The sequence below is a fragment of the Castanea sativa genome, chromosome 9 (genome assembly GCF_040712315.1).
Source record: "Castanea sativa cultivar Marrone di Chiusa Pesio chromosome 9, ASM4071231v1".
NCBI lineage: Eukaryota > Viridiplantae > Streptophyta > Magnoliopsida > Fagales > Fagaceae > Castanea > Castanea sativa.
Window position 1 is genome coordinate 3,805,767 of NC_134021.1, and position 72,089 is coordinate 3,877,855.

General features: G+C 34.6%; 4 protein-coding genes across 5 annotated transcripts; 2 read left to right on the top strand and 2 right to left on the bottom strand.

Moving 5' to 3' along the window:
- Positions 1 to 4,514: 4,514 nt before the first annotated feature.
- LOC142609548 (DEAD-box ATP-dependent RNA helicase 57) lies at positions 4,515 to 9,024 on the bottom strand. The gene is made up of 12 exons (XM_075781155.1): positions 8,806 to 9,024; positions 8,567 to 8,699; positions 8,327 to 8,460; positions 8,123 to 8,214; positions 7,473 to 7,569; positions 7,218 to 7,298; positions 6,906 to 7,138; positions 6,223 to 6,417; positions 6,024 to 6,114; positions 5,709 to 5,831; positions 5,270 to 5,420; positions 4,515 to 4,995 (listed from the first exon to the last, which is right to left on the bottom strand). Exons 1-12 carry the CDS (start codon positions 8,884 to 8,886, stop codon positions 4,796 to 4,798), a joined length of 1,611 nt encoding a protein of 536 aa, XP_075637270.1. The 5' UTR covers positions 8,887 to 9,024; the 3' UTR covers positions 4,515 to 4,795.
- A 22,257-nt stretch (positions 9,025 to 31,281) lies between these two features.
- On the bottom strand, positions 31,282 to 40,336 carry LOC142609447 (importin subunit alpha-9). The gene is made up of 11 exons (XM_075781031.1): positions 40,154 to 40,336; positions 39,400 to 39,625; positions 38,753 to 38,906; positions 38,340 to 38,442; positions 37,520 to 37,704; positions 36,943 to 37,022; positions 35,215 to 35,365; positions 34,581 to 34,662; positions 34,424 to 34,482; positions 34,041 to 34,346; positions 31,282 to 31,815 (listed from the first exon to the last, which is right to left on the bottom strand). The coding sequence occupies exons 1-11, from the start codon at positions 40,203 to 40,205 to the stop codon at positions 31,651 to 31,653; spliced, it is 1,563 nt and encodes a 520-aa protein (XP_075637146.1). The 5' UTR covers positions 40,206 to 40,336; the 3' UTR covers positions 31,282 to 31,650.
- Positions 40,337 to 44,013: 3,677 nt separating this feature from the next.
- On the top strand, positions 44,014 to 51,535 carry LOC142611240 (lipid phosphate phosphatase gamma). Of its 2 annotated transcripts, none has more exons than XM_075783295.1 (2): positions 44,014 to 44,847; positions 51,238 to 51,535. In XM_075783295.1, the coding sequence occupies exon 1, from the start codon at positions 44,155 to 44,157 to the stop codon at positions 44,827 to 44,829; it is 675 nt and encodes a 224-aa protein (XP_075639410.1). In that variant the 5' UTR covers positions 44,014 to 44,154; the 3' UTR covers positions 44,830 to 44,847; positions 51,238 to 51,535. The 2 variants fall into 2 exon arrangements, with proteins under 2 accessions (XP_075639410.1, XP_075639411.1); XM_075783296.1 differs by having other exon boundaries at positions 51,295 to 51,535.
- A 9,549-nt stretch (positions 51,536 to 61,084) lies between these two features.
- LOC142609833 (uncharacterized) lies at positions 61,085 to 65,573 on the top strand. Its single transcript, XM_075781553.1, has 4 exons — positions 61,085 to 61,693; positions 63,808 to 64,247; positions 64,799 to 65,054; positions 65,176 to 65,573. The coding sequence occupies exons 1-4, from the start codon at positions 61,252 to 61,254 to the stop codon at positions 65,322 to 65,324; spliced, it is 1,287 nt and encodes a 428-aa protein (XP_075637668.1). The 5' UTR covers positions 61,085 to 61,251; the 3' UTR covers positions 65,325 to 65,573.
- The last annotated feature ends 6,516 nt before the right edge of the window (positions 65,574 to 72,089 follow it).

The window sequence follows — 72,089 nt, forward strand, 5'->3', positions numbered from 1 at the left end:
GGCAACATTTAGGGTAGATTTGTAATAAATGAAAGGCTAGACTAATGCACACAAATAGGCCCACACTTTTGTATATGACTAATGCACTAACCATTAAATAGTCGCACTCCATTTCAAAGGGAAACGAAGTGATCCATATCCTATAAATGCATCTCATGCAACAATGCTCGATCTGCTTCATTCCTTCTCCTGCTCCTCACACGGTTTACAGGTTTTGCACAAGGCAGCACAACGTCCGTCGCTCTTCCTAAGTCCTATACTTGACAATTCTAGGCAATCGTCTCCTCCTATGGCAAGGTAACACTAGCTAGCTAAAGTTATACGTGTGTGAATTCCTTTTCCTGTAATATTGACACAATTTCTTTTTGCAACAGCTTGCAGTTGAGCGTTAAAGATGTTACGGAAATCGTGACCCTCCTGATTCTAATTCTTAAACTCATTGCTAAACTCCGCGAGTGTATAAGAAATTTCAGAAGAGGTGGTTGGCAGCAAGACGGCGGTGACGGCACTACCAACAACAAAATGGGTACTGAATCTTACAACTCGATTGGCCTCGTTCCTTTTAGATCACGTCTGCACGAATGCGTTCTGCGTTTTTTTTTTAACCTACCAGTGCCTCTTGCACTGTTCATAAGAACAGTACAACTACAGCTGAGCTGATGAACAGTCCAACTATAGCTGAGTTTTGAACAGTAATCAGAATTTTTTTTTTTTTTAATAATAAATTTTTAATTTCCAATAAAATAAATGATATTTTAATACACACCACCAGCTAAAAATGAACCATAAAATACTCTTTCTTCTTCTTTTTCTTTTCTTTTTTCTTTTTATCCTTCCCTTTAGTTCAATAAGGCAGCATGGTGAGGTGTTTTTTTGACAGGGAGACAAGTTTTTCTTAGGGCCACTATACTATCCTTGTAGATGTAGTACTATGGGCCCGATAATGGGCTTTGATCCTAATCTTCTCAGTCGGCCCTTTCTAATGCACTGTGTTTCCTTAATAAGGTACATCTGGGGTGTGTTTTTTATGGTTTGTGTTGTGTTCGTTATGTTGATTAAAATTTAATCTCATTCATCCCTATCCAAAAAAGAAAAAAAAGAAAAAAGAAAATTGAGATGTGAGATTGGTGGATCTACTTCTTGTTTTGTAAATTTCTCCAAAAACAAAAAATCACTTCTTGTTTTGTAATGTTTTTGTTTTTAGCTGCGTGTGACTTAATTCCTAATAAAAGTAATGTTTTTATCATGTATGCATGCCAATATATATTATTGGATTATTGTGCTATTATATGCCCAGTCCATTTGAATTGATCTAAATTGGCAAAGTTCTATTACGATTGTTTTTTTTAATTATTAATTTTTATTTTGCAAAAGATTTTGGTTTTTCTTTCTTTAAAGTGGACCCCAAAAGAATATTTTTGAAGGGCTAAGATTTATGTAAAGATTGTAAGGTGGTTGCTGGAGTTTGTCATCTTTTTAAGCCTGAATTAAATTTGGGCTAGGATTGGGTAAAAAAGGGGAGGTAATTTAGGGCTTGTGCAAACTTGACTAAGTAGTGCATTTTAGTCCTGGTTGTTGAGTACTATGGGCCCAAAACTGGGCTTTGTTCCTGATCTTCTCAACCGAATCGTTTGTTGTGCTGTGTCCTTTCTGATGGCTTCATTTAGTGTGAATTGTCAATTGTGTAGCTTGTAGTGTGGTTTTCTTGTTATGTTAGAATAAAATTTATTCTCATTCATCCCAAAGAGTTACATAATTTGAGATATGCACGTTCTCTTCATTTCAGATTTGGATATACTGACTTGATTTTATCATAACTTGAGATTAGCATGACATTTGGGGTGAATTGAGTTAACACATAGAACTTATAACTTGAAGAAGATCATAATTTTTGGAAATTTTTAGTTATTTTAAATTAAAAGCCAAAGTGATGAGGAAATCAATTATGTTAGGCCAAATTTGTTGGGTCCCTTAGTGTTTGGTTTTAGGCTTAAAAACTTTCAAGTACGACCAACATTGTTAAAAAAAATTTGGAGTAATTAATTCAAATCTGCAAGAACTTTATTTTGAGACCCATAATGTGTTTCATTACTGATATTTGATGTGTTTCTTTACTGTTAAGTGTATTATTATATGTTATTATAAGTAGTTTACCCAATGATGAAGTAATGTTCCTATAATTGAACTATGGCTTATTGAAATTGGTTAAATCTTTTAAGAGAGCATTTGTTTATTTAACAAGTTATATGTTTTTCACTGTACAGTTAAATGTTCACGTCCAAAATAGGTTTCACTATTTCTACTAAATTACTTTCATACTATTGATAAATATTTTGTAAAATTTAGTACATTGTCTATTATAATGTGTATTTTCACTTGACAATATAATGTGATGTAGTCTCTTGTTCAGCTGTTAGCTCACCCCCTTTTTCCACCATTTTCAGATTAGTGCAGTGGACTCTCTCCATGAAATAAATTGGTGACTGTTGGAGGTGTGATCTAAAGACGGCATGTGTTTCCCTTTGGCTTCATCTTGTGGTGTTGTATGTTGAATAAAATTTGATATGCGAGATTGGCAGCCCTGATTCTTATTTTGTAACATGTTGACATGTAAAACTATGTAGCTTTCTGGAGAGAGTGGCTTAAGTTAAGTCTTAATAAAAGAATCGTTTTTATCATTGATTATGTGTATGACCAAACCATTTGTGTTCATCAAATTGGCTAATTTTTATCACGGATTGTGGGTTTTTTTTTATATGTGCTACGCCTACAATATTTTCATAACAAATCATAAGTGGTAAGTTATTATTGGTTTTAATTTGAATCTATAACTTAAATTACTTTTTTACCCACTTATAACAATCAGTAACAACCTACCATTTAAGATTTGTTGTGAAAATATTGTAAATATAACATTTCCTTCTTCTTTTTTTCTTTTTTTCTTTTTTTTTTGTGCAAAAGATTATGTCTTTTTTGTAGGGTGGGCCCTAAAGAATATTCTAAGGGGTGGGTGAAGATTCATGTAAGATTGTAATAGGCAGTTGCTGGATTTTTTGATATTGTTAAGCCAATTTGGGCTAGAATTAGGCCTAAAAGGAAGCTATGCTAGGGCTTGTGCACACTGGACTAAATAAAGCTCAGGTTCATGCTTGCCACTGTTAATGAACAAATCTCACAGCCTTGCATTCGAAGTCACTCTTTTAGTCAAATTATTCCAAGTCTTCTACAGTGCCGCAATTTGAAGTCACCTATTACAAATTCTAAGAATAAAGCTCTTGAAATAAAGCTCCTTTTTAGTTTTATAACAATCACAAGGTGACTTTCCCTGAATTTTGTTATATGTCTGAAAGTCCAGAGCTGAATTAAGGCCAAATGATCCCTTTTTGGGTCCTAGATTGTAGTCCTAACCATATTAACTTTGGCATGTTGCCTTGACGCATAGAGATACCAAGGCCACACATGCACGCAGAAGTTTAGGCCCAAGTTCCAGTCCTAGTCAAACTTCAAGCTTTAAACCATAAAATGGTCTCAAGGCTCTCAATCCAACAACTACCAGTCCACCGTATACATATCTTCGTTCTTTTGGCAAATCGGAAGGTTGGGTGATAGAAAGCTTTTTTTTTTCGATTAAATGATAATGAGGAGCTTTATTGCACAAAAAGGATAGGATCTATCCGGCTATCCCCATCAACAGTAACAGCATCCAGCACCACACTAGAGATAGCCGAGATGAGGATAGTTCCTACCCAATTACAATCAGCCCATTTTGCAACCTAATTTGGAGAGAGACCTTTATCATGAGATAAATAGTTTGAATGTTACTACATGATTGGCTTGCCAAAATGTACAGGAAGATAAACGTGATCTAACTTTTGCAATACAGGTTTCAATCGTCCAATGGGGTAATCACAAATAAGGCATCACCTTCAAGCAAAGCTTACTTGAAACCCAGGTCAGTTGCCTTTGTGATTGCAAGAAGGGCTGCTCTAGTCTTAGCCCTAAGTGGGTTATCTGAATCCTCAACCTCAGTGCAATGAAGAGGACCTAGTTAGCCTTATGGTTTCTGCCAATACAATCTAGTCAGGGTGCAGAACTAAATAAGAATCAAGAACAACTAAACACTAATTGATGCATCCTTTTTTCCAAGGGGTAGCACAATTATGTCTCGGCACTAAAACTCAATAATCCAAACCCAATGAAAAATGAAGCATCATTTTCTGGTGCTTCATAGCAAATAAGGGGGTGGGGATTTTAATTCGCCAGTGTTAGGTAATAGGCAGTAGGGGTCCAACAATACGACCAAAAAGAAACTTATAGAATTATAGTTCAGATGCATACACTGCACTCATAGAGGTTAGCTTTTAATTGCCTAAAAACAAATATTGATAATGATGATCATAAACATCATCTAAATTTAGAAATATTATTTAATATTGCCATGTGGAGTACCCCAAAATTATCCAATAAAAAACCGGCCTTGCTACAAGGGTTTACTATTGTGCATCAAACCATTGTTTCCATCAGAAGGAACAATAATATGGTTTTATTAATAAGAATTTAAAAAATCATATTATTGTACATAGTTCTCATCTCTTCAATGAAACAAAGATATAAACATCATTCCCTGTCATTACCAAAATTCATTGATAAATGATAAACGCTTCTGAAGATATCAAGCTACAAATACAAAATTTGGAAGATTAAGCTACAAACACAAAATTTGGAAAATCTTCCGCATGTTAGAATTTTGAAACCATGAACAAATGAAACTCCTTGAGATATTTCTTTATTCTTCCTAATCTTTCGATTGGGTTGATATTGAATCTCTTCGTGGACGGTGCTTCTTCCATTTCAGTTTGGGCAATGCCATGATCCAAGATGGCACTTCACAACCTGAGGATTTCATCGAATTAGCTATGTTCCGCAGAAAGGGAAGATCTGCCTCAGTGTAAAAAGTAATAGCTTCTCCTGTCCTCCCTGCTCTGCCTGTTCGACCTATATGGAAGAGTGATAAAGTTGGTCATGGGGACCAAAAAAGTCATTTGCCCCCAACACAGAGGCATGTAACTATTTCAATCATTTCAAAGCAATCTTACAATTCTAGTGATAAGCATTTCCTCATATCACGTGTAAGTAACAGATCTAAGGGCTCAGGAATTATTTGAAAAGTGCATGAAGTAAAGGCAATGTTTATTGACAATCATCATCATAACCATACACATAGATTAGTAGTATAACAGCTAGGAGCAGTTAGAGATAAGCCATATACCAATCCTGTGAATATATGCGTTATAAGAGTCTGGAAAATCATAATTGATCACGCAGTTGACACCTTTAAAATCCACACCCCGGGCAATAACATCAGTGGCAATCAAAACCCATGTTTTGCCAGCTCTGAAGTCATCGACAACATTATCTCGCTGTATTAAGATTAAGAAATTAGTATTAAGTATACTGTGACTGTTGGAACATAAAAGAATCTACAACTCAAAAACATGATAACTTAAAAAAGAAAAGAGGAAATTCTGTTCTATGTGACTTCAGCACCAAAATGTAGTTTAATGACTTCTCAGGCCATTATAGTAGGTTACAGAAAAAGAGGACTCAAAGCCCCAGTAGAGTGGAAAAGTTATAAAGAGAATGACAAGGGAGTTTAGTAATGTGTACAAGTTATATCTTATAACAATATAATGGGAATAGGATTTTACCTGCAATTGAGACAAATCAGAATGGATGACATCAACTCTGATTTTATCATATGCCAGTTCACCATATAGTTCCTTTGCCCGCTCCTTGCTTTGAACAAAGATTAATATGGGTGGATTCAAACTCTACTGACAAGCACAAGACACAACAAGCAGTTTGGTCAGGAAGATCAAAATACTCTTGTTGTACAATCTGCTGCCTTAATAGGCATTTTAAGTCAAATTTTGTTTAATTTTTGAAAAAAATCATCATTTTTAAGCAAAGAACATTCTTAAAGATACTAAACATGCTGAGAAATAAAGCAGAATGTGGTATACCTCTGCAAAGCTTTGATGAAGAGCAAGAAGTTTCCCTTCTTCACTTCCGGCAAACACCAATTTCTGTTTAATCAATTCTGAAGCAGTGTTCCTGGTCATATTTTCAAAAAAGTAGAATATATGTCAATTGTTAGGGAACTAACAGAGATGCATTTCAAAGAATCCTCCACAGCTTCATAATGAAGAAGGTCAATCTTACTTCCTGCCAATAATAACTCGAACAGCATCATGCATTCTTGTGCGTGCAAGCTCCTCAACAGAATCAGGCAATGTAGCACTAAACAGGGACTGTATTATTGAAGGATTTGAGCAAGCTTTAACCACAGAATCAATCTGCTTTAACATGCCAAGCTCAAATAGCTTATCAGACTCATCCAGGACAAGATACTCAACCCTGCATGTCACCAAAATCAATTGAAAGCATTTCAAACCATTCTTTTTACAACTAATAGATGTCTACAATGTATAATTTCCTATAAAATTGCTCTATAGTAAAAACTTCCACCAATGTTCCTTTTATCTTTTAATATTTAAACAGAAACCCAGCAGGGAGAAATAAAGCATCCATCACTTTCTCAACTGAACTAACATAAAATCTGTTATTTTTGTTTCAAGCCTTCATAGTGTCAAAAGAGAGGGATCTTCTTCACATTAGAAGAAGTTTATATTTTTATTAGAAAATTACACACGCACCCCACAGGTCTTATCCACAACCTTATTCTCCATCCCATTATTAAGGGTCCTGAAGGGCCATTTGAGCTACAGCTCATTGGCCACATTGGAGGGCATTTAAAGGTTACATTGAACTAGTCAAAGGATTTTTTTACCAAAGCATCTAAAGCATGAATTAGTAAGCATAAACAAGGTATCAACATCACACACCTACTTAAGTTGATCTTTTTTTTCCGAATAGCCAATCTTAACCTAAGTGGTGTTGATATGAGTATATCACAAGGCAGCTTTGACAAATCAGCTTTTCCTACTAGCTGTTTTGTCATTAATTTGATACGAAATTCTTTTCCATTAGCCAATTTCTTGCACTCTCTGGTTGTCTGAGAAGCTAACTCTCGGGTAGGACAGAGGATAACAGCTCGGATGCCATCAGTTGACGCATGCTGATAATATAAATAAAGCTCATTAGGGAAACTGCAGAATCATCTCTTGAAAAAGTTGTTAAAAGGCATAAAACAATACCTTAAGTTTCATAAGCATGGGACATGCAAAAGCCAGTGTTTTACCAGATCCAGTTGGAGCACATGCAAAGCAATCCCGGCCCTAACATGAGGTTATGACAAGAGAGCTAACAACAATCAGCACAACCAAGTCATCAACTCATCAAGTTTAATGAAGCTTATGTTACACACTTAATTTTGTAAATAACTGGAAGTTAAAGAAAAAGAAGAAGTCAAATTAGCCAAAGTGAAAGATAGCGAAAATAGAGGACCATACAGATAAAAGGATCGGAATAGCCTGCCTTTGGATTGGCGTTGGCTCTTTAAATCCTAGTTCTTTCAAATTGCGTAATAAATAGGGCTCACACCCAAATCTGCAAACAAACCACATAAATTCTTATTCTAAGTAATAGTTATAACAACAAAAATTTGCATAAAGAAAATAAAAAAAAGTAACTGCAATAATAATACTTTCTAAACATTTATGTAATTGGAACCAGATTCCCTTCAGAATATTTTCACCTAATGCAGTAAGAAATAGAAATGGCATTAATCTAGAGGGAAAGGGAGGGAAGGAGTGTTACACAAAACTAAGATTTTCTGTATAACATATTACAATGGTAATTTACTTGTATGAGGTAAAATTTGACCCCCCCCCCCCCCCCCCCAAAAAAAAAAATGGTGATTTTCCTAGCACACTTGGTTGCAAACCAAGTCTAATGAAGCAGAGTTAGAGGTTTAAACCTTCCCCTTCACCCTCCTCTAGAGGCCAAACTCACTCATAAAATAATAAATAGAAATTAAGAACAAGGGCATTAACATATTTGTAAGAGTACAAATGATGATAGCAAGAAAGAAGAACGCTGGTAACTTCGTGCAGCAAACATAAACCATGACAACATCTATAAAATAAATAAAAAAGAATACCTCGAGCTTAATTCATCAAAATTCTGAAGTGGGGTGGATACATTATTCCCAGACACATGAATGTTGTACTTCTTACGCAACAGCGAATCCCGCTGAAAAACAATAAAGAAGTCGAAATTATACAGGACTTCAAAACCACAATAAGAAAACAAAATAGACATATCACCAAAAGAAGCAGCAAATGAACACAGAATAAGAAGAAACCTCTAGTTGCCTATTCAATTCCTTATTTTTTTTAGAGGGCCCATTTTCGGCCTCATCGTTATCTTCATTCACATCTACAGATTTTCCAGCTGATTTTGAACTCTTAAAGACATCAAATCCTTGTACCGTTTCCCCTGCCAACACAAAATTCCAACAAAAAACAAACAAACTTAGCTTATAAAGCTAATTTGAATGCATTTCAAATCAAACCCAGATGAGCAAATTAAGGAAAAGAATTACCAGAACCCACAGATTTTCGTTTCCGCTTCTTGACACAGAGCTTTCTTTCCTTCTCTTCGGATTTTCCACTTTCAATGAAACTTGAATCCTCTCTCAGTTCTTCGCTCTCGTTTGTATCACTCCCTTTCTTCTCCTAAATGAAACACACTCAATGTCAAACAGATTTAACATCCCCAACTTTCTCAGAAGCCAAACAGAGAACAGTAAACGGTAAATATTATATAAGAAATAATAATTACCTGGAACTTGGCGAAATCGTTGGAGAACTTCTTCTTGTTGAAGTGAATTCCAGAGAACAAAAACGATGGGTCCTTTTCCATGATCGAGTTTGAGGACTAGAAGATGTCTCAAAGCTTTGCTTGCTAGGGTTTCTCAGAGGTTTTAGGGTTTCTCAGAGTTTTGTACGGACTATCATGCTCTTTACTCTTTTCTTTTCTTATTTATTTATTTTATTGGTTAAAAGAATTTTCTTTTTAATTTTATTTTAAGGGAACCTAGTAAAGGATTTAATTTTTTTTTTTTTTTTTTTAAGAAACAGTGTATAGATTTTTCTAAGCAGACTTATAATATACTAACTTGTTACCTCATACCCCATGCATATACATTAATATACTTAAAAAAAAGATGGGTCCCTTTTCATGATTGAGTTTGAGACGAAACTAGGTTTCTCTTCGCTAGTGAAAGAGGGTGCTTCTTTTCCTAGGTCCTAGAATTTGTTGTCCCTTCTTTTGAGGAGTTTTTTCGTCCTTTTGGTAACAGTGTTACCTTAGGTTTTGTGGATTTTTTGTTCGTGGGGATTGGGAAACAGTTTTAGCAATGGACGACCTCACCAAATCCTGGAGTTGCCTAACTCTTTCAGACCAGGAAGGGGCTGATCTTTGCCTGGCTGAAGAAGAGGCAGAACCAAAATTTACTCTTGCAGCGAAGTTTTTGACCAAACGGGCTTTGAACATCAATGCTATTGCGAAGACTTTCAACCCGATATGGAGATCGAGAAACGGGTTCAAGGTCAAAAAGGAGGACGATCACATTGTATTATTCACCTTTGATAACAAAGAGGAGATGGAAAAAAAATTATCGATAGAACCATGGAGTTTTGATAAACACCTTGTGGTGTTGCAACGGTATGATAAGGATATTGATTTATGTGATATGAATTTTGACATGGCAAATTTTTGGGTTCAGGTACACGATATACCAATTAGATTCCGAACACAAAACGTAGCAGAAAAAATTTGTGAGGCTATTGGCACGATGAGTAGACCTACAGATAACACAAAGATAGAAAGTGACAGTTTCGTAAGGGTTCAAGTCATGGTAGATATATCCAAACCTCTATGCTGTGGACATGTAATCTCACTCGAAAATAGCAGAGAGCTGTGGGTATCCTTCAAATACGAACGTCTTCCAAACCTCTGCTATTGGTGTGGCTACCTCACACACGCTGATAGAGACTACGACCTATGGATTGACAATGAAGGTACTTTGCAGTTGGAGTCACAACAATATGGCCCATAGATACATGCGTAGCCTTTTACACGAACTCGGAAGAATGTGGTCGTGGTCCCTGGATTTTACTTCAAAAAAAAACTACCCGACCAAGGCAGCACCTCCAAATCTGAGCAGGAAATTGCCAGTGGTGGTGGTCTGTAAGGGGGGTTCGTCGCCTGAGATTGTACAGCCAAAAAAGGAAAGAGATGAGCATTCATTTACCGTGGATACCGCTCCATATATTTAGGGGAAAGAACCGTTGCTTCCAAATTCAACTCCTACGGCTCAAACAATCCCGAATAATCCAAATGTAGCAATCCTGAATTTTTATGGCAAGAAAGCAATCTGATGAGCCGTTTGAAGAGCGAATTCAGGAGATTGACCGAGATCTATGCAAATTTGATGCCAATAGGAAGTCTTTTCGGGAAAATTAGTGGGGGAATAATAAAGAAAATATTTTGGAAAGGTTGATGATTAAAGAGGGAGGCTCCCCAACTAAAGTGTACCCACGTGCACACTCCTCCCCTCTCCCAAACCGTGGTCCAGCATCTCTATTAGCTAATCTTACAAACACTTTAGAACTGAATACAAAGAAATGGAAACGAGTGGTCAGGGCAAAGACGGAATCAGATATTATCATGGAAGATGCAGTAGGGGAAAAAAGAAGTGGCAGAGAAGAGGATCAACTGGAGTTATTGAAAAAAAAGAAAACTAGTTTCTCGGGTGAATGAAGCAGCAACCAAAATATTGGCGGAGGCTAGTTCCCAACCCCGCCAGAACCAATGAGTCTCTTATGTTGGAACTATCGAGGGCTTGGGAACCAACGAACAGAAAATCAGTTTGCGGATATGGTGAGGGCAAAAGATCCCTCTATTGTGCTTTTAGCCGAAACATAGACGGATAAAGCAAGGCTAGTTTTAGTACAAGATAAAATAAAGTTCAAACACAAATTTGTGGCTCCGAGAAGAAATAAGGCCGGTGGATTGGTAATTTTTTGGAAAAAGGATTTCGACTTAACAATCGAAACTTTCTCAAAAAATCATATAGATACAACAGTGAATAAAAACAAGGATGAGGAGTAGAGATTTACAAGGTTTTATGGCGAACTTGACACATAGAATAGACATAAGGCTTGGGCTCGGTTAAAGAATCTGAAATCAAGGGGGTGTGCACCTTGGATTTGTGCGGGAGATTTTAATGAGATAACAAAACAATCGGAGGAGAGGGGCGGCAGAGTTCGGCCACATATGCAGATGCAAGCATTTAGAGATGTACTTGATGAATGCGATTTTCTTGATTTGGGTTTTGTGGGATCCGAATTCACATGGCATAAACATTTTGCGGGTTATACAGTGTGGGAGCGTCTTGACAGAGCTGTGGCAACTCCGGATTGGCTATCTTTATTTCCGGACACCAAAATTTATCACCTACAAGCAGATGCATAAGACCATAGGCTCATTTTTGTTAGGATTTGTGCCCTTAAATCCTATTGTATGATGCTATGTATGATATTATGTATGACATTAAGTATGACATGATGTATGACTTAATATTGTGTTTGATAAAGTTATTTTATTATTATCCAAAATAATGGTAACATGAATTTGGGACATTATCATATAGTCCATGAGATGCATTGTATGTGATTTATGTGAAAAGTCACAGAAGATGTAAATCACAAATTCTTTGTAAATTCAGAATTAATAGTTCGTAGTCGGTGATGAAATTGGGCATTTCATCTACGAAGACTATAACGTGTCAACTAAGATGATTTGTCTTGATCATGGAAGTGGAAGCTTCTAGTTGATATGTTTTAAGAGTTAAAATATATTAAACAGGACCGCTGTGAGATTTATTATTCTTCTAACGACTGTCAAATGAATAATAAATCTCACGACTTCTATTTGCATGAACTCTTAATCCTGAGAGAATAATGGACCTGATCATGAAGTGTAGGTTGCTTTGATATATCAGGAGTGAGATCTGAAATAACGATCAAAACCTCAGTATGTTGGGCAGCCACATTTAGTGTTGATATAACATATATTCTCAAGATGGAATTCATAGTCTCTTGATGGAGATATAAAATATTCCATTGAGATAAGTTTAATGGGTTTAGTTATTCAGAGAGTTAGGCCTAACCACTTTAGTAAGAAATTACTAAAGTATATATTTATGAAATTGGATTTCATAAATATATAATGAATAACTTTAAAGAATTAAACCGGGTACTCAAGGATAAGATGTAGTAATTTACAAAGTGGCAGTCTACATTTATAACTTTGTGTTACTACGAATATTTTATGAAGGGGTTACGTGTATAATAAAGTCTTGGGATATAATTTATTAATAAGGCCTAGAGTGCAATTATATTTATATAGTGGTATTAAATATAATTAATGGTAACTTTGGACTTGTCAAGAGACGAAATAAGTTACAGAAACAAAGCGTCACCATTTTCCCCAGTTTCCCCATACCAAAACCATCTAAGTCAATATCAGACAAGTCAAACCACCTTTAATCCCATATTACCCCCTTTTCAACCATTAAACATGACACATTTGTTCCAAGACAGTTGGACCTCTATGGCTAGCTTTTGTGGTGGTTGGTATAATGGAGATGATTAGAAGAAATTATGTACTTTCCAAGAAACTGCTGGATTTGCTTGGTGCTGGTGAGTATATCTGGAAACTCACTGAGAGAGACTGCTATGTGAGGCTGCAGAGTATACTTTCCATCTGAAATGTTTACTCCAAGGAAATCAATAGAGGATACTCCTATGACCATTTTCTTTTCTGAAAGCATTATCCCTTGAGCTTTTACTAAATTATAGAATTCAGTAAGCAATTTTTCATGGGATTCTGCATCTTTTGAGAATAGGAGGATATCATCCACATAGATCAATGCATTTGACAACAGTGGTTGGAAAAGAGTTACCATTGCTTTTTGGAACTGGGATGGAGCATTTTTGAGGCCAAAAGGCATTACCGTCCATTGATAATGGTGGTCCGGAATGCAAAAAGCCGTCTTGTACCTTTCTTCTTGGATGGATTCCAAGTTGCCAAAACTCGCTTTAAGATCAAACTTTGAAAATACTTTGGCATTGGAAAGATGCTGGAAAAGAGCACTTTTGTTTGGCAGTGGAAACTTGTCATCAGCAAGGAAATGATTAAGATCTTGGTAGTTGATTACCAATCTGAGCTTTCCTCGAACTTGTTCTGCATGCTTGTTAACATAGAAGGCTTCACATGCCCATGGAGAAGTTGTGGGTTCAATGAGGCTTTCTGAGAGAAGGGTAGCTAACTCCTGCTTAGCTAGGGACAAATGTTCTGGATTCATACCTCTATGGCTAAAATACTATAGAAAATAATTGCAGAATATGGGATGGAACACAGAACAAGATACAACAAACTGATGGATATTATTATATTGAACAAATATTTTACAGGACTGGAAGACAGACTGCAAAATATTTCACAAACTGGCTGACCCTCTAATTTTTCTTATTCTAATTCACTCTTTCTTTTTTGTTCTCGCTTCACTCTGCTAAACAAATGATACAAATGGCCTTTTTATAGGCAAACATTTTACAAGAAGACGAAATAAGTTACAGAAACAAAGCGTGAAGTCTGAGTTCTTGCTTTACAGGTGTTGGAGACTGCAATACGGGCTGGCTTCTGCAAAATGTTCTTCTGACAACGGAAATCCTGAAGCTGAAGGAAAGGACTAATTATAATTTATGCATGCTGGAAAGGAGGGTGACGGCAAGGTGGGAAAAGAAGGTGAAGACAAAAGTGGGTCCCACAATTTTTGTTTTTTTTTTGTTTTTTTTTGTACATAATTTCTTCTAATCATCTCTTCCTTGAAACCATTCTTCATCAAAGTCTGCATCTGGATCAGGATTATGGAAATAGGGATCATCAAAATCAAACGGACTGGGCATTTCCCAATGGTGTTGATGAGGCCATTGCTGTCTGCAAATGTCTGGGTCGGCGGGGACAATTTCTGGAAGGATTCCCTGGTTGAGAGATTCTGCCATTGAAAGTGAATAGTGACAGGATATCCATGATACATCTGTGTGTCTGTGAATAGTACCGTCGGCATTTGTTACCCAATGGACATCTGGAGGGTGGACAATTCCTTCTGCTTGTACATCATTTTTGGAATTTAGCTTTGCAACTATACATGCTGAAGTGATTCTTTGACCAAACCTGGGGTGATCCGCTTTGTGATACTTGGACCATTGACCATCATGAGCGTCATTTTTCAAGAGTTCATGCCAGAATTTGTTAAAATATTTATTATCATGAAGAAAAATATATGAGTAGAAACGTGGTTCAAAGTGAATGCACAAGTAGTACTCATTGAGTAAGTACCACATGTAAAGGTAATGAACAACATTCCATCGTGTTATCCAAAATGCAAATGGGGTTTTCCATGGTTGCTCAATATCTGGGTAAATGGCAAGGAAATGGTTCTGGTCTTGTGTGAGGTAATTGTGGAGGACTTGGATGATTCTTTTGGATCTAGCTTGAAGGGTTAGGGTTTTTATTTGGTCTTTTATGTCTGAGGGAAGGGTTTCTATTATTTCCATGATGTCATTGGAGGATGAAGAGGATGAGGAAGGACCTGAGGATGAGGATGGATCTGTTATTGGATAGACACATAAGGGTGGAGGGATTATAGTGGTATGGAGGACTGGAGGTTTTCTGGAAAGGTAGTCAGTGATAAGGTTATCTGTACCTTTGATGTGCTTGACTTGGAAGGACCATTGTGAAAACCAATTTGACCATCTAATAAAATCGGGATGGGGGAGCATTTTTCTTTTGAACTGGAGCATTTTTGGGAAGGAAGACATATCCATTTCTACAAGGAAAGTGTGACCAAGGAGGTGAAACTGGAACTTTTCAATACCATGTTTAACTGCTAGAATTTCTTTGAAAGTGGAATGGTAATGGAGTTCTGAAGGCTTGAATGCACCGCTTTTGTATCCACAAATACTTCTTTTTCCATTAGTGTCTTCAAAGAGAGCTGCTGCCCAATACTCATCACTTGCATGCATGCAGCAAAAATCCTTTTCCCGTGCCTCGGAATCTGTAAAGGGGGAAGCTTTTCTCGCTAATTTCTTCAACTGTTAAACTGCTTCTGTATGAGCTGAATTCCATACGGAAGGAGATTTTTTCAATAGCTTGGACAAACAATCTCGGTGTCTGGAAATTTTTGGAATGAAATCTGACATGTAATTAACAATTCCAAGAAACTGCTGGATTTGCTTGGTGCTGGTGAGTATATCTGGAAACTCACTGAGAGAGACTGCTATGTGAGGCTGCAGAGTATACTTTCCATCTGAAATGTTTACTCCAAGGAAATCAATAGAGGATACTCCTATGACCATTTTCTTTTCTGAAAGCATTATCCCTTGAGCTTTTACTAAATTATAGAATTCAGTAAGCAATTTTTCATGGGATTCTGCATCTTTTGAGAATAGGAGGATATCATCCACATAGATCAATGCATTTGACAACAGTGGTTGGAAAAGAGTTACCATTGCTTTTTGGAACTGGGATGGAGCATTTTTGAGGCCAAAAGGCATTACCGTCCATTGATAATGGTGGTCTGGAATGCAAAAAGCTGTCTTGTACCTTTCTTCTGGATGGATTCCAAGTTGCCAAAATCCTGCTTTAAGATCAAACTTTGAAAATACTTTGGCATTGGAAAGATGCTGGAAAAGAGCACTTTTGTTTGGCGGTGGAAACTTGTCATCGACAAGGAAATGATTAAGATCTTGGTAGTTGATTACCAATCGAGCTTTCCTCGAACTTGTTCGCATGCTTGTTAACATAGAAGGCTTCACATGCCCATGGAGAAGTTGTGGGTTCAATGAGGCTTTACGAGAGAAGGGTAGCTAACTCCTGCTAGCTAGGGACAAATGTTCTGGATTCATACCTCTATGGCTAGCTTTTGTAGGGTTAACATCTTCATTCTTTTTGAAGGGGAGGGTTATGAAAAAGGCTGGGTTTTTCCATAGTGGGTTTGGGTTTTTTAAGAGGAATTCGAGTGGGTGGCTGCACAACATTCATTGATGATCCGGGCTTTCAAGGAATCAAAGGGGTTTAGTGAAAACAAATGCGGTACCTGGGTCCATGTGAGAAGGTGTTGTTTATGCAAGAGGCCTTTGGAAGACCATCCGAGGCTAGGTATCTGGTGGAGGAGGTCAAATCCTATAAGGAGGTCTCTGTGAGAGGGGATCCAAGGACTTGGTGTTTAATGGTAAGGGTTGGGAATATTCTAATGTGAATGGGTTTGCTTTTCTGGGTGATCGGGGAATGTTTCTCCATTGGCTCAGCCGAACATCTCGATGATGGGACATCCAAAGATTTTACGGTAAAATCTTAGGATGAAGAATTGTTGCCGCCGCTCCCGTGTCAAACAAGGCTATCACCGGAATGGGTCTCGGAATATGTATCAAGAAGGATGTGAACTTGGGCTATTGGTGTAGGGCCAATTATTGGGGCTATAAGAGGCCGAGATGTGTATATGGTTTGGATTTCGGATACGAATCATCCGTAATGCTTGAATCGATTCTTCTTCGAGGATGAATAGGCTATGGCTGCTAAGGCTTGGGGAGAATAATCATCATCAAGTGAAAGAGTGATTCCACATGCGAAAGGGGTATCATCTGCATGAATCTGGGCTTGCTCCAAAAGCTTTGCTGCTTTGGCTTTCTTTGGACAATTTTTTGCAAAATGACCGGGCTTTCTGCATACAAAACAGACTTTTGAATTTTTTCCTTTGAACTGCTTTCTTCTGAGAAACTTCCATTTCTTTTTTCTGAAAAACTTCTTCTTTGGATGAAAATGCTTCTTCTTCCAAGAATACTTTTTGTAATGACCTCTTCTCTTTGTTGGGCAAGAACAATTCTTATCATAACACTTAATCTGCAAATCTTTTCTTTTGCAATTGTCTTTGAGCTTGCTATGGATCTTGTCAATCTCCGAAAGAAACTTTCTTTGATTACATAGTTTTTCCAAAGCAATAAGGACATGCTGATAGATTTCTCCAAGAGAGGCTTGCTGCAAGGTGATTTTTTGAAGATTCATCATGCGAAGAGTTTCATCACCAAGTGGTTCGGGAAAAGAATTCAAGAATGTGTGCTTAGAATTCACATCATCCATGCCATTAAAGGCATAATATCTGCTCGACATTCTGTCAAAATGTTTCTCCAAATCTTTTCTTTCAAAAGAACAGCATTTCATCAATAGGAACTCATCTCTGGCTACTTCAGTGTAATGGGCTAATGAACCAAGAAATTCATTATGGAGGATCGTGAAAAAATCCTCGAGTGTGTTACTCTGGGTTGCTTGTCTTTGCCTGTATTCTCCAAGGTTAATCCACCATTGTCTCGGTCTACTGTGAGTCTTGCTACAAATTTGGCAATTATACGTGCAGCTTGTATTGTTTGGGGCTTGAAGTTCTGCGTACACCATGAATACATGTTGAAAATCTCATCATGCCATTTTGAGGGAGGACTGTTATCAAGGGTGAACGGATGTTTTGAATCGTGGTTGATGAGTAGGTTAATCTTGTGTGGTGATCGGGGATGACAGTGGTGTAGGGAATATTGGGGGTGGTGGTGGAGGTTGTTTAGGACGAAGGACATCATCTTCTTTCTTCTACTTTTGGGTCATCATAAAGACTTCATCTAAGTCAATATCGAGACAAGTCTAGATTGCTTCATCAATGACCTTGGGAGGACAAAAGGTGCGTTGGTTCTTGAAGAGTTAAAGTTCCGAGAAATGATGATATCGGGTTTGGAGGGTCGGTGTTTATGGCTAACGAGTTCATATGCGGGGTCTGGAGGAAGCACCAATGGTTGGGTCTGGTGGTTGGTATAATGGTTCTTTGTCTTTTTTGAGGGGAGGAAGGACATTTTGTGGTTTGGTTGGAGGTTCAAGTTTGGGTTCGAGTTGAGGTAGTGGTGTTGGATTTGGTATGTTGGGAAAGAGTCCACATGGTTTAAAAGGGTTTTGAGCTGGATGTGTCATGTTTAATGGTTGAAGGTTTTGGTATGGGGAAACTGGGGAAAATGGTGAGGACACTGGTATGGACAGATCTTTATACAGTGATTGACGAGGTTGGTATGGCATGTAAACTTGCATTGGAAGAGTTTGAGTAGCTGCTTTCTGTGAGTACTCCAAAGACTGGAGTTGCATCAACAACTGTTTTTTTTCTTTTTCTTTTTGCCCGATGAGGGGAAAGGATATAGACAAATCTTTCACTGTGGAAACAATTGTCTCCAATTCTTGTTCAATTGACTTTATCTTCTTCTTCAAATCTTCAATGAGGGAATTTGAGGATGAAAAGGTATTGGATACCGCTTCAGTCAACTTTTGTTGGTTGTCAAGAATTTTTGAAAGGACTTGATTCTGTGCTGTACTCTGACATTTTCCCTTGCCAATTGAGGGGCCGCTTCAGCTGATGAGACCTGTTTTTTACTTCCATCTGGATTGGTTCCAACAGGGTTTTTTATCTTCCAAACATGTTTTACATTGGCTTGTGGGTGGTCAAAACTTTCTAAAGGAGGAAAATTTTGTGAGTATGAGGGTGATGCATGGTCAAACATGTAACAAGGTAAGGGTTTTTGTGTGTGGGTTTGACTGGGAGGCTTGGGTTGACACTTTTGTATTTGGGGAAGGACTTTCTGGTAATATGGGATTAAAGGTGGTTTCTGGTTTTGTTGGTTCTGATCATGACGTTCTTTGCATGGAGAAAGGGATGGAATTTTTTGTTTTCTGGATCTGGGGTAAAGGACATAGTAATCAAACCTTCCTGAGGGTTCTCCAAGGAGGTCAACTTCTGGGTCTCCTGCTTCATATCTTTCTTTGAGAATGTCGGGAAGACTTCTTCTTTCTTCTTTTCTTATCTTCTTCAAATATTTCTTCTTCTCGTGCATTCTTCACATTCACAAACGTCCCACCATATATGGCCTTGGGTGATTTTCCTTCATAAACAAGGGTTTCCATTTTCTTGAAATGCTTTGATGCGAAGACCATCAAGACCTTCATAGGAAACTGGGCCGGATCATAGCCGGCATTTGGAAAGACCGTCACTTCTTCTTTTTCGGTGTGGTCGTCCTAAATCGGACTTCAACTTCACCATTCGGTTTCGATGAAGAAAGGAGTCTTGAGGCCGGGAATTGGTGAGATGCACGATGGAGAGTCTCATATTTTGTAACCCATTTATCTGGAAAAAGTTTTTTCAGCTTGTTCTTTATCCAACCGTCTTGGAACAAATGTGCACGAAGGCGTCATGCCCGGATCAACTTGGATCAAAAGAGCATCATCGGGACTGGGCAAACTCGGTATGGCTACATCAAAAGCATGGTTCTCGGGTACGCCGTAAGCAATTTGGTAGTGAAGTGTGGCAGCAAAAGTATCTGGTACTTGAGAGGCTCCTGTAATCTGAACTTGAACTTTAAGGGCATCACATATGTGAGGATCTCTAAGAGACATGTTGAAATTGGGAAAAAGGGTGACAAAGACTGTTCCTGCGTTAAGTGTGGTTTGGACTGTACCTATGACTGCATTGTGATATTCCATAAATCTAGAATCAAGGAGAGCAATTCTAGAAGCTATAGGGAGTCCTTTTCTGCCATGAAAGGTGAGTGCAAGTCTTACTGCACCAAAATGGAGGTGAGTATAACCTTGTCTTTGCCATGGAATGACAAACTCTCTGGGAAGAGCAAGAGTGATAAAGTTTTCATTCTCACTGGCTGGAATATTAAACTGATCAAATTTTGAAGCTTGGACATACTCTTTGACTTAGATGAAGTCTGACGAGGTTGGTATCATGACGTTCTGGAGCTAGTGTCTTATTGGTCTCTTTTGGTCCCACTCCAAGCCACACACTAAAACCCAATTGGAAAGGCCCAATAGGCCAACCCAATTAGATAATCAGTTGGTTATAAAGGGAGAAACATACAGAATTTTTATTAGAAGAGATTAGAAAAGAAAAAGAAATGGTGTGTGAGAGAGTGTGAGACACACTTTCATTCTCTCTTTGAAAAACTGATTGAGAGACCACACATCTTGGGCGTAAAGTGGAATTGGAGTGAAGATTAAAAGTGTTCCCAAATGCTTCTAATCTTTGTTTTGGATTTCTCTACACCAAGGTACGCTATCTTGTTCTTAAATTCTAAAATTTACATAGTGCACGTTATCAATCATGAATGAAATAGATCCTAGTTCGTCGCTTCCGCTGTGGGTTTTGTATAACATACAAAACCAGAATTTTTCCTTCAATTTTGATTACGCCGGATGATATGGATTGCTCTCAACAGAGACCGTTTAGATTCGAACAGATGTGGCTGATTGAGCAAGGTTGCATGGACACAGTACAAGCTGCTTGGCAGCGGGACAGTCGAAGCTTTAAAGGTGATACAAAAGGTAAAAGAGTGTGGGAAGGAGCTGACCAAATGTAGCAAACATAATTTCAAAAATGTGAGAAAGGAATTGGAAAAAAAGTGGAAGTTATTGGCGAAGGCAGAACTGATTGCGATGAATGGGGGCAGCAATAAACGAATGAAATTACTGGAGAAACAAATCCTCACACTCCTTGACCGTGAGGCCAAAATGTGGGCACAAAGATCAAAGGTGCAATGGCTTCGTGATGGTGACAAAAACACTCGTTTCTTCCATAGTAAAGCAACGTAGCAGCGAAGACGAAATTACATCAAAGGTCTATACGATGAAGGGGGCCAATGGTGCACTCATCCAAGCCGTGTGGTGGATACTGTGGTGCATTTCTATCAAAAACTCTTTACCTCTTGTGAACTCGAGGACTTTGATGAGATATTGGAGCAAATACCTACAAAGGTTACTGAAGACATGAATGCGGAATTGTTAAAAGAATTTACTACAAATGAGGTTGAAAATGCATTAAAACAGATGGCACCTTTGAAGTCACCTAGACCGGACGGTATGCCACCATTTTATAAAAATTGCTGGTCATTGGTAGGTAATGATGTTACAAAAGCAATGTTGTTGTATTTAAATTCAAGTACTCTGCCTAGTGCACTTTGTCATTCCTTTATTACTTTAGAGTTTTGCCTCAGTAATGTTCTTTTTAGAGTTTTTTCAAAGGTATTGGCAAATAGGTTGAAAACGATTATGCCACAACTTATTTCCGATCATCAGAGTGCTTTCATGGCGGATCGCTTAATCTCAGATAATATTATGGTGGCTTTTGAAACTCTACACTACATGAGGAATCACTCATTGAGTAACACATGGTACATGGCTTTGAAATTAGACATGAGCAAGGCTTATGATAGGGTGGAGTGGCTATACATGGAGAAATTGATGGGGAAAATGGGTTTTGCAGAGGCATGGGTTAAAATAGTCTTATTTTCTGCAAGGCAAAAGAAAGTGAGTGTCAAAAATTATTGGAGGTCTTAGCCAAGTATGAGGGTGCATTAGGGCATCAAATAAATAGAGACAAAACCACTCTATTTTTCAGCAAATCAACCTCTCAAGCCATGCAAAATACAATCAAAATAGCCCTTGGAGTATTGGTGGTTCAACAATATGAAAAATACTTAGGCCTGCCATCTTTCATTGGTTAAAAAAAAAAAAAAGCTTTGACAATATAAAACAGAGGATGAGGAAGAAGTTGCAAGGGTGAGAGGGGAAATTATTATCTCAAGCAGGAAGGGAGATTCTATCAAGGCAGTAGCCTAAGCATTGCCCACATACGCGATGTCGTGCTTCAAACTACCAATCGGATTGTGCCATGATATTGAGGCCTTGGTTAAAAAATTCTTTTGGGGACAAAAAGGGGAAGGCCGAAAGTTCCATTGGACAAAGTGGGAAGAGTTTTGCAAACCGAAGACACAAGAGGGGATGGGTTTCAAAAATCTTTCAAGGTTCAATGATGCCCTCCTAGCAAAACAAACTTGGAGACTCTTACATGATAAAACATCATTGTTTTATAGAGTTTTCAAGGCCAAGTATTTTCCCAATTGTACAATCATGGAAGCGACAAACCCGAGTTCAGCCTCATATGCATGGAAAAGCATTATCAAGGGCAGGGAAGTGATTCAAAGGGGTGTTGTTTGGCGGATTGGAGACGGACGCTCAATTTCAATTTGGAGTACACATTGGCTGCCGGCAAAACATTCCCCAAAAATTGTGTCACCCTATAGAAGAGCATTGGTAGATGCTAAAGTTGGTGTTTTCATTGACAACAAACACAGATCATGGAAGGAGAACTTGTTGGATGCAAATTTGTTAAGCTTTGAAGTATACATGATTAAAAAAATCCCCTTAAGCGACACGGATCAAGCAGACACTCTCACTTGGCCTTTCACTCCGACAAGGGACTACACGGTCAAATCCGGATATACTTTCTTGCAACATGAATATCAGAGTTCTCAACCTGGCCAATCTGACCCTAAGTACCTGAAGCCGCTATGGAAATCAATCTGGAGTTTACAAGTTCCGAGTAAGGTGAAAAATTTTGTTTGGCGAGCGACAAAAAATTCTTCACCTACAAAGACGAACTTGGTGAAGCGGAAAATCATCAGTGAAGACAACTGTGAGCAATGCCAAAACCAAAAGGAGGACGTGGTCCATGCATTATACCACTGTTCGAAATTACTCGATTTGTGGACAAAAGTGGAGCTCTGGAATCACAATTGCCTGAAACAGGCGACGTCTTTTATTGATCTAATGGGTTGTGTTTTTGCAGATAACAGGGATCCTACACTCTTCTCCATGGTGGCGTGGGCAATCTGGAACTGGAGAAACAATCTTCGCCTCAAAAAATCTGCAGCCCCACTAAACGAGCTGCTATCTCACTCACAAGATAGGTTGCACGAGCTCAAGCTATACAATTCCTTGCCCATAATCCCAGTGGGCCGACCACCTACCAGTTGGCAACCTACGAACAGTGATACCTACAAAGTAAACTTCGATGGAGCTCTAATTACAGCAGAGAACAGTACCGGGTTAGGGGTGGTTATTTGCAATACAGAGGGGCAGGTCATGGTCTCTCTCTCGGAAAAAACCACACTACAATTTACAGCTATTGAAGTGGAAGCAATGGCAGCAAGGAGGGCTTCAAAACGGACACTGGAGACCGGGTTTCAGCAGATAATCTTGGAAGGTGACTTGCAGACACTCATCTCAACACTCGATAACAACACTCACTCTCTGTCATGTTTGGTCACACAATGAAAGACATTTAGTATCTCGCCTCTTGTTTTTCAAAAATACATTACTCTCATGGGCGAAGGCTTTGTAATACTGTAGCTCATTCAAGAATGAGCTGTTTATTTATTACAAATGAAAGTCTAGATGAAAGATGTTCCACTAGATATTTTTCATGTACTTCAAGCCGACTTAACTGGCCTTCCTTAATAATAAAAGTTTTGATCTTCTTTCTCAAAAAAAAGTTTAAGCACAAGAAGATCTCTCAAAGTTTTGCTCGTTAAGGTTTCTCAAAGGTTTTAGAGCTACGCAATTTCATCCTATTTTGTACGGACTATTATGTGATTGCTCTTTACTCTTTTCTTTTCTTATTTATTTTATTGGTTAAAAGAATTTTCTTTTTAATTTTATTTTAAGGGAATATAGTAAAGGATTTAATTTTTTTTTTAAGAAACAGTATATAGAGTTTTTTAAATAGACTTATAATATACTAGTTTATAACCCCATGCATATACATGAATATACTTAAAAAAAGATGGGTCCTTTTCCATGATTTAGTTTGAAGATGAGAAGATCTCTCAAAGTTTTGCTCGTTAGGATTTCTCAGAGGTTTTAGAGCTACACAATTTCACCCTATTTTGTACGGACTATTATGTGATTGCTCTTTACTCTTTTCTTTCTTATTTATTTTATTGGTTAAAAGAATTTTCTTTTTAATTTTATTTTAAGGGAACCTAGTAAAGGATTTAATTTTTTTTTAAGAAACAATATATAGAGTTTTTTAAACAGACTTATAATATACTAGCATGTAACCTCATGTATATACACGAATATACTTAAAAAAGATGGGTCATTTTCCATGATTGAGTTTGAGGACGAGAAGATCTCTCAAAGTTTTGCTCGTTAGGGTTTCTCAGAGATTTTAGAGCTACACAACTTCACCCTATTTTGTATGGACTATTATGTGATTGCTTTTTACTCTTTTCTTTTCTTATTTATTTTATTGGTTAAAAGAATTTTCTTTTTAATTTTCTTTTAAGGGAACGTAGTAAAGGATTTAATTTTTTAAGAAATAGTAAATAGAGTTTTTTAAATAGACTTATAATATACTAGCTTGTAACCTCATGCATATATATGAATATACTTAAAAAAGATGGGTCATTTTCCATGATTGAGTATGAGGACGAGAAGATCGCTCAAAGTTTTGCTCATTAGGGTTTTTCAGAGGTTTTAGAGATACACAATTTCACCCTATTTTGCACAGACTATTATGTGATTGCTCTTTACTCTTTTCTTTTCTTATTTATTTTATTGGTTAAAAGAATTTTCTTTTTAATTTTATTTTAAGGGAACCTAGTAAAGGATTTAAACTTAAAAAAGATGGGTCATTTTCCATGATTGAGTTTGAGGACGAGAAGATCTCTCAAAGTTTTGCTCGTTAGGGTTTCTCAGAGGTTTTAGAGCTACGCAATTTCACCCTATTCTGTACGGACTATTATGTGATTGCCCTTTACTCTTGTCTTTTCTTATTTATTTTATTGGTTAAAATAATTTTCTTTTAGGGGAACCTAGTAAAGGATTTAATTTTTTTTTTTTTAAGAAATAGTATATAGAGTTTTAAACAGACTTATAATATACTAGCTTGTAACCTCATGCATATGCATGAATATACTTAAAATATATACATTAAAATGCATAGTATAATTCTTGCCTATATAATTTAAATATTTTTGTTAGTCATTATTATATTTTTTTAACTCTTTAAAAAGTCTTGTACGAATATTATTAAGTAGAAAGTGTAAATTGTCATATTTTTAAAATTTTTACGTTTATTAATTCTAAACTTTTTTGCTTTTGTGTAATATTTTACTTTTAAGAAATCAAGTACTAGATAAATTTGGTTTTCACTTTTTTTTGTAAATTTTATATTATTAAGTGTATTATAAATATTTAAGATAATAATTAGTATTAATATTTAGATTGTGGACTATGGAGTGATTTATCTTTATATTTTTTTCTTTCTTTCTGTATGATGTTTTACTTTCAAGAAATCAAGTGTTGGGTAAATTTTGTTCACTTTTTTTTGTAAATTTTATATTAATAAGTGAATTATAAATATTTAAGATAGTAATTAGTATTTAAAATATGGACTATGGAGTGGTTTATCTTTATTTTTTTTCTTTTTCTTTTTGTATGATACTTTACTTTCGAGAAATCAAGTACTAGAAAAAAAATTTATTTCTTTTGTAATTTTTTTTCATTTACTCATTTCTAGCAACTATAATTTTCAAATTCTCAACCACTATATTTTTTAAATCTCCCAAGGTTATCATTTTTTGTAACAATTTAATTTGAAATTTATCAAATCTATATAATTTGGAATAAAAACCATCATGAAATTATTCATTACTTTTTCCCTAGAAAATGCGTTAATTTTTTTGCCTAGTTTTATATTTTAGGTTATGATTATTATTCATTAACTTATGATTATCCCTTTTTAGTTTTTCTTTTATACAAGCTATCAAATAATTCAAGGGATTATTATTATTTTGATTGTTAAGTTTGGATTAGATAAAAATAATTTTGTTTGAAAAAAAAAATATAATGATAAGTTTGAGTTTGAGTTTAAGTTGGACTTGTTAGAAAAATAGAGTTTTACTCCTTATTCAGTTTGGACTAAACAAAAATAATTTTATTTAAATAAAATGATAATTTTATTTAAATATAAAATTTTTGGTTTTTGTAAGGTACATTACTTTCAAGAAATCAAGTAATAGGTAAATTTGTTTTTCACTTTATTTTTTTGTAAATTTTATATTATTAAGTGGATTATAAATATTTAAGATATTAATTAGTATTTAGAGTGTGGGCTTTGAAGTGATTTATCTTTATATTTTTTATTTTCTTTTTCTTTGTGTATAGTACTTTACATTCTAAAAATCAAGTACTAGGTTTTTTTTTTTCTTTTGTAAATTTTTTTCGTTTATTCATTTCTAACAACTATATTCTTCAAATTCTCAAACACTATATTTTTTAAATCTCCCAAGGTTATCATTTTTGGTAACATTTTATTTTGAAATTTATCAAATCTATATAATTTGGAATGAAAACCATCATGAAATTATTGATTACTTTTTCCCTACAAAATTCATTAATTTTTTTGCCTAGTTTTAGTTTTTAGTTTATGATTATTATTCATTAACTTATCATTATCCCTTTCTCAATTTTTTATTTTAAAAAGGCTATCAAATTTTAATTTAAGGAATTATTATTATTTTGATTGTTAAGTTTGGATTAAATAAAAATAATTTTATTTTAAAAAAATGATAATGATGAGTTTGAGTTTAGGTTGGACTTGTTAAAGAGATAGAGTTTCATTCCTTATTAAGTTTGGACTAAATAAAAGTAATTTTATTTAAATAAAATGATAATAATTTTATTTAAATATAAACTTTTTGGTTTTTTTTATGGTACTTTACTTTCAAGAAATTAAGTACTAGGTAAATTTGTTTTTCACTATTTTAAAAAATATATATTATTAAGTGGATTATAAATATTTAAGATAGTTATTATTATTTAAATTGTGAACTATGGAGTGATTTATTTTTATTTTAATTTTAATTTTTTTTCTTTTTGTATATTACTTTACTTCCAAGAAATCAAGTATTGGGTAAATTTTTTTTTCATTTTTTTTCTTTTGTAAATTTTATATTATTAAGTGGATTATAAATATTTAAGATAGTAATTAGTATTTAGAGTGTGGACTTTGGAGTTATTTATCTTTATCTTTATCTTTTTTTTCTTTTTCTTTTTATATGGTACTTTACTTTCTAGAAATCAAGTACTGGGTAATTTTTTTGTAAATTTTTTTCATTTATTCATTTCTAGCAACTATATTTTTCAAATTCTCAACCACTATATATTTTAAATCTCCCGAGGTTATCATTTTTGGTAACATTTTAATTAGAAATTTATCAAATCTATATAATTTGGAATGAAAACCATCATGAAATTATTCATTACTTTTTCCCTACAAAATTCATTAATTTTTTTGCCTAGTTTTATTTTTTAGGTTATGATTATTAGTCATCAACTTATCATTATCCCTTTCTAATATTTCTTTTAAAAAAGTTATCAAATTTTGATTTAAGGAATTAGTATTACTTTGATTGTTAAGTTTGGATTAAATAAAAATAATTTTGTCTTAAAAAATGATAATGATGAGTTTGAGTTTAGGTTAGACTTGTTAGAGAGATAGAGTTTCATTCTTTATTAAGTCTGGACTAAATAAAAATAGTTTTATTTAAATAAAATGATAATTTTATTTAAATATAAACTTTTTGGTTTTTGTATGGTACTTTACTTTCAAGAGATCAACTACTAGGTAAATTTGTTTTTCACTTTTTTTTTTGTAAATTTTATATTATTAAGTGGATTATAAATATTTAAAATAGTAATTAGTATTTAGATTATGAACTGTGGAATGATTTATCTTTATCTTTTTTTCTTTCTTTTTGTATGGTGCTTAACTTTCAAGAAATCGAGTATTTGGTAAAAAAAATTTCACTTTTTTTTTCTTTTGTAAATTTTATATTATTAAGTAGATTATAAATATTTAAGATAGTAATTAGTATTTAGAGTTTGGAATTTGGAGTGATTTATCTTTATTTTTATTTTTTATTTTTGTATGGTACTTAGAGTTTGGAATTTGGAGTGATTTATCTTTATTTTTAATCAAGTAGTGAGTAATATTTTTTTTCTTTGGTAAATTTTTTTCATTTATTCATTTCTAACAACTATATTTTTCAGATTCTCAACCACTATATTTTTTAAATCTCCCAAGGTTATCATTTTTTATAACCTTTTAATTTGAAATTTATCAAATCTATATAATTTGGAATGAAAATCATCATGAAATTATTCATTATTTTTTCCCTACAAAATTCATTAATTTTTATGCCTAGTTTTATTTTTTAGGTTATGATTATTATTCATTAACTTATCATTATCCCTTTCTAATTTTTCTTTAAAAAAACCTTTCAATATTTAATTTAAGGGATTATTATTATTTTGATTGTTAAATTTGGATTAAACAAAAATAATTTTGTTTAAAAAATGATAATGATGAGTTTGGGTTTAAGTTGGACTAGTTAGGGAGATAGAGTTTTACTCCTTATTAAATTTAGACTAAACAAAAATATAAACTTTTTGGTTTTTGTATGGTACTTTACTTTCAAAAAATCAAGTACTAGGTAAATTTGTTTTTCACTTTTTTTTTAATTTTATATTATTATATGGATTATAAATATTTAAGATAGTAATTAGTATTTAGATTGTGAACTGTGGAGTGATTTATCTTTATTCTTTTTTTTTTCTTTTTGTATAGTGTTTTACTTTCAAGAAATCAAGTATTGGGTTTTTTTTTCACTTTTTTTTTCTTTTGTAAATTTTATATTATTAAATGGATTATAAATATTTAAGATAGTAATTAGTATTTAAAGTGTGGACTGTGGAGTGATTTATCTTTATCTTTTTTTTTGTATGGTACTTTACTTTCAAGAAATCAAGTACTAGGTAATTTTTTTTTCTTTTGTAAATTTTTTTCATTTATTCATTTCTCGCAACTATATTTTTCAAATTCTCCACCACTATATTCTTTAAATCTCCCAAGGTTATCATTTTTGGTAACACTTTCATTTGAAATTTATCAAATCTATATAATTTGGAATGAAAACCTTCATGAAATTATTCATTACTTTTTCCCTACAAAATTCATTAATCTTTTTGCCTAGTTTTATTTTTTAGGTTATGATTATTATTCATTAACTTATCATTATCCCCTTCTAATTTTTCTTTTAAAAAACCTATCAAATTTTAATTTAAGGGATTATTATTATTTTAATTGTTAAGTTTGGATTAAACAAAAATAATTTTGTTTAAAAAAATGATAATGATGAGTTTGAGTTTAAGTTGGACTTGTTAGAGAGATAGAGTTTTATTCCTTTTTAAGTTAAAAATGATAATAAAACAAAGATAAGCAAGTTTTATGTAAGGAAATTCTTCCTCGACAAAGTCTGAGGAGAGTAGTTCTTGAATAGAATTCTCTTAAACTTGGTTATAATTACAGTTCTTTTTGCTACCATATTTTTTTTTACCAAATCTTCCCCTTTTACAATGGGGTTTTTCTTCTTTATATTACCCTTCTTCACTCCATCTCAGCCCTCCACGAGTTGATCAAATGACTAACTCTGATCTTTGTCCCATCAGCAACTTCTTGAAACTCTTAGAAGTAGCTGTAAGGCTGAATCTCACTATTCAGGTATCACTTCCACATAAATGCGGCCAGAGAATTAGTTACAGAGCATTTAATGCGGTGGTAGTAGTTTTCCTTAGATATTTCTCACTTTAATCTTGCCTTATCTCTTCCTGATGCTTATCCCTACCAGTAGAACTATCCAGAATGTTGCCCTCGATGGCAGGTTAACCCTTTTGACCTCTGCCCGGTTAGGCCGAGGTGACATTTGTCCTCGGACATCCTTCCTGGAACCTCAGGACCAGACCCCTTGCCCATTCACTAATTTGCACTCTCACACTAACGTCTACTTGGCCTTGGACTATCAAATGTCCTCGGACAGGGCCTATAGCGCAATACACACTTCTAGGCCTATCATCCTTACAATTATTATTATATTGCCTTTTACATTAGATCAAGTTGATCAAAATGGCAAGAAAGCTTGTTTATTTGCAGATTAATTTATTACTTTTTACCATCAAGTTAAGATATTAATGATTTTCTTTTAATGTAAGCTAAATTTGATAATGGGTCCATTATTCGACCAATTACAAGAAATTTTATTTCAACTGTCACAATAAAAAAAAATTTCAATTAAGTTAATTGAAATTCACCAAACTTTCAAATTATCGACTAGCCTCTTGTAACCTCAAGTAAACCTTCTAATTTTTTTTTTTTTTTTTTTTACCAATTTTAAGTCGTTTTTAATTCAAACAATTTCTTTTTCCTATTTAATTCTAATTTGTTTTACCAGTTCTAAGTCTTTATTAATCCAAACAAATTCTTTTTCCTACTTAAGTATCTCAACTAAAAAAAAGACGCATCATCGTCTCCTCTCTACTTTAGTTGGGTTTTACAATGATTCTAAAGAATAAAAAAAATAAAAGAGATAACATATTTTCTTGTAAGGATTTTAGAAAAATATATGTAATTGTATAAGAAAAAAATTTGTATGAAAGTTGTTGCACTGTGTTACCATTAAACTCCAAACTATAGCATGAGACATATATCTCACTCACATGTAAGCTCCACACCTAATTAGAAAACATTGTGCCTGTTTGGTACATGTGTTTAAATATCAATTTTTAATTTTTTTGAAAATACATATGGATAAAAAAATGTGTGGAAATACGTGTAATGTTGTTTAAAAACTGAAAACATATGTTTAAATGGTGTACTATACAGGGCCATAGTTTGGGAGCTGAACCCCCAATTGTCAATTTTATAGTAAAAAGTTAATTTTTCTTAAATGTAAAAATGTAGAATAACATGGCTCCTCTACGAATTCTAATACTGATTTATACTAGAGTACAATTAACTTTGTAACTTTAAGTCACCCATCAACCATCTCTTTTGGAAATGTTTTTTGAATCCCAAACCAACCACCTTATTTAACTGACCAAAAAATATGGTCATTGTTCATATGTTACTAATTTTTTTTAATAAGTTTGTTCACTAATGTATATTTAGAATTGATGAAGACAGGAAACCCATCTCTATGAGAGCAATTTACAAGAGATATCCACCATAATGTGTTGTCATTATTACCAACTACCAAGATAAGATAATTTTTTTTAAAGAAAAAAGTATTTTTCGAAAGACAATGGTCCATGTCCCGTAATTAACATACCATCAACGGATAAACAAAACCCTGAAATCCTATGGGAAAAGGAAGTGGCAAAAAAAAGAAAAAGAAAAAAAGAACTCAATGTGCTCCATCAGAATGAAATAATCATCTCTATGCAGCAATCCAAAACAATTTTCCCATACAAGATACATGTGAAAATATAACATCTAGAACAACAGATTCCTTACAACAATGACAAACAGAGGCCACACAGCTACACACCCATTACATTTTTTTTATTGGTGATAAACACCCATTAAATTACATGTTTAAACCAACCCATATCCCAGCCAAAATTCTATTCACTTGGACAATGAATTCTTAAGCCAACTCATAATTTGCAGAGAGAGGATTGGCAAAAAATCCATCGAGGATGTGTAGCATACAGGGACAGAAGATGATAGCTGGAAGTCATGGGAGACGCTTGCCCCTTTTTTTTCGCTCTTGTATCACCACATCACTTGCCCTACTCATCAAGCCCATAGTCTTCCCCGAAGTACTTATCAACCAGACCATTTGCCATATTTCTCAAGTCTTCATTTTCATGAAACTGAAATCTTTCCATGGCATCAATCCCATCCTCTCGTTCAACAAGTTTTGGGCCCTCACCATTTGGCATGCCTCTCAAAACCTGCTTGCATGATATATTTGTCATCAAACTTGTACTTTTTTTGAAATTGTCAAGCCAAAGCATTAAAAAGCATTAAAGCAATCACTATTCTTATACAAGAATTCACCCAAATATTGATTTAGTAAAACAATGTTCGACGCATCAAACATCGTAACAGGAAAAAAGTGTGTATAGATGAAACAAAAAACATTAAAAAAGGAGACTACAAATAACAAAAAAACATGCCAGTGAGCAGCCAATGATCCATTAGTTCTTGGTACCTCCTGACATTTCCAATGATGACGTCCAACGTTCAATCCCCACCCCCAACTTGATGTAGCAAAAAAGAAAAAAAGTGACAGTGATCATCCTTGTTCAGTAATCATGCAACATCTTTCTGAACATTGCCTTCCCAGCCCCCCCCCCCCCCAAAAAAGGGGTAAAATGCAAAAAAAAAAAAAAAAAAAAACCCCTTGAACTATGAGCCGTTTTCAAATTATGAAGTTTCAATTAAGTGTTTTTAAGAAAATAGTAAAATTGATCCTTTCCACCTTAGTTCAGTTAACTGAAATTGACAGCAAGTGATCATGTGCATTACACGTAATCAGTTTACAACTACAATCAAACCTTAGTCCAGTTTTTTTGGGGTTGGCCACAAGTATTCTTTTCATTCTATTATATTCGAAATCACTCTCTATTTCTTCCTTAGCATATTATCAGTTTATTATATGAAAATGATTTAAAAATAAAATGTAACAAAATTTATTATTCTTTCATTTTTCTTCTTCTCTCACTAGTAACGCACCAAAATCACCCTCTTTTTGACCCATTCTGCCTTCTTATCTTCTCTCTCTCTCTCTCTCTCTCTCTCAAACACACACACACACACACACACACACCCACTGGCTCACTAGAACACTGACTTAATCAAGCATGACAGAAGAGCTTGCATATGGGACTTAATGGTGTTGATCCGGAGCATGACCATGACGTTGAGATAGTGAGCTCTGGGTGAAAATCTGGGGGCAGTGGGATCAGGCAGAAGTGTGCTTTATGGAACTTGGCGATGGCGTCTGTGGCCATGGAGATAGGGTTAGAGAAGAAGAGCCCATGGAATTAAGATTGGGGCATAATGGGTATTTGAAAATATTGAATTGTTGTGGGATCTAGGGCTGAATTGATTTGACATTTTTGAACGAATGGCTTTGGACTGAACTGATAGGGAATTCAGCTGCGATACACGGGTGGTGGGGAGATAAATTGAGTAGCATAGAGTTACGTAGTTGTGGTGGGCTTTGAAATTAAAATAGATTGAGAGGGGGATGAGGTTGGAGGAAAATTGTCATTTTGGTAAAGTAATTAAGGTTCCAACAAATGAGGGATTAATGGTTTTTCTTTTCAAATTAAAGTTCTTTTTTTTGTGGTTGAGAATCACACACCACAATATATGCTGCTGCAGTAACAATAAGTTAGATGTGGAGGAAGGAGATCAGTGAGGGGAAATAAGGAAGGTTGGTGAGGAATGGGTCAAAGTTGGCCATGCCCATGTGAGCCTGTGTAAGAGAGGGAATACATGGACACAGAGGACAAGGATGATTTTTAAAAATGAAAATTTTATTTTAAAATGAATTCTATATAATAAAGTGATCATGTGCAATAAATGTTTTTAAAAAAATGAAAATTTTCAATGAATGGATGATTAATCAGGATCCTAAAAACAACAATTCTTTTGAAAAAGCATGAGTAATCAAATGAAATAAAGCAGATCAGTAAGACCCAATCCCTAGAGCTAACATTATTTTAAAATGCATACTATATAATAAAGTGATCGGGTGCCCTGCATGTGATCACTCTCTCCCCTCTTCAATTAATTGAAGTGAGATGAAAGGATCAACTTTACCAATTCCCTAACCTCGTGAGTGAATAACACAAAATTGAAACTACAGGTGGTCTGTTTCAAAATGGTTCAAAATTTAGTGAATCTTTCTGCCTTTTTCCCCCCAAAAACACCCATAGAAAAGAAGTGAGCAACCCTTCCTCTATGGGTAAGGTACCCCTTCCAAAATACATAGAAAACAATTAACACTAATATATAGCAACCCTTTTCTCGATCTACATGATTTATAAGCCTTAATAACACTAATAAAATAAAGCCAAAATACATAGAAAACAATTATCCTAGATAGCAGATAAACAAGATTCTCTAACAAACATTAAATTGATAGATGCTCAATCAGATTGCTTACCAGCTCCATGAATTGAAGTCCTACTCTTGCAGCCTCAGTATCAGCAGATCTAACCAAATCAATAAAACCAGGCAGGCATCCTCCACTAACAAGTGAAACCAAGTGCTCCAGGATCATATTTGGTTTTCCATCACCTTCAGTGGGGGCAACACATAGGTTGCCCAGTACATATGCTACTTCCTTTCTTATGTCAAATGGTGCTGTGGAAAGAAGGCGCAATAGCAAAGGCACTGCCTCACTAGAATTAATCAACCGCTTGTGTTCAACAGAACCAGCAGCTATATTAGAAAGCACCCACGCTGCTTCCTGCATAAATGATAGAGATTCCACTAAGAATGAGTGATTTAAGGTAGACTCATAAAAATTAACACAAACTAACATACCTTTTTCAGGACCCGGTGTTCACTCCTCAAACATTTTACTAGGACTTTTATGACACTGTCTGAAATGATGTAAAATAATAATAAGAATAAATGCAAGTATTTTTGCACAAAATAGATGGTGAGGTTTACCAACAAGCAGAAAACATGACTCACTAACCTGTAATTTCATGCCCAGGAACAAGAACAGCATAAATTGTTTGGGAATCACCAGCCACAAGATTACCTAGACTTCGCAGCACCTAAATGAAATACAATTTGTCAATATTAATCCGCAAACAAGACAACAACCACTTTAGAAATCATTTCATCAATTTAGCTAGATGTACCACTCAAAGCTTACTTTCAAATCTTGAAGAGATGATGGATAAAAAAAAATGTGCATCATTAAGCTTGTAATACATAGAATTTCATCATTGAGGAAATAAGATCAAACTTTCTCACTTTTCTCTCTCAAACTCTCTTCTCTCCCTTTTCTCTTCTTCTTGGAGGGTGACTACCTCGAATTAAGTCAATTCCATTCATTCTCATTAATGTCCCCATCCACATTCATGTAGCCAATACACATTCATGTTTGTACCATCAAATATGTACCATGAGACTGAGAACACAAGAAATAGCTACCATATGAGAATCTTGGACGAGTATAGACTATAAAGTCCATGAAAACTGTGATATGAATATAAACCATTAACCATCCTGTAATGAACATTCCTGAGCAGTTTCCAAATAAATAATTAATGCATTATTTGCAGAAAGAATAAGTTCAAACAAATAAAGCATTATTTTACTACCGGAATGAGCAATTGCAAGCTATTTGATGTTGCCAATCTATCAACAAGCAGTTGAAGGACATCATTTTTGACCAGCATACTGGTAGCAACGTTTGAAAGGGCCGAGAGATACACAACTACCCATGCTACTTCAGTTGCCAACTCATCATCCCTGAATTTGGGAAGGAATTGAAATACAATTAGATATCTGCCCTTTTCAACCCAAAATAATAATAATAATAATCCAAGAAAATAAGATTTTCAAGAGCAATGAGATAACTTTTTTTTTTTTTTGCAAAACTGCAATGAGATAACCTTATTTCAATGCAAAGTGATGACACATGATAAAATTTTCTGTGAAAGTTGCATGATAATATCACCAAGAGGAATGGAGACTTCCTAGTTGTTTGGTTCAAGTAATATTTTTGAATTATCGGGAATCCCTCAAATTCTCCTGTTTGGTTACAAATAGCTCAAGGGAATCCAGATGTCCACAAGCATCCAGATTCCCATAAAATCTCACTTTTTGGAATGCGAATTCCCTCTTATAAAGGTGGGTTTCCACATTTCCATGGCTTGGAAAAGTTGTACTTTTTTGAAGTGACCATTATACTCCCTAAATTAATACTCTTTGACTAACTAAAACAACACTAGTTTCTAATCAAATACCTCTCCTCTATCTCTTTGCTCTCTTCACATTTAGAACACCCACGAAGAGAATTTTATTTTTATCTTGTACTGGGAACCATCTTAATGTTTGAAGAAAATAAATAATATTAATTGACATGGTATGATGTCCTAATAAACCATAAACAAAAAGAAATTAAAATAATTATTTTGGTTTTGTATGTGTCACTTGGAAATATAGTCTATTATTTTGGGAGATTTGACTTGATTTATGGCTCATATTATTTTTCTCATTATTTATTAGTAAGAAGCCACATAAAAGTGATGATAATAAGCTTAAAATTGTTTTCAGTTTTAACTTTTAACAAATCTAAGGATATTTTAGAAAGAATAAATAACTCCTAAAAGATTCCTAAGAATAAACCAAACATGTGGATCTCATATTTCTGAAAATCTTATCAGATTCATAATCAAACCAAACATGGACATAATTACATTCCCAGCCATCCAAATCCTCTGGCATCACATTCCTAGGAATCTAGATGCCAAAGGGCATGTTAGATTCCCCAAACCAAACACTTCATCAGTGTCCATTTTAGCTTAATTTGTTTTGTATATTTTAAACAAAGGCTTTAAAAACTAATACTTAAATAAGCTAACCAATAAACCATAACAAACAGGCACTGATAAATAGCTATTTTTTGGCAGGAAAATTTCTCTATTGGTATTTCTTAAAAAATAGAAAATGCAAAAGAATGTGCATGCTAAGGAGCATGAAGCAGAAGCAACAATGTTTTATTAAACTTCTTTTTTGAAGTATATTGTGTGTTCAATTTCTATTATTACGTAGTGCAACAAAATGGTGATACCAACAAGTAAGAAGGTGACCGTTAAAAACAGTTACAACTAAATTGAACTGGTCAGCAACCTGCCCATTTTGTATTCATAAACAAATCAAAGGACTGACCGAAAAAAATTTTATATAAAATTTAGGGCCTTGGAAGCATCTGTTTTAATTACCTACAAAATGAAAAATATGCGCTTGCACCGTCTTTCATAGCATAAAAGCCAGAAGACTCTAATTCACTAAGAAAACTGCAAAAGAGATAAACCTCCACTTACGCTTTTTTCAAGTGCCGAACAATTGCATCCAGCACTCCATCAATTCTGATGAGTTCTGTTGCAGCTTTAGGATCTGGTCCCTACACTCAAGCATACTGAAGTCATGATGTAAATGAAATTTGAAAAATAGAGCACACACTTGCACGCCCACCCACACCCATGCACACTAAATATTTTCCATAATGAACAACTATGAAAGCACTACATATATGGAGCCTTTGTATTCATATAATGTAGAAAGTCAAACCACATTTGCTTGTGAAGAATGAAATGTAAAAAATGCATCAGAATGGTGAATCCAGTACGAAAACAAAAACAAAATATCAAAAATACTGTCAAAATTTTAATAAGAATGATTAGAAAGAGGCGGGTGGGGCAGGCAGAATGATCAACAAGGCAAATAGGGCAGCCAGGTCATTGCCATCTCCAACACTAAAGAGTGGTGACTGCAAAGAATATCTCCAATACTTAGCATGTATATATGTGTACACAAAGAGCGTGGCCTGCAAAGAATGTCTTTGATATATGTATGTATGTAGGCATGCATGATGTTTGTTATTCTGTGAAGGTTTAAAACCTTGATTAGATTTGACAATGCCCAAGCAGATGTTCTGACGGTTGAACCCTTGTTTGGCAGCATCATTCTTGCAAGAGGTAGTAAGGCCCCTTGGGATAGCAAGACACTTCTCAGCTTCTCTCCTTCACCAGCAACATTTCCTAATGCCCATGCACACTGCTCAGCAACAGACAAGGAGCTCTTTTCTGCACCATCAATGCATTATAGATTCAGAACCAAAAGCAGCAAATGATTTAAAACAGTTTCAAGCATGATTAAATATAAAAACAAATCATACACAGAGAATAGATAAACAATAAGCAGAATCAATAGCAGAGTATACTCTGGAACACTAAAAGTGAAAATGGAACTAAAGAAGTATACAGATCGTCATTAATTCTCTCACTTCGAAATTCTAGATGAAAACTGCTCTGATTCATATTAGCAGCTTTTCTTTTTTAAACAACTCAGACCATGATTTTCAGGCCAGAGTGATTCTATGTGCTCCAAGTTAGCAGCACCCAGCCATCTAAAATTGCTGACTAAGCTCAAGCAGTTACTAATAAACAACCTAAACAATCAACTGCCAGTGTTGCTAGAACCATTGCAGATGTGAAGTAACAATCTATGGCACAACGTTTTGCATGAATTACCAAGGTTCAAACCTCATGGTTTCTACATTCAAAGTTAATATATGGTATTCACAACCACTTCATCATCCCACAATGTTTACAAACCATGGGATCAAAAGTTCCTTTCACAATTTTTGTTATTGCGTTTTTTAAGAAAAGAGAAGAAAACATTCTCTGACATCAAAAGGAATGTACAGATCCTTGCCAACCTCCGAGATGAGCAATAAGTAAAGGCAATGCAGGTAATAAAGCTTCTGTTTCTTCAGGTTTTCCTGCTGCAATGTTTGTGAGGCACCAAGCAGCCTCAAGCAACTGCAATATAACAAACAGGGCAGAATAATCAGTATTTTTACTTCCAAATTTCAATACTCAGTCACCCATCCTTAATGGCGCATCAATGGTTGATGCACTACTTTCACAGAAAAATTTATAAGCAAATATTACGTGTCCTAAAAACAACTGAACATCATTTCAACTGAAATTTGGAAAGGCTCACTATTAGATAATTAGAACCTGACAATAATAGAGATTTGGATTTTCTTCTACCCTTTTCCTTTCAACTTGGTACTGGTTAGCATTATATTTTGATGCAAAAAATATATAAAGGCAGAGTGAGATAGACCTGCTCATCCTGAGAACCAAATGAAAGACACTGCACTAGTATGGGTATTGCTCCAGCTTTAAGAGCAGCTTCAACAGGAGGAAATTCAGATTTTGACAGCAAACGCCTTAAATCACGAAGGGCATTCACTCTCTTCTGCATTGCACCTTTCCCCCTAGCAATCATACAACATATTTGGTCATTTTCTATAATAAAGAGGACACTGCCAGAAGCCTGAACTTCTGCATGCATATAGACAAAGACGTAGATGAAACACAAGAATGTGAAAAGATATTTAGAATTTGGGAAACAACTAAGCAAGGTGGATAAGGCGTAAAAATACTCACATTTCATTAAATTTCTTGAGGAGCCAATTGTTATATCATACAATAGAATATGATTTATGCTAAAAAAAATTTCAGACAATTCTTACTCTCTTTTTTCTTTTTCTTTTTTCCCAATAAAATCTTCAGACAATTCCAACTCATGCCAATTTCATTTCTCAATTAAAGCCGTAGCGAAAACATACAAGTAGACCAAAGCTTAACACTGGACATATTCAAATCAGTACAAAATAAGAACTTAAATTTTTTCACACATTATTACTTATCATTAAAAAAATAAAAAAGTTGACATATTATTCACAGCAAAATCTAAGATTGACATACTGGTATGCCACAGCAGACTTCAACTCTTCCACTGCCGAAGAAGTTTGAGCCTCCAAAATTGATTGTTCTTCATCAATCATCATTTCACTATCAAGAGAAACATCAGCATCACCATCACCGCTAATCCCCACTCTGCATAACCGCTTTGCCCGCACCAATGATTCCCTTCTTTCTTTTCCCACCGTAACCGCATTTTGCCGTCTTCGATTTGCAGCAACATTCCCAACTACCCACCAGGTACATAAATTAGCAATTTTCACATGCAAAAATCACAACCCCATTAAAAAAAAAAAAAACCCCAACAAAAAACGTACGAATCTCTAAACCAGTTCTGATACAAGCTGAACTATAACATCATTAATGCATGCAAATTTTTCAAATTTGGAGTCAATATACATGTAAGAACACTAAAAATTTTAAAAACACAATTGTGGAGGGAATGTATATTTGAAATAACAAAAATTATACTAGTTTTTTTTTTTAATATATCTAGTTCTATTTTTGAACAATTCCAAACAAAAAACAATAAAAACCAATTATATGCCAAACAAACCCTTAGACAAATATTACATGTTTATTCAACAATCAAATAAATCAATTAAACAAACCTAATTCAGTGTTTGTTATTTCCTTGAACAATTAATTGATTAATAGCTCGTTTGAATGATGAGAAAGTGTGAAAACGAAAAGTGTTTTAAGAGCTAATTTCTTCAATGGTTAAAAGCAGAGAAAAACGATAACCTAATATGTGTACCTGAGGACTTAATAGGGTCTCTTCTGTGAAAAGCAAAGCTTTCATCGGCCATTGTAGAGAGAAAAAAATAGCAGCTTTTGAGAGTAACTTTGAAAATGTTCGAGCGGAGAAGTGTGAAGTTTTGGTGGGGTTTTTATGATTTTGAATGTGACGGAAAATCTGTGAGATTGGGAAATTTTATTTTTGGGAGCGTTCTCAATTTATACTTTATAGGTCTCACGCGGGGCAAGCGCCAATGTAATTATGGTAAATTCGAAAAAACTCCCCTGTGGTTTCTTGATATTACAAGAAGCAACGTAACTTCTTCTTCTTCTGCCTTTTAAGAGATAATTACTATATGTATTTTTGTTAACCCACAGCTCGAATCATTTCCTCTTAAACCCCTAAGAATTTGAGAATTTGTGCATAGGGGGGTTTCAATTCATCTACAAGTCCTTTAGCAATAGAAACACCCTACCTAGTGGTTAGAAACATTGTGAAAAGTGACTCTAGGAAGACTAGGATCGCTCCTTTTTCTTTTTCTTTTTTATCTTCTTTAGATTGCCTAGTGTAGTGTACACTTGTAACTCAATTGATTGACACTAAAACAAAGACATATAATGTACAAATACCACCCACCTCAAACTATTGAATTATAAAAATACAAATTTATTTATTTTTTTAAAACACTTTTTAAAATAATTCAGTAGTTACAATGGAGAATTGATTATTTGAACCCTAACTATAAAGTGTTAGTTGAACTACAAGTCTCTTGGCTAAAATTCCCACAACTACTGTTGCCACATGTTATGATTGAAGATTGATACATATAAAAGTAACAATAATTATAAGTCAATATAAAAGTGATGTTTCGATTACAGCTCATTAGGTTTGGAATTTTTATTTTAAAAATAAGAAAAAAATAATAATAATAGGCATTTGGCAAAGTTGGTTTTTAATTTTGTTACTTTAGTTTCTAAGTCTTATATAGTAGAAGTGGAATTACAACATTTTCCTTGGCGAATTAAATTCAATGCCTCAAATGTTGTTGATCACATGTTAAATACATAATCCAATTTTCATTTTCAATATAATTATTGTGGGGTTTTTAAGGAAAAAAAAATTATAGTAGATTTTTAAGAAATGTATTTAAGACTAATTGATCTAGGGTTTTGGGTGAAATGAAGTCAAACTACAAACACAAAAGATGAAAATAATAATAATAATAAAAAGTAGACGAGTGGTTGAAGACTTGTAGTTATAAGACATAGGGCATTATATAATGTACCATTAATACACTTTATAAGGCATTATATAATGTAGAACTTGTCTTGGGTTGATTACTCTATTGTCATCACAACATGTGTCCAAATTTGACCACGTGTCATTGTTGTAAATGGATCTAGTGTACTGAAGGCACTGGATCCAAGTTTTACCCTATTTATTTGTATAAACTGTATATGGAGCTTCTTTTATGTGTATGTGGGATTTATGCTTGTAAGTTATAAATCATATATGCACGTGATTTGTATTTTTTTGTTTCTTATTTTTCTTGATATGAGCTTGTGAGAAAGATGTTACATACGCCACTGCATAATAAACTTTATGTTGAGACATAGGTTTTTTTTTTTTTTTTTTTTCTCGAGAAAAGGTTTAGGTTTCTCTCCCTCCTACTAGGCATATAAATAGCACAACGACATGACTTCTTCTCATCACCAAAAAGGCAAGCTTCTTCCTGAACTCCTTCCATAGCCACCAACACTTATACTACCTTCCATTCATAATAATTTTTTAAAAAAAACCTTATTATTTGTGGAGTTTCTACCTTATAAGTTTGTGCAATTTTGTAAGATATATAGCAAGTGTCTGGGCTTCTTGTATCTTTGGAATGACGTGTTAAATAACCTTTCTATACCAATAATACTGCCAAGAGGGTGCGAATTGTCTTAAGAGAGTGATCGGATCCATGCCTCAGTCTCTGTCACCCACCCTTTTGCAACTTACTTTGTACAATTTATTGTTGGAGATATGATAAGTTATACCACAAAAATGGTTTACATGAACCAAGATTGAGTTGCAGTGCAGATTATACTATTTCATTCTTTTATGTTATTGTCTATGTTTTCTTTTTAATTTTTTTTTTATAAAAAAACATAATTTTCAATAAATTTTTGTTACTATATTTCATGTAACAATTTTGTAGAATCGACACTCTTTATGATGCCTTAATATTAGTAGTTCGAACCCCAAATATCCCTCGCCTAGTACTTACATAGTTACATTATAATTATAAAAAAATAAAAAAAAATAAAAAACTTTTTTATAAAAAAAATTGTTATTTTACTCACGGAACTAAGAGTTTGACTTACTTTTAATACTTTTTTAAGTGAACATCTCATGTTATTTTAAATATACAATAGTAAGTGGTAGTGAGTTGCAATCTCCACATTTTATTTAATTAGTGGGTGATGTGGCAATTTCTCAATAAAATAAAAGAAGATTCCAGTTTAAAAAGTATTAGAGGTAAGCCACACCCTAGAACCAAAACAATAAAAGAAACTAGTCTTATCACAAATGCTTTGAGTGTACAACGAGGTTTTTTTTTTTTTTTTTTAGTGTCATAATTTTTCATGCTAGAGATCCCACTTTCTGGCAGCGGCATCCAGGATATCTTCAAGTGAGCTTTTGCGGAAAGGATGGATGTGGCTTTGTTGGCATTCACGGGCTGGGCAGTGTGGAATAGACGAAACCAGATTCGTCTCAAGGAAGCGGCGTGCCCACTTGATTAGATATAGGCTCTGTCCAAAGATAGGAAGAACAAGTTCCAACTCCTTCATCCAGCTGTAGGGACACCACAACATAGGAACCACACCAAATCGAAGCCACTAGACCAAGGCCTTTACAAATATAATTATGATGGAGCCATATTTTCCCAACAAGAGAAAGCTAGTGTCAGCGTCGTAATCAAAGACGAAGAAGGCGTTGTAATGACATCAATGTCGCAACAAATGCCACTCCCAACAACAATAACCCAAGTCGAAGCCTTAGCTGTGAGAAGAGCCGCGTAATTTGCTCTAAAACTCGATATAACCAGAGCCATCATTGAAGGAGGCTCAGAAGCCATTTGCAGGGAGCTCAAAGATCTTATTCATTCTCTGGCTTTAATGGTAACCTACTCCAGGATGTCAAATGTTTGTCCAATTCATTTCAATATGTTGGTTTTTCTCATGTACATCGTCAAGGGAATAATGTCGCCCATGCATTGGCAAGAAGGGCTATTAGGGAGCCAAATCTAACTATTTGGATGGAAAATGTACCATTAGACATTTGTCATATTGTTCAGAGTGACTTAGCCACTTTTGATTAATGATATTAGTAAGCTTTCATTCTCAAAATAAATAATAATAAAAAAAATCCCACTTTCTTGATGTCATTAACATAGTATTATAAAATTATACTAGTAGAAATGACACTCTCCAAACATCCCTCCCCTAGTATTTACATAATTACATTAAAATTAAACTAAAAAAAAAAGTTATCAAAAAAAAATTGTTATTTCATTTACGAACTGAACCAAAACAATAAAAGAAACAACTCATTATCGAAAGATTCATAACCAGTAGAAATGACACTCTCCAAACATCCCTCCCCTAGTATTTACATAGTTACATTAAAATTAAACTAAAAAAAAAAAAAAAAAACTTTTTTATCAAAAAAAAAATTGTTATTTTATTTACGAACTGAACCAAAACAATAAAAGAAACAACTCATTATCAAAAGATTCATAACCGGGCAGGTCTGCTGTTCACGCAAACCACGCTTGTGTTGTGGGCTCGCGGCCCTCATGTGAACGGACATTTATAGTGCCTGTCTTTAATAAAGGCTCCTTTTTCCTTCTTTAGCGTCAAACTCTTTCCCGAGAAACAAACACCACCAACAAATAATCCATCAAAACCGAAATCCTCCTTCCTCAACCACCATTTTTCCCACCTGAATTGAAACCCAGAATTATTATTCCACACATGACGATGCCTCCATTGCCACTGAAGGCCGTGACACTGGTCCACGTGCGGTACCGGAAAGGAGATCAGCTGGGTCACTTCCTAGCCTGGGTTTCCCTGGTCCCAGTTTTCATCAGCCTCGGCGGCTTCATCTCCCACTTCATTTTCCGCCGTGAACTCCAAGGCATGTTCTTCGCTCTCGGCCTCATAATCTCCCAATTCGTCAACGAGTTAATCAAAACCTCCGTGCAGCAAGCTCGCCCCGAAACCTGTGTTCTCCTCGAGATGTGCGACTCGCATGGCTGGCCTTCGAGTCACTCTCAGTACATGTTCTTCTTCTCCGTTTACTTCTCGCTCATGACCTATAAAGGGTATGGGCTGTTTCGCAGGACGAGCAAGTGGGCCCTGCATTTCTGGCTTTGGTCCTTGGCGTTTCTCACCATGTATTCGAGGGTGTATTTGGGTTACCACACAGTTGCTCAGGTCTTTGCCGGAGCTATTCTGGGAGCTTTTCTTGGGGCGGTGTGGTTTTGGTTTGTGAATTCTGTGCTCATTGTTTACTTTCCGGCTATTGAGGAAAGCGCGTTTGGGAGGATGTTCTATATCAAGGACACGTCTCATATACCCAATGTGTTGAAGTTCGAGTACGATAATGCCAGAGCTGCTAGGAAAAATATGGCTGCCAAGGACAATTGAGCCGTGGAATTCATCTGGGTATGTTGGAAATTCGATCTTTTTGCACTTTTTTTAATGATAATCTAGACATTGGACGTTTAGATGTGTGATTAAAGCTAGTTTTGTGTTAGATTTGATTCAAATTCTGTAGGTGGATATTGTTTGTTTAGAATAGTTCAATGAGGTTGGCCTATTTTTATTGATTGGTAATTAGATATGCACCTAATTACCAATCAATAAAAGAGGTGCCATTTGAGTTAAAATAATTTTTTATAATCTGTTAAAATAATGGTTGAGTGACTAAACTTACAATTTCCTAACAGCTTAAGCGCTTGGAACGAGCGGTAGTTAAATTATGTCTCCACTCTAACTCCCATTTTTTAAAAAAAATGAAAAAATCCCATGTGTTGGGGATGTATCAAGGGGTGATAGGATGATGTTTAAGTGATTAAATTCACCATTTTCAGTTTAAGCTTTTGGAACAAGCATTCAGCTATATTAAGGTCAAAAGGCAGATGCTCTAAGGTTGAGGAATCTCAATTTCAAATTTTTTGGGAGTACGTTAGCAAGATAAGTTCAAAAAGGAATTCAATCTAGAGTTATATAACTTAGGCTACTATCTCTTGTAGAGAATTTTAAGCTTTATTTGAAGATTCATCCAGCTTTATATGATATAGGTATTTCCATATCTGGGTTAGCATTGTTTCATGACAACAATGCAATAGGGAAGGAAGAGCTATACATAATAATACAGAGAAAATTAGGGTCGATGGGGGTATCACATTGGGTTGAAACTATTGAGCATGCACGGTTGATGCAGGAAGAGGATGACGGGGGATCACTTGAAGATATTTGAGTATATTTAGCCTTAAGAAAACTTTGTAAAACAGGATAGCTTGACTTTTACTGTCAATAATATTGCTTTTGGCTTTCTAGTTTCTTTTGAGAACTGTAGGTTTTGCTTATTTCAGCACTCAAAAAACTATTCCCTTTGTCTGTCTTAAGAAAAATAAGCTTCAATTACAAATTGAAGTATCCTTGTCTAATGGTGCTCTCATATCCTTTCCACTGCAATCTTGTTTCTAATATGTTATTTAACTCATATCCTGTTTTGAAGCTTTTTGGTAGAGCCCTTTGGAAAGGAAGCTCAGAAATGGAAGCCAAATATAATGAAATTTATCTTACATTTAGCATTCCCTGCCCGTGTCTACCAAATAACATGGGTGTCCTAGCCATTGAACTGTTCTTTAAGGGATCTTTATTTAGAAAAATTAATATAACAAATGACTTTGATTATGTTCTCTCTCTTTGGTAATTAAATTCTTCATGAATACTGTACACATTTTTTTGGTAAAAGTAGCTTCTTGTTGGTGGCATGTAATTTGCTTAATAAAAAAAGTCATTGATTTTTACTCTTTCATCCCAAAATCTAAAATGGAAAGAATTAAGTCATATTTGCGACGGGTTAAATAAAAGGATTGTTTTTTTGGATGAAAGAAATAAAATCCCTACGGTGGTGCTTGATCATCTACTGTGACAAACTAGCATGGTCTTAGGTTATCCCACACTGCCCCTTAACCTTCCATCTTTCTTTGCAACAATCCAAGCATGCTTTTCACTTAAATATTTGCGATAATTTAGCTTTTGTGCTCATAGGATTTTAACTGATTCACATATTTTTTTTGGGGATGCCTGTTGATTTGGATCTTTAAAAAAAAAAAAAAAATCATTTTCTTCATGTTAGTGCCTTGGTTTATTTCTTGGTATAATTAAGGCTGTGTTACAGTTTTCTCCTTTCCATAATGTGGATGCCCCATTCCCAGGGACTTTTGGGGTTGTTAGATGAGCAGTGAAAGAAGAATATTTTGCTTTTGTGATTTATCTTCCTAGTTGCTATGCCTTTATAGATGCCTCATTATCTATGAACTTTGGAAGATATTGGTTCAGCAATGAAAGAATGGGGTTTTTTTCCCCATCAAAAAAATAGGTTAGAGACGCTTGATGAGAAGCATCCTAGAGAAGCAAACTCATAATTACGTCCGTCTGACAAAAAGGAGGCGCCTAACTTGAATAATTTTTTATTTGATTTGTATCTTTCTTAAATTAATTGCCAATTCTAACTATATTTTATTTTTTAACAAATCATAGACATCATTATAGCGTGGGGATAGGGGGTTGGAGAATTAGTTGAAGATGGGACAAGCCTGGGCTTGTGAATGCTGTTAGGCAGGTCCAACCTTTATTAAGTGTGTGGCATCTAAAACAAAAAGAAAGAGGCAAATACATCTTTGCACAACCTGATAACTTCATTCATAATATATATATATATATATATATATATATATATATATATATATATATATATATGTATGTATTTATAAAATAGCATACACTTAGAGGGTTTGAACCCATGATCGCACCCTACATCTTTCTCTTATAAGGGGACAAGGTGCTACTGAGCTAGAGCTTATTAGCTCTGTTGATTATAATTACTTTAACAGTGTTCTGGATTTTGCATATGCATGGTCAATTGGTGGAAAACAAAGGAACAACATTGTGAACTTTATTGAACCTGAAGACCTTTTGCAACCTAATCCTTGCACTTCATCTTGCTTTGAGTTGAGTTACTTCTAGGAAGATCAACTGCCAATTCCTGCACCTAAACAAAAGATCAACTACTGTGTTTGGTAGCACTCAACGAATTCCAAAACCTCTAAAAACTACGCTGCACATAACATAAGCAACATCACAATGGAACAGATGGTCCACTGATTCCCCACTACAGCACATGCAACACTAACCAATTAAAGAGAAACCTCTTGATAAGCGTATCATAGGTCAAAATCCTCCCCAAAGCTGCTGTCTAAACAAAAAAAGAGATCCTCTTAAGGGCCTTGACATGCCAGATACTCTTCCAATTAATTTGGCTCCAAAATTGAGCGAACAAAGGCATCTCTGTCAACTGAACAAGCGTATAAGTCCGGATACAAGTTCCTCAAAGAGTGGTTTGCATGCCAATTATAATGCCAAAACCGCATTCATGTGCCATCCTCCACATCAAAGGTTACATAGTGGAAGAAACTGCCCTAACCTATCATGAAACTTTTCCATTGGCTACACCCATGAGACCCTCTAATTGGTTTTGAAATCCCACCACCCCCTTCCACCCCATACTTCGTAGCTATCACTCTTTGCCATAAGTGCGCTCCTTCACTGCCAAAGGGCCATAACCATTTCCCTAAATAAGGATTAATTAAAGCTCCCTATCTTTGTAACCCCTAACACCTGTAGCAATGGGTGAACAAACAACATCCCATGCCACCAAAGAGGACTTGAACTCCTCTTCTGAGGCACCCCGCAAGAAATTTCTCTGTAACTCTCCAACTAATTTACCTCAAAAAATGGGAATAACGAATAAGGAGAGATAATTGTCTAGAAACCCATACCCGTTTCCCTATTTTTTTTCCCTTTTGATCTATTAATTTTATTGATCTTTCTAATTTCTCCCAAAACCCATACCCACTTCTTTTCTTTGTTTCTTAAACCCTTATTCTTAAAATAAAATGAAAGAAAAGAAAAAGTTCACAGTGCACAAAGAAAAAGTATGATTTATAACATGGCTTTCAAATATCATGGTGGTGTATATGCCATATTTCAATTTAAATACGATTAGTTGATAACTTGATTGTTCTATTGTCCATTAAAGATTCTTTCAAATTTGCTACATTAATTTTTGTAAATGTGTGCTTTACTTCAATAAAGCACACATGCTTTTGTTTTATGCTTTGTGCCTAGACTCTAGTAAGCCTTCGTGCTTAAGTGTGCCTCACGCTTTTACCAACACTGAGTTGCTTTACTTGAGACGAATTTTGTTTTGTGGCACTGTGAAAAGTTACACCTTTTTTCAGCCATATATTTGAATGAGATCCAAGGGTGGATAAAACATTGCTTGCTATGTTATTAATATTATTAATTGCTACATGCCTTCACCTCATTTATATCTTTATTTTCCAAAATTCCATACCTCTCTCTAATCCCGAAAGTCTTATCCTTCTCTCTCTAAACTCACCTCCTCCTCCCTCTCCAGCTCCTTTGCCTACTGCTTGTTTTATACATTTTGCGTCCCCCCCACCCCCACCCATACAGAGGTTTAATCATCACCCTATTTTTCTTTTGTCCATATGGGGGCTGGAGTTATCCTTTTTATTTTTTTCCCCTTTGGCATGATTCTAAAATTTCCTCTGCATCCTCTCATTAAATAGCTTCATTGAGTTGAAGAATGTTCCCTGTATATCTGGTTTCTCATATTGCAAAATCAATCTTTGTCAAGTGACATTTCAAGCTTTGACAACATAGCTGTATAAGACACTGCTGAATCCATTCCTCTCTTTTTTGACATTGCAATCCTTGCTTTTTTGAGAGGATAATTTCAAAGTAATAATTATAATAAGGCCAGTGAAAGAGATAATTACAGTTGTATGTAGAAGGGAGTTAGATGCAGTTGTCATTTTATTTCCACAGTGATATTGGCCCTTGGCAATACGGGTCATCTCCTACATGGGAATTTCTTTGGCTAATATGCCCCACTCGTTTTTGAGCCACTCGTCGCATAGAAAATCAGAGTCTCCATGGGGCCTAATCGACTTGGCAATGCTCAACTCAATGCCTGGTGGCTCACCAGGATTTTTTACGCTCTTCTGGGTCATGACCCTAACATCTTCATCCTTGCTTTTTTGACACGGCTAAATCCATTTCCTCATCTCCTTTTCTCTTTGAACATCTACAGATCCATAAATAAATAAGGAGAGAGAAACAGTAGAAAAAAAATACTAATACAAGGTATCACTTTCTCTCTCTAAAATTAAATAGGTTAGCTGAGGTGGCCAACAATAAATATTTACAGGTAACAGTGTTTTGCTAACCATTAGATCTAATGGAAATCTACGGTCTAGAAAAGGTGTGTAACTCTTGTGAACCCACCTTAAATTTTGCTACTGCTTCTGGGTGATTCTTTTCCATATATGTTGTAGCTAAAGTGGAAAGGCTCAAATATATAAGCTTATAAAGAACGATTTAATGTACATTTAATATATTGATTTTGAATGATTTTATGCTCAATTGGTGCTGCTGGATATTGTAAATGTGTTGTAGTTCAAATGATAATTCCTCCTCACATACCAAAACAGAGTAGGGGATGGATTAAAGGCTCAAGACCATTTAGTGCATGTGTAATTACTCCTAAAAATGGTGTTACTAGATATGTTCTTTTCATAATGTTTGATGGCAACATCGAAATAAGCCTGCTGCAGTTCAAAGCATAAAATGGGTGTTCTGTCCTCTTACAAGTTCATGCCATACCAAAAAGTACGGTGATAACAAGCAACATTTCCATCCTCCAAGAAAGGACTTTTATTTTGGGTGGAGGAGAGGGGGGGGGGGGGAATTACCAAGATAGGGAATTGAAGGACACTTTCATGGAGTGAACGGTAGGACAAATGTGGTGAAGAAGCATGAGTAGAATTTTGGGTTGATGCTCTGTGTTGGATGGTTAAGAAATAACGTATCTATATAACAAGCATAGTTTGAAGACAGATGTTGAAGTGGATGTGGGAAACAAGATGAGTATAAATAGAACATATGCCTCTAACTAGTTACAGATAATACTGATTCAGGATAGATTAGTAGTATATTCATAAATCATTTGGTTGGAATACTCCTAGATGATTTTTTTTTTTTTTCCTTTTTTTGGAGTTAAAGGTACTATAGGGACTAGATTGAGGACGTAAATAATGCTTTAAACTAAACATACTATCCAAGATGAGAACGAAGTGAAAAAATATTTTTGTAACCTACTTTATGTTTGGGCAATATTATTATTATTATTATTATTTTTTTTTTTTGGTAGAAAAGGATAGAGATTAGATAGATAACCCCAAATAATTTGGGAAGTCATTACATCTAAGGTTTCAAAATCCAAATAGGCTGAAGTACTAAAGGAGGATTAGAATGAGATACATTACAACCCAACTTAGCAAGGAAATTCACTGCTCTATTAGTTTCCCTGTAGCTGTGCTCTAGCTTGACCTCATGGAAAGCTTGGAGAATATTCATGCGTTTAATTTCAATGGCATGCATTAGTATGTTAGAAACAGAGTTAGAACTAACAATGGACAGCTTGGAGAATATTTTTCTATTTTTAGTTGATTTGGATGTTTACTTCTTTCCTTTAATAAATGGCAGGGGTAACAAATTGATTTGATCCTGTTATTCTGAAACTCTCGAGAAAATGACTGACTTTCCTATTTCATGAATTCCTGTAGTATCATGTGTCTATACTGTAAAGAAACTATTGTGTTTGAGGATGGAGAATTCTTTGGTTCTTGATATATGTTTATCATTGAAATCACTCTTCTTTGTTTCTTTTGTTAGGTAAATTGAATGACGTGATTCATTAAATGTTACTTTTGGTTTTATCACTTCATTCAGGGAGTGAGGAAAGGCAGCTGTTGGAGGGATCAATGCTGGAGTTTAGATTGTTTTATGTTAATGAAGACCACATATTCTAATACTTGCATAAATTCTACCATGCTGAAGAATTGTAGAAATATATATTCTTGGATACTACATGTAGAAACTTCAACATTTACCATATTTAGCAATCACTTGGATCGTTCGAAAATTGTTTCAACACATTGAAAGGAAGTATTTTGGTTGGGTATTATCTTTTTCATTACACTTTGGCTTCAACTTGCGTCCTTACTTAGTTCTTTAAACTTGGTCAGTGATAACAGTTGCGCGTATTTCTTGTCATCAATTAAACTGCATCCAGTAACTAGCCACATTAGCAAAATGAGATAGGTTGGTATTGCATCTCAGTGAAACTCATTTTGTGTCAAAATTCCTTGCAAGCCCTGGTGGACTATCAGATTTTAAGTACATAGAAAATTAAGTATTTCTAGCTATACATGTAATCCACTCTCATGTTAGATAGAGCTATGCATTCGGGAGGGTGGTGGTATAATAACAAAGATACGAGCTTATTCACTGATGGATTTGAGTAGACGAATATTTTTTCCGGTGTGATTCTATCGAAGAACTTTGAATTGAATTAAAATTTGTGGAAAACTCTATGATATTGTGGGTAACACTTAGGTAAAGTTTATTAGATGCTACATGTTAATATGCACAACAATACATACACAGTGCCGCACGCGGTACTTATATATATATATATGTGTGTGTATATATATATATATATATATATATACATTTTTTTTTTTTTATTCAGAAACAAACTCACAAACAAAGGATAGGAAAATGAGTTTTAACACAGACATATTACAAACTCTACAAAAAAATCATAATAATTTTTAAGGAAGGGTGAGGCAAGTTGTATTACACACAACGCGCTCTTTTAAGTAATATGAGACAATTATTCTTTCTTTTTTTATAAAGAAATTAGAACTTTATTGATTAGTGTTACTTATTATTCTTCTCTTATTTGGTAACATATGCCTCTATTCATTCCCTTTTACCTTTTTTTTCCCCCGCTTTATGGTATGCTCTTCTTTGTTTTTTCCCTCTTTGAATTAATAGAAAAATTCAAAAAGACCTTTGAACGTTGGGTCAAAATCAACTTAACCTCTTGTTCTTGTAATTTGAAATAATAAGTATCTTTCCTTTTTAAGTAAAGTGCTCGAATTTTATTGCAAAAAATGAAAAATATCACAAGAAAAATATAACAGTATGTTGGGAGAGACCAGACTCTCAGAGAAAATCCACTGAAAGCAATCCAAAAGCTAATGAGAAATATCATTACAATCTGGCAAAGAATTCCTGTACTCTCCAAGAAGAGTATTACAATCTGACCCACCTAAAAAACACTGACCACTAAGGAAAAATCAAATCTAGGAGAGAAAACCGACCTCACCTTGAAAATATATAGGAGCTCGATACCAATAAGTTTGTGCCAAAGGAAATCAATACCGAATCGTTTCAAGTCAAATTTTCCTGGAGACTTCATTTAAGGGCTCTAGAGGGTGGCCCAAGAGTGTAAGGTGGTGCCAAGTCATTTGGATCACTTAAGAGCAACTTCAACAAGTTGACAACCTCTTAGCACGCACTACGTGCACTCAAAGACTCTTCTATTTTTTTGGTAAATGTTAAAATTTGCATCCATTTATAAATTGAGATTACTATATTTTTCAATCATAAAAATTCATAGGAGTGTGACGAGTGTTATATATTGAGAAAGGTTAATGATTTTAATATTTGGTACAAATGTATAATACACATCACACTCCTAGGTATTTTTGTGATTGAAAAATATAGTAATCGCAATTTATAATGGATGCAAATTATTAACTTTTACCAAAAAAATAGAAGAGTCTCTGAGTACACTCGCGCTTACTCAGAGGCTAGTTTATTTTTAATGTGTTATATTTAATTGGGCTTAAATGAATTTCAAGTTGGGTTGGGCTATAAAGTGAGAGTATAATGTCCATCGTTAAGCCCAATTAAGTCCAGAACCTATATATAGGCTGTAAAAGCCTTTAAGGCCGAAACGTTCTAGAGGTTTCAAGGTCAGATTTGTCTATGGAATAAAGAATCAGAGGTTTTTTTGACAAAGAAAAATAATTATAAAAAAAAATAAAGAGATAGAGAGAAAGAAAAGGAGAGCATCAAATTACACTTTTCTTGTTAACATAAAATTAAAAGATACATTCCTTGCCGTCTTATTTGCCGTAGGAATTTTTTTTAATGCTATAGCATTCAAAACCAAACTCAACCATTTACTTTGATACAATATCAAAATCATATAACCTTTTACATGACATTATTGGCTTTTTAGTTTCTTTTTGTTCCCCCTTTTCTATTGGATTTCCTAAAAGTTTCTATTGGCATATAGGGTTCAAATTAAAAGAAAGTGTTCTAAAAAAACTCAAATACATGAATAACATGAAACTAATAGAAAATACTCAATGTAGTGAGCATATTTTATAAAAACTTTTTAAAAGATTCAATAACTTGGGCACCCAGCATGCAGATGAAGAATTTAAATAGAAATTTTGTGTTAATCTTGTGAGACACTTTGAAACAATATCATTCTATACAGAAAGAAAACAAAAATAAAAAACTTTTATAGACACCCATTAACAGAAGCCAAAATGAAGAAATATCTTAAATGCAAAATTATTGAATTCAAAAAAGAGAAAGAAAAAAGAAGAAGAACAGTTTGACATTAAATAAGAGAAATAAATACCAAACAAATGGAAATTGTCATGTGGCAAAGGACAACCGAATACATATTGTGAAGTCCGGATTTCACCAAATAGTTTAACTGGTTGTTGGTGAGATATTGACAAAACAGGAGGAGCCAATGGCTTGAAACATAATCGCGGCTATGTTGTGCCCTTCTTGATCTGGTGGAAGCATGATATCAAGAGCATGACTATGACAATAACATCTTATTACCATAAATACACGTTTGAGAGGCATTTAATATAAGAAACCAAAACAACTATTTAAAAACGGTAATTAAATATATGAAATAGGAAAACTTAAGTAAAAAGAAGAAGAAAATAATCGGATAAGTAAAATAAAATTATTTGCTCATATATACTTATCCGGTCAGGTAATCAAGTCTATTTCCAGCAAAGCAATTTATACATATCAGGATTTGTTTAGTTTGTTATTTCCAGAAGAAGAAGAAGGATATAGCTTCAAACTCAAAAAATAAAAACCGGAAATGTAAAAGAAATTAATAAAAGTTGTTCTCAGGAAGTTACTAGAGCAGTTTAAAAATCAACGTGAGTGTATTGAGAGTGTGGTCCTATTTTGTAAATAGTGTTTTACGTGGAAGTTAAAGAAATTTTTTTTGGCAATAAGGGCATTTTTTTTAATCAGCAAATGTATTTTTACAAATAAAAACTCGTGTTTGTTTTAATTTTTTTTAATAAATTCATTAAGTAATCTAAAAACCATCAGGAGAGTGGTCATATTTTGTAGTCAATGTTTTAGTGAAAGTTAAAAATATATTTTTACTGAGTTGCCACTGCTTAAACGTAGGTTGTAAGGGCATTTTGGAATAAAAAAAAATCCGGTCCAAACAAGAGAAGTCTCTTAAATAGTAGTATAGACTAGTCTCATTACACGCGCTTCGCGCGTGCGATGAGACTTTTCTTTTTTAGTGGTCCTATTTTGTAGAAAAAAACTATATTTAATTATTTTATATATATGATTTTTATTTTAAAAATCTAATTTATAAGTGAATAAATCAATTTAAAAATTAATAGGAGAGTGGTCCTATTTTTTAGGCAATATTTTAGTGGGAGTTGGAGTTGCATTTTTACCGGATTGTCCTTTAGTTTTGTCTCTACTTAAATATAAGACTGTAAGGGCATCTTTGAACTAAAAAATGAGTTTTTACCGGATTGTCCTTTAGTTTTGTCTCTACTTAAACTTAAGGGTGTAGGGGTATTTTTGAACTAAAAAATGTGGAATCCAAACAGGGGAAGCCCCTTAAATAATAGTATAGATAATTCGTCTGTTAGAAATTATTATTTAGTTGGGCAGCCACTCTTATCCGCTATGGATGATCTTGTTAGTGAGTTAACTAATTGTATTAGCTATAGCTAGTACAATATCTTTCTAATCCACAGCTCGAACCCTTTCCCCCAATCTCCCAATTACTTTGTGCATGAGGAGGTGTCAATTCAACTATAATGTTTTTAGCGATAGCTCCATAATTATATTCTCTATTAAAAAAATATTCCATACACAGACAAAATCATAATAAATGTCTACTTTTTATTTTTGAGAAACATAATAAATGTCTACTAAGTACTAACTACCATAATTATCAAAATTTGTATTTAAACAATCGATTAAAGAGAGAAAAAATATATTTTATTCAAAAATTTTGTGCTTGTTAACTAATTTTTTTTTTTTAATGGAAAAATGACTAGAGCACACAAATTTGTGTGTAATTTAAAAAGAATTATCACATTTTAATTTTAAAAAATTTTACACACATCTTTTTGTATGAAGGACAAAGTTTAACTAAAAAATTAGTTGTAGCCTTAGTTTTTATTCAATATTTTTTTTTTATTGAAGGTGAATTTTGACAGATGTACCATTGGATTACATATTTTTCTTATATACTCCATAGTTGCAAATTTTCTACAAAATTAGAGATCAATAGTTACATCATTAATAAAGTGTTTAAATTACAAATTCTTGTAGTTTAAAATTATGTATAAAATATAAGCTTATAAACCATATAGTAAATAATATCCAATTGGCACAAAATTCAACGGTTCAATTTTAAAAATGACAAAGTTTATCTACAAAATTGATACTTAATAAAATTAACATTATTACATATTTTGAAAATCTAGCTATTGAATAGCATGTTTTTACGCTATTAATACACATGTCAAATTTTGTGTCAATTGGATATTATTTACTATATGATCTATAAGTTTATATTTTGTGCATAATTTTAAACTACAAAAACTTGTAATCTAAACTGTAGAGATGAAAGGTCCAATAGTATATATTGGGCCGTGGGCCTTGTCCGAGGACACTTAGTGGTCCGAAGACAGATAGATGATAGGTAAGAGGTAAGAGTCAGAGTGAGGTCCCTCTTCAGGCTGAGGAACACCTCATGCTTTCTCATCGACCTTAGGTCGGTCATGTCCCCAGGCAGCAATAAGGCCTACTTCACGGCGTTGGCCATATATCCAGCCCTCCCTTGTTGGAAATCCCTGATGGAGGCATCAGCAATCACCAAGGCAGGAGACCAAGCTGGAACAACAACCTAGGAGTCACCTCTGTTCTCCACCACCATCTACGTTACTCTAGCCTATTTGGCCCCCTTTTGGGGCTCGACCTCCTTGGAAGAGTGGTTTTTTCCCCCTTCCACCACCTTTTTAACTCTTTGATCCCTCTTCCTCTTAAGGTCAGCGAGGTCGGGTTGGTTAGCTTGGGTGGATGGAGGGATAGGAGGTTTGGTTTGGGTAGCTTTCTTTGGTGCATGTCCTCCTACCTGGGACTCCATCAAGTCTCGAAGACTTGATTTGGTCTGGCGCTAGATTACCATAGTATCCGAGATGGCGGGAAGAGGGAGTGACTTACTTGTGCTGGGGGAAGGAGGTTGAGGTCACCAACCGGGCTTTCCTAGAAGGAGGGTAGGTTGAAAACTTTGAAGTCGTCTTCAGAATCTGAGACTTCAACTATCTCTTCTTCCTCTTCTTCTTTAATAGCAGGTTTAGAAGGGGTGGCTTCTTTGGCTGTATACTGGAGCGGCAGGGTTATTTCAAGTACACCTTTTGCAGTAGGGCTGGTGTTGAGGAAACCCGAGGTGGCAACGCTTATCTGGTGCAAGCGCGGGTCTTTCGCCTTGATCACGTATTTCGGCACCTGAAAACTTAACGAAAAAAGGGTTGTAGCCGAGGACGAGGTGGGCTACTCTTAAATGACCGTCATTATGAACAAAGACCTCGACTTTAAGTATTTTGTCTAGGTCTGGCTAGTTGACAAGATTTAGGTTGGGAATAGCAGCGTGCTTATCTGCAAAACCATTTGGAAAAAAAAAAAACATTATTAGAAAAATGGCATGAATCAAAGAAAAATGGGTGCAGAGAATGTCAAATAGAAAAATGGGTGACTTTAGAGTAATAAACCTAGACCTAAGAAACCCCACCTTGTATCTCATCTCTCATTGGGCAGTGGAGGCCATCATGCCACTTTCCTAAGATGATTAGAAAATCTTTGTTCATGCATTTTGTGGATTCACGGAGGCATGAGATGAGCTTAACCTCAAGAACCATAATTTTTAAGTAATATCCCTGCCCTTTTAAGTGGTGAAGGTTGTAAATCCAGTTGATATTGTGATGGGTGAGGTTTAAGCCAATTTTCTCGTTAAGGGCGTCTACACTACCTAAAATCCTAAACATATTGGGGGCACACTGGGTGGGGGAAAGCCTATATAGGCTATTAAGTAATTCCTTATGACTCTGCCTATGGGGATTCTCATCCCTCCTTCTATAAAGGCAATCATAGAGATTACGACTTCTCCCTGCTGCCTCATGGTATGCCACTCTCTTTGTTTGCAGTACCTAATGGAAACACCTGGTGGGATTTGGTATAGAGTCTTGAAACTCTCTAGACCCTCTGGGGTGTCTACTAGGTAGGCGAATCTCCTCATGTGTGCAAAGAAAATTAAAGAAACTAGAGAGACAAGATGAAAGTGGATAGGCTGAGGAAGAAAGAGATCTAAAAAAGGGGTGGGGGGGGGGGGGGAAGGATCGAAGAGAGGAAAGAAAGAAAAGATTGCTAACAACAACATATGGGAAGGAAGAAAGTCTCCTCGGACTAGCTCTTGAATTTTAAGAGTGCAAAATGTGAAGTAAATGAAGCCTCCGAATAGTATATATATAAAAGAGAAAAAAGCAAGCGGGAAAATTCCTACTCTAGTTCCCGTAAAAATCCCCAACTGTTGGATCCCCATCGTACCGTAGAACATGGAGAACATATAGGTGCAGGAATTAATTACAGGCGTGTCTCGGATGCCAAAGCGTCAGGAGCATGCTTCTAGGCAATTGAAAAGATGCCTACTCAGACAGGAATGATGCGAGAGAAGAGCAGAATTAGGGTTATGGTATCAAAATCCCTTTTTTTTTTGAGGAGCAAAAGAAGGAAATTTTAAGGGACTATTGTAGAGATGAAAGGCCCAAGAGTATATATTGGGCCGTGGGTCTTGTTCGAGGACGCTTAGTGGTCTGAAGACAGATAGACGATAGGGAAGATGTAAAATTCAGAACGCCACAAAAAAATTATGGTTGTTGGGAATGTAGTCCGAGGAGAAATGCCTCCTTGGCTAAGCAAAGTAGAGGTCAGAAGGATTGATCTGCCCTTGAGGGCAACATTTCGAAAGGTTCTATTGATAAGGGAAGCATAAGACAAGGGGAAGCTAAGAAATATCTAAGGAAAAGCTGCTATCACCACATTGAATGCTTTGCAGCTAACCCTCTAGCGCATTAATATGGAGGTGATACCTAAACAGTGGTCAACAACGTTACAGCTACTCTAAAGACTTCAAGAAGGTGTTGATGAGACAAGGATCAAAACTAGCAACTTGACCTACATGTGGGCGGTGGAAATGAAAAAGAGAGGAGTATATAATAGAAAAAGAAGCCCTTTACAGAGGGGGGATCAGAGACTTGAGAGAAAAAACACAGTAGCAACAAGAGCTGGACTTGCAACCAAATTCAAAAGATATATATAAGAACTAGTATCATCAAACTGTGCCGAGGACGATTTTTTTTGGGCAAAACCAGTTTATTCTTGTCATCTGAACTCACTGTAATTACTATCTAAGTCATTAAAGCCTAATTTACTAGCCCACTCTCTACAAATTCATTGTATTGGGCTCTTTGGGCCTAGATCCTATTACCTATTGGGCTTAGGTGCAAAACTACGTTCTTACATAAACAATTTATTTACGACATAACTATTGATATTTAATTTTCTAAAAATTTTGCAAGCATGAAGGATATAAGAAGAAGATGTAATCCAATGGTGAATTTGTCAAAATTCACCTTTAATAAAAAGATATTAGTAAGGTTACAAACTTAGGTTACAACTAATTTTATCGTTAAACTTTATTATTTTTAAAATATGTACTAATATTTATTTTATTAAGTAAGGTTGTAGTCTTAGACTACAATCAATTTTGTAACTAAATTTTATCATTTGTATAATGAAAAGTATGTAATAGACCTGAGTAATTCTTATATGCTTTGAGAGCAATGCTCCCTCCCTTTCCATGAAAGGGCACCTAAGTTTTTTTCTAATAGACGTTACTCTTATATAATTGGGCTTTAGGATCTGTTTGAATATTACTTATTTTGCTGAAAACTAAAAATTTATTGTTGAAAATATTGTAGCAAAATAATTTTTTAATGCTGAAAACACTGTACATGAACACTGGCTGCATTTTTCGTTGTCCGGCTGGTCTATGAACAGTGCGTGGCAGGCTGGTCCAAAACGCCAAAATGTAACATTTACTCTATAGACGCCCCATCCAAATGCATGCTTAGAGCATTCTCATCAGGTGTGCCAAATGCCAAATATTTGGCATTTGGTACACCAAAAACCAACCCTCATTAGCTCTTCCAAATCTTAAAAAATTTGACACATATCTACAGTACCGTCTCAAATATGAGATGATACGAACATTAATGCCAAACACTATTTTGGCTTATTTAATTCGTTTTTTCTCTCTTCTCCTATCAGATGTCTCTCTCCGTCTGCAACACATCTCTCCCTCTCTCTCTCTGTCTGGCATTCTCATCACCATCTCAACATGCCGATCTCGCCATCGCCGATCTTGCCACGCTGATCTCACCACGTTGAGAGATAAAGACCGCTCAGGCTCGTCACTGATCACTGACCCACATTGCGATGAAGAGGAACTCCAGTGTGAAGGACACGGTGGGCAGAAGTGAAAACTTCCATTAGCGACGGCGACAAAGGCGGTTGTCCTAATCTAATTGTCGCTTTTGAAAGGCAACAAACACTAAAGGAGGAGAGAGAAAAAATGTCTCGGTGTATGTCCAATTCAATTTATGATTTTAATGTAAATTGTAATTAATTTTATAATTGATTTGGTGGATTTGGGATGTGGGTTTGTTTGATTTGGTGGACGTGGGTTTGTGTCGGTGGTGGATGTGGGATGTGGGTTGTTTGGTTTGGTGGACGTGGGTTTGTGCCGATCTCTCTGGTTGTATTTTTTTTTTTTTTGAGGTGGCGTTGGTGGATGTAGTTATGTACCGGTGGTGGCTGTCGGTGTTGTTGTGGCAGCGGTGATTGTGCCGTTGTTGTTGTTGATTATGATAATGATAAAGATGAGTTAATATATTATTTTAATGTGTAGTAAATATTATTTTAATATATAGAATTGAAAGATAACACATCCAATAAATAAAATATTATAAAATAATGTGATAAGATAATAAAATAGACTTTTAATAAATTAAAATCATATTTTGTTTAGAACAGCAGATGAGAATGCTCCTAGCTACTACCAAAGAGCTCCTGCAAGCTGGCGCCGTACACGTGAACACCCAGCAAAATTCAAAAAATTGTTCAAATCAAAATCCCGGATCCTATTATTTTCTCCCATTTGGAAAAATTGGCGAAAGCGGGAAAAAACAAAACAAAACAAAAAAACCAAAGGTATCTGTCACCGTGACGAGTTCAGTGCTCCCTCCCCTCCTACCAAACCAAACCCACCCTCTCCCCATTCAATACTCTCTACACAATTCAACGCCCTCTTTCTCTTTCTCTTTCTCTTAATTCACTATCAAAAACACAAAAACACAAAAAACAAAAACAGAAACTTCGTTTGATATCTCTCACTTTTTTCTCTCTCACCGGATGTGGCAGGTTCTCTTAGCTGCAGCAGTAGCTGGATCCACAAGCCTCGTCGCCAAACACCTCTTTAACCCCAATGCGGATCCCACCACCACCACCGCTCCTATTCCCGCCGATCAACCCCACAACCTGAACGCTCAAGCTTGTGCACTCCCTAGTGATTGTGATTTCGAGGAGCAAGAAAGGGATGGTATCTTTAGGTTTTCGAGTTCGGGGTCTCGATCTAGATCGAGCAACTCGCGCAAGAAGCCCGGTTCTCGTAAACTGGTTGGGGCTACTAAGAAGGCTGGAGACAGATCCGGCCGTGTGGGGAAAGAGAAAGGAGAGGCAGCGAAGGAGATTCAGAGGAAGAGCTCTGCTAGGAAATTCGCTGTTTCCTTAAAGAGAAGGAAGACTAACAAGAATGTCGCTAACAAGTCTGGATCGTCTTCTTCTAATTCTAAAGGTTAGTCACTAAATTGTTGTTTTTCAATTAAGGTTCACTTTTTTGTCTGTTTCTTTAGTTTAGTATCATTGTTGCTTGTAAATTGTAATTGGGCTCACTGTTTGTGACATTCTTTTCCCCAAATTGGAATTTGAGCATTTAAAAAAAATTAAAAAAAGCCAGTAAGGAATTTTAGTTTAGAAAATTACAATTCAATCCATAGAAAATTGAATTCCATGTGTAGAATGCGATAATTTTTTAGAGAGACTTTCAACCTGTGACATTTGATGATATGATAGCTCTTTATTATCAGATCAAGACACTAATTAGTTCTTGGCGTAGACGGAAATTAAACTCCAGTTATTCAATCATTAGAGACATTACTAATTGAACTCATTGGAACCCAAGTAGAATACTATAATTGATATAGGAGCTCTAGAGAAACATTGAACTCTATAGTGTTAATATGCTAAAATAGATGTGGAAGTGGAAGTAGAAACTAGAGAGCAACACAAGAACGTTATGTGGGTCAGCCAGACGGCATACGTCTACAGAGAAAATCCTTATGGTTCAAACATGCCCCATCTTTATTATAAAAGTGAACTACAGTCAACCGCTAGACCCAACCCACCCGCCTCCGCCGACCAAACCCAACCCACCACCAACCGAACCGACTTCTCTAACAGTCGGCGACGAATTGCTTCCTCCAGAACCCGACTTTGACGGGTCGGACGTCGATTCTCCTTCTTCAAAATTTGAGAAACCCAACTGATTGACCCACAAATATTTCGATGTTATTTGATAAATCTTGTGAGTTTTAAGATTTTTTTGGCTAGATCTTGACTAGATCCGGCGAGATTTCACTAGATTTAGTCGAGTCCTTGGCTAGATCTGGCGAGATTTTGCCAGATCTAGTGGAGATCTTGGCTGTTTCTGGTGAAATTTGAAAGGATTTTGGCCGATTTTCATCTTTTTTTGTCGGTTTTCTTTATTTTCTAGATCTTGACTCCAACCGAACTTGACCGCCGCTCGTTGATGTTCCAACCCATTCGAACCGATCATCCTCTTGGTTGGCTGTAGGTTGAAAGTTCGGCCACCTGATCTAGTTGGGTCGAATCCGGTTTGAGCCCAAACCAGATCTGACCCAACCCGTGGATAGGGGCTTAGTATAGATAGTAGGTTAAATCCTAAACTAACCATACACTAACGAAGTAACTATGGTTAATAATCTTGTAAGACAAGTAATAGATTGGGCTTGCATGCAAGGTAGGATTGGGCTAATATATCTCTAACATATAGAAACTGAATTTTTGAGGCTTCCTTTTCCCGTGATCTGGGTGTAGTGTTTGATACTAAGGACGCATAGATAAGGTTACGTGCAAAGAAATTATCCAAAAGCAATCATTTACTTAGAAATGGGGCATGGGATTTGGAAGCAGTCTTGTTATACTTTATATAAAAGAAAAAATGATGCCTTAAGTTAAAGAAGTTCCGTACTTTCTATAACACAAACGTAAAAAATGATTGCTCAATATTAAAAATTGCAGGGTGATTATATGTAGGGTCATGTGTCTTTGTAAAGACTTCAATAAAGTCTTTATTTACCTATAAAAGAAAAAATGTATCTTTGTAAAGATATTTTACTAAAGAGGCCGTCTCCATGATTTTATGTTTAGTTTTCAAATCCACATTCTCTGTGATTTCTAGAGAATTCAAGTGACCTAGATGTCTAATCATTTGTGCCATGAATTTAAACCATGTATATTATTACCCTCAGCTTTGCATGAAGAATCTTTCATACGATTGATTGCTTCAAAAGAGATTTGTACTAATTGTCCATCAACTTTGTTTATGGTCCTGTAATGAAGCTTCAGGGGTCCAACTCCAAAGTGATAGCTAGCCAAAAAATGGGTCCCCCCCAAAAAAGAAGAGGAGAAAATCAATTGTTATTAACATTTTTGTTTGTTTTGTCGACAAATCCTTATCCATGCTTTTTCGTGGACAACTGGACATGCACCAGTTTTCATTTTGTTAAGTCTCTACTGTTAAATTGCAGTATTTATTTTCTGTTTTAAATTTGTGCTTTATTTTGCTTAATATTAACTTTGAAATTCACCTAATGCTCTACTTTACAGAAAGCTCTTTATTTGGCTGGGGACTTGGTGTTGGGATCATGTACATGATGTCAGCAGGGAAAACTGAGATCAGTAAGCTGAATATGGCCGTGGATGAGACTGCAAAAGTTGTTCAGGAATTAAAAACTGAGCTTTACAAAAGAAAATCATCTCATCATCTGCACATTTCGGGTCCTGCTAGAAATGCTGATGCAAAGTCAAGGAAAAATAAGTTTAACACACAGAATGTAGACCCTAATGATTTCAAAATTTCTGGTGTCCCTGTTATTGATGATGGTGAATATGCAAGTAGTGTTCTTACTGAAGAGCCAGAACCAAGGCTACGTGAAATGGATGAACTGGAAGCTGAGTTTGAGTCCGAACTGCAAAAACTTCCTTGGTGCATCACGGAAGCTTCTCAACAAGAAGAAATGAGACCAATTCTGGGTGAGGACCGTGAGGTGAGGTTTTTTTAAAAGTATTTTTAATTTTATGCCCTTCTATTAGATTTATTTAGCATATAAAGATGTGTCATTCAATCTTCCTTGGTGCACCATGCTGATTCTATTAAATAGAGTTCTGTGTTAGTTCCAGATACGGATTTTTTGTGTCTGTGATGCACTTTATGCTTAAATGTGCATATGTAAAAGTGCTGGACTAAAAAATTAATAATGTCAAGTATTATGACAATTGCTATCAATTATGGTGCACCAAAACTGATATGCATTCCACTCCTAATATCAAGTTTAGTTATTCATCCCTCTCAACTTTCACTTGGCAAAAATCGAAAAGAAAATAGAGTTTTAGTACATGGAGCAGGAAACGATACATAGGATTGTTCTATCTTTATGCATGTTAGAATACTTCCATACAGGACTTGGCAGAAGATGAATGCCATTTGCCTGTGGGCATGGTAATTCATGAAATGAGTCAATTTTTGCTCATTTATGCTAAACCATTCATCTTTTTAATTAGATAATTCTATCAGAATGATTTTGAAAATGTTTTCCAGACTGAAGTTTCAGATATGGAGTTACATGAAGCGGAGGGCCAGAATTTGCATTCTAATCAGTTTGATGGAGTGGTGCCAGCTGAACTCGATCAGAAACTTTGCCATTTGCTCATTGAACAGCAGGAAAACCAAATTGTAGAGCTGGAATCTGAATTGCATTCAGCCCAATCCAAACTTAATTCGAAGGAAGCTGAACTCCAAGCATTGAAGGACTGCGTTAGACGCCTAACTAATTTCTCTCTGTCAAATGTTTCCGGTAGGACTTAACTCATTTCATTTAAGCTAATTGTGAAAAGAAGCTTTTGGTTTTTAATAGCTGCAACTATTGTAGTAACTCACTAACTCAAATGACTGAACTTGGTGGCACTGTTTCCTAGATGATGAAACTGAGGCACATGAGGAACAAAAGCATACCAGTGAATGGGATTGCAAGAACCAGACTGAATCTGAATCTGAATCAAATAAATCAGTGGTTGGGATGAAAAGACCCATGGACTCAGCATTGTGTGGTCATTATGTAAGATGATTAATGTATTATATATAGGTAAGAAAGTAATGTTAGCACCTCCTTTATTTGCACAATGCCTATTTACCAAGCATCATCAGCTTGTTCCTTTCTTTGGGCCAAAATAAAAAAAACAAAAAAAACAGCTTGACCCCCCCCACCCCTCCCAAAAAATAGTATAGTATTAAAAAACTTGCAGCAGTTTGCTTGTCTTGCAATCTGCACATGTAATTTAATAATTTTATACTATGATCTTAATTTTTAAGTCTAGTATCTAGCGCTATACTCTCTTCACTATGTGATTCCCTTTTGACTTCTCTGGTCTTCCTGCTCTTAGTCAAGCTCTTTTTTGAGTGCCAGCAAGGAAATCTGAAAGCCTAGTTGACTTTTTTGTTTTGTGGTTTGGAATGGATAGATTATGAGTAGGCACTCCATTCACATCACTGGTATTTTCCTAAAATGCACTGACCTATCATTAGGTGGTGTGAATTCACTTGGGGTAGTAGTGGAAAGTAGCAGTAACTAGTGCTATGATGTTGCTCAGTCAGGGAGACACACATGAAGAAAGTTGCAGCCATTGTGGGGTTGGGACCTGGGAGAATTGCTGTTTCCCATTCTGTGAAGATTCCCATCCCATGAAAATGGAGGTTTCCTTGTTATTATTATTAATTTTCAATAAATAATTACACCTAGATTTTTTCTTCTTTGTTTTTTTGGTGGGTCTGATATGGGAAAGTTAACTTATGTCGGCAAATGATATTAATTTTTTTTAAAAATAGTTCATTAACAAATATTTTAAGGAGGTTTGTTAATTAAATTTAATTGATATTAGAAGTATAAAAACCTCTTATTGTTTATGATTAAGGGAGCCATGGTTATTGACGTTGGTGTCCGTTATTTTGAAGTATATATAAGCTGGTGTATTTTTTAAGATTATGTCATGTAACTTTTTTATTGTGAAAGTGTATTTTTTAAGTTAAGTAGTTATATGGTAAAATCTTAATAGAGACCTTAAGAATCAATACTTAGAGCAACTCCAATAGGCTCTCTAAAGCCTAATTTGAAGAGCAACCAAACCAAAAAACACCTCCAACCGTTTCTCCAACTCCAATTTTTTTTATAGATTGGCTACAGTAGCTCTCCAGACATGGAGAGTACTATAGCAATTATGGTAGCATATCCAAAGAATATTTCCTCTTAAAATATTACCCGGTTGAATAAAAAATTATTTTTTTCTCTTTCCTCCCTCCCTCTTTCTCTCTTCTTTATCTCAACGGCTACAAAAGGCAAAATACAATCCAAACTCGAAAATAGTTTTTCTCATAAACCAGAAATCAAAAAAATAAAAGAAAAAAGAGAAAAGAGAGACCTGTTCATGAGCAAAAGAATTAATTCAGTCTCAATATCACAACTGATTAAAACATTAATCAAACTCAAAAATACAATCTTAAAATTAATCAAATCATAACAATAAAAGCAAAAAAAGAAAAAAAAGAAAGATAGAAGCCATCTAACCAACGGTGGAGCAAGCAAGCAACCCACGGTGGAGAAAAAAAGAGACAACGCCTCCTGTGTCCTTCGATCAACGGTGGAGCAAGCAATTGAAAAAAGTTCAAAAAAGAAAAAGAAAAAAGAGAGAGCTAGAGAAAGAAAGAGAGAGCTGGAGAAAGTGAAAGAGCCAAAGAGGGATCCAGAATGATCCAGAAAAAGAAGGGTAGATAAACAATTGAGTGGGATAGGTGTGTGGTGGAGAAAAAACTAAGAGAAAAAAAAAAAAAAAAGGGTATGGATGTAATGAAGTTTGAAAAAAAAAAATAAAAAATAAGAAAAAGCAATTAAAAAATTTTATCACAATATTTTCACAATAAATTTTAAGTAATAGATTATTGTTAACTAATATTGGTGAGTGAAAAAATAATTTCAGTAGTAGGTTCAAATTAGAACTAGTAACAACTTTCCACATAAGATTTTGATATGATTCTTGTGAAAGTATTTCGAAAAATGTTGTGAATATAACACTTTTTATTAAAAAATATAATTGTTAGGAATGAATATAAAAGAATAAATGATGATAAAAAAAAATAAAGAATAAATGAAAAAATATTATTTAAATAAGATGGAGAAAAGAATACAAAGTCTGTTAGAAAGTGTATTTAAAAAAGTAAGGAGACAAAAGGTAAAATGAACTATTGTTCTCTAAACAGTACAAAAATTTGAAGAGGCTCTTAGAGATGCTCTTAAGTTACAGTAGATAAATTTTGTTGTTTAAGTTATACTTGTATCAAAGGAAAACGTAAAAGAGCTTCATAGCATCGTAATAAGCTAACAATCCCAAGGTTTTGATACCAAGAAATAAAAGAAAATGACACAGACGAATATTTTATGGAAGACCAGCTGATTAGTTGGTAATTTTTATTTTTTAATAAAGAACTGATACTACACATGATCTTAAAAGGTATGATTAGTTAGTATTTGCAGGACTTAAATCTTAGCTTGCAAGCTTCTTGATCTGATAATTAGGCCACAACAATTACACTTGCTTCGCATTTAGCCAACCATAAGTGGAACAGTTTTTTAGTTGCTCCGACTGTTTTTGCAAGATTATTGTCGAATCAGTGATGGTACAATAGTACACTGGCTTCCCAAACATGTATTTTACTCTTCTTTTTTTTGAATATTTTTTTCTAATGAAAGTTGGTGGAAAAGTTGGTGTTTTGAAAAGTAAATGAAAAAATAATATTTAAATAAAATAGTGTATAGAATAGAGAATTATACGTGGATGTTTGGGAAAATGCTAGCTAAAATAAAAAGAAGTGGATTCTTTTTTTTCTTTTTTTGAGTAAAGGAAAAGGTTGTTTTAAAATAGAGAATAAATTTTACACAAGCTAATATGAAGATCTTTTTTATTTTTTGAGAAATCTAATATGAAGACTCTAATGGCTTTCTTGATGATGTATTATGTTTGTGGTTCCAATCTTCCTCATACCATTCCACTATCGAATTAAGAAAAAAAAGGTGGAATCAAATTTAGGGTTATAAATGAACTAAGTTGTTTATAAGCAACTTAAGTTTGACTTAGGATAAAACTTGTTTATTTTTTTTGTTTAATAAACAAGCCAAGCTCAAATTCAAGTTTAGACTTGACTATTAAACAAGTCAATCTCAAATATAATAATGTGTTCTTAAACAAGCTTGTGAACATAAGACTCAATATACTTATATATTTTTGAAATTGGATTGTGCATGTTTTCAAATAGGTCTATATATTATCGGCTTATTATTTGTAATTATTGATGATAGAAGCAATCCTACGTAATAAAAATCAATAGATTTGAGAAGGGTAAAAATTTAAGTCATGGTTTTAATATATAATGGAAAAGAATAAGTTAAACAAGAAGTTTGTTAAAAAACTCCAGCTTATTTGACAAAAAAATTAAATAAGTCTAGACATATAATTTTGTTTGGTAAGAAACTCAAGTTTGACTAGCATTCGAAATAAAACTAAATGAATAAACCTAAATTTTTAGGATACATTTGGTACACTGAATGAGGATTATGAAATAATTAAACCTATTCATTAGTTTGATTGTGGGTTATAACATTAGAATGAAACTTAATATTTATTTTAGGAAATATCTTACTCATACAATTATATCTCCTTAAAAATTGTTAATTTTGTACGTTTTTAGACCCCTTAAAACAACTAGATTAACCTAGTTATTTAGTCAAGTTATTAACTTAGGTAAATTATGCAGATCTAGGTTAACACAAATATATTATATCATGCAAAGCAGTGGAAATATAAAAAACATAATGATATAATGACCTAGGAAAACCAAACCGGTAAAAAACCTGGGGAGGATTTAACCTAGCTATTCTCAAGGTAAAACTAAATCTACTATGAAAGAATCGAAGTTTGTACAATAGCGACTTAGACCACTAACATTCTATTGCTACCCACCAGTAGAAAACTTATTGACATGACCACGTGCAAGTTCCGAGACCATGAACTCATTTTTTCTTGGATTCTCTAGCAAGTACAAGCACTCCCGCTTGTATATCTTTAAGCTCTTATAACAGTAACTGAATAATCATCAAGTTATTGAAGCAATCTCCTTCTTGATGATCCTAAGCTTGTGAAGGCAAGTACCTCTCAGATCTCACAAGAGATTCACACAAATAGCAATATGAGCAATCTAAAAAATGTTGCTAGGGTTTGTCTTTTATACCTAGGGAAAAACATAAAACCCTACACATCATATAAACTTAGGGCTGAGTTGGAAATTTTGCAGAAAAAACAATCTGCACGACTTTCGATCGGTCGAGTCAAATTCTTTCTCGATCGATCGAGTCGGGCAGAATTGCACAGTAACTTCTGCAGCAACTCGATGCCAACTTTACATTAAAGACACATACTTTGAGCAGTCTAAACACGACTTAAACGTTTTGATCATGGTTTGCCAACATTACAAATTAGAGTTCTAATACATTTAAACCTAAAGATCTTAGAGCCTAGCAAATTTTAAATTTAAGAGAGATATGTGTTATTTTTTATGATTTTTTATTTTTATAATTGTTAGATGTATATGGAAAGTTTATTTATTTGAAAATGTACTAAGTTTTGAAATTATTGAACTTACTAAAAAATAAATAATACAATCTCTTAAAGAGGAATATTTATTCCTCATTTTGAAGAATAATTATTCACAAGTAATGATGATTTTTTGTAATAAAAATATAATTAAAATTAAAGAATAACTAAATAATAAGAATAACTATTACTTTATAGTGCCTAATACAGTTTACCAAACATGCCCTTAATATTTGACTGATTTATGGTCAATTAGTCCAATCGATACTTAAAAGTTAAACCTACACACAAAAAAAAAAAAAAAAAAAGACTGAGTAAAAAATTTACAAGAGTGGTGGTAAGGTGCCGTTTGTTGCAATTCTATTTGAGACATCAAATCAATTAATTTTCTCATAGTTTTTTTAAGACTTTAATTTTCTTAAATGCAGCTTAGACAAACTCTACTTATCTTTTATTTGTTTAAAACTCTCATCAAATTAGGCCTTACTAAACATACACAAAGGTTTTTAACCAATTAGGTTCTACCCTAGTACTAGTAGTCTAGTACCCTTCAACCTATGATCATTGATGAATGAAAGACCCCAGCATGACCCCCTGGCAAGACCCCATCTTAAGCAAAAATGAATTAGCTTGTTGGGCACTGATCAAACCATTATGAGACTTAACCACTGCTTTTACCTTGTAGGTATGGCAACTGCTGTTTTTGAGTAGAAGGTAAGAGTCTTAACTATTGATTTAATGCCTTCACTTAATGCTCTGAAATATAAAGTGAAAAATAAAATTAGGTAGCAAATAAAAATTATCCAAGAAAGTAATAAATCATGCACATTGAAATTGCCAAACTATTTACTTTTTTTAAGGAAATTGCCAAACTATTTACTTATTTAGTCAAGTTACAGCTCAAGCTATTTTTAATTTGTGAATTAATTTGGAAAGGAAGAAGAAAAGTGGATACAAGTTTTATAATTCTGCTTATCTCAAAAGAAATATTAGATTAACATATATAAAACAATAGTTTTAACTCTTTCCTGAATAAGGTGGGTCAATATTAATGAGAATCTAACTTTTTTTTTTTTTTAGAATACTAAGGTCATGTTTGGTGAGTGAGTTTTAACTCACTTTTTCATGTTTGAAACAACATTATCCATACTTTTTCACTCACACGTATATAAAAAACACTCAAACAATATAACTCAAACTTCTCTCCTAAACACTCTCTAAGTATTTTAACACACACACAAAGGGAGAGAAAAAAATGTTTTAAATAAACTAACAATGATGTATATTTAGAAGGACCTACTTCTTTGATATACAGTATAGAGTTTAAACCTCAATAACCTTAAATAGCTCAAGACTAAATTGTTGGATTTTATTACTTATTTATTTTTTTAAGGGAAGCAAGTTGGATTTTGTCCATGAATTGAGAAGATAAGAGTTGTTTTGATATAATCTCAGGTCTAAGGTGAAAGCAAGATATTTTGTGTTTATTTGTGAGATTTTAATTTTTTTTATTATTAGTAAAAAGTTTAACAATAAAATGACTCAATATTCTTAATTTTTATGATTAAAGACATATTCACTTAGAATCAATTAATAGAATTGTTCACATAAATTGTATATAAAGCATAACATATCTTAAAAAAAATGAAATAAACTTATTTATTTTAAATGTGATCGATGCAAATGATTTTATAAGTAAAAGTGAAAACAATGATGCAAGAGGAAGTATATGTATATGAGTGGTTTTATGGTAATGGTTAAAGAGAGGAAGTAAATGCATAAGTGGTTTTATGGTGATCGGTTCGCAAGAGCTGCATTGAGAGAGAGAGAGAGAGAGAGAGAGAGAGAGAGAGAGAGAGAGAGAGAGATGTATATGAGTTGTTTTATGGTAATGGTTAAAGAGAGGAAGTAAATGTATTAGTGGTTTTATGGTGATCGGTTCGCAAGAGCTACATTGAGAGAGAGAGAGAGAGAGAGAGAGAGAGAGAGATTCTTTTTATTTTTAGTAAATTATAGACTACTTTATTTTTATTTTTTAAGTTAAATGAATATAAAATAATTTTTTTATTTTGAATAAATTAAACTTGACCTTTAAAGTTTGAATTTTTTTTTTTTTTTAGTTTGAGATTTTTTTTCTCTTCAAGTTATTTTATACAATGATAAAAATACTATAATATTACAATGTAAGAGTACCT

What these genes read in the sequence shown, in the direction of transcription:
- LOC142609548 (XM_075781155.1), bottom strand. Translation starts at nt 8,886, where the DNA reads ATGGAAAAGGACCCATCGTTTTTGTTCTCTGGAATTCACTTCAACAAG. An exon ending in ACGAAAATCTGTGGGTTCTG is followed by an intron (nt 8,461 to 8,566) that starts GTAATTCTTTTC and finishes TTGTGTTGGCAG; the next exon opens with GGGAAACGGTACAAGGATTT. An exon ending in CGCATATATTCACAGGATTG is followed by an intron (nt 4,996 to 5,269) that starts GTATATGGCTTA and finishes TCTTCCATATAG; the next exon opens with GTCGAACAGGCAGAGCAGGG.
- LOC142609447 (XM_075781031.1), bottom strand. Translation starts at nt 40,205, where the DNA reads ATGGCCGATGAAAGCTTTGCTTTTCACAGAAGAGACCCTATTAAGTCC. An exon ending in TCCTGGGCATGAAATTACAG is followed by an intron (nt 34,483 to 34,580) that starts GTTAGTGAGTCA and finishes ACATCATTTCAG; the next exon opens with ACAGTGTCATAAAAGTCCTA. An exon ending in GACTTCAATTCATGGAGCTG is followed by an intron (nt 31,816 to 34,040) that starts GTAAGCAATCTG and finishes TCATGCAAGCAG; the next exon opens with GTTTTGAGAGGCATGCCAAA.
- LOC142611240 (XM_075783295.1), top strand. Translation starts at nt 44,155, where the DNA reads ATGACGATGCCTCCATTGCCACTGAAGGCCGTGACACTGGTCCACGTG.
- LOC142609833 (XM_075781553.1), top strand. Translation starts at nt 61,252, where the DNA reads ATGTGGCAGGTTCTCTTAGCTGCAGCAGTAGCTGGATCCACAAGCCTC. An exon ending in GTCTTCTTCTAATTCTAAAG is followed by an intron (nt 61,694 to 63,807) that starts GTTAGTCACTAA and finishes TCTACTTTACAG; the next exon opens with AAAGCTCTTTATTTGGCTGG. An exon ending in CTCTCTGTCAAATGTTTCCG is followed by an intron (nt 65,055 to 65,175) that starts GTAGGACTTAAC and finishes ACTGTTTCCTAG; the next exon opens with ATGATGAAACTGAGGCACAT.